The sequence below is a fragment of the Pararge aegeria genome, chromosome 21, assembly GCF_905163445.1.
Source record: "Pararge aegeria chromosome 21, ilParAegt1.1, whole genome shotgun sequence".
NCBI classification, from domain to species: domain Eukaryota; kingdom Metazoa; phylum Arthropoda; class Insecta; order Lepidoptera; family Nymphalidae; genus Pararge; species Pararge aegeria.
In genome coordinates, this window is record NC_053200.1 from 8,566,312 (window position 1) to 8,621,304 (window position 54,993).

The following is a 54,993-nucleotide window of genomic DNA, read 5'->3' on the forward strand; positions in this document are numbered from 1 at the left end:
CCAGTACCTTGCAGTTTGCCACTAATGGTATGGCCAACGGAAGCCGAATTCGACGAATTTCTATTACGTCCGTATTGATGAATATTTTCATATTCGTTTACTCCATCTACATAATATAGTCAAGACACACGATAGTCTGTCAGCCAAGGTCTATATATTACTTTGAATACTATCCTGTTGGTTGCAGCAACATGATCCTAGCAAGGCAAAAAATATAGCTCGTCACGATTTTTCTAGGAAGAACGATCTGAGAAAATATGGTCAGGGAACGTTTGCGTATGGCACTTTCGAAGCTTTAGAACTCCCAACACTCCCACACTTAAAACAAGGAGGAGCCTCTCAATTCGACTGTACGTTTTTTTTTGTGTCATACTTCAGACGTGGTCCCATTTTAGTTTGGTGAAAAATCAAGGGAACTATTTAAATATAACAGGAGCACTTATTGTGATTTGAGTATTTTTGGTGTAATTTGAGTACCTTTAGATGTTACTCATCAATCTGATGATGAAGACCAAGGATGGCCACCGAAACTAAACCATAATTAGTATTACACAAGTTGCGCTTGCGATTATAGTATAAAGAAGATAAGCAATTTATGCTCGTAACAATAAAGGAGCTGATGGTAAAGTGCCTGGAGAACTCCTTAGCCATTAGAAAGACAGAAATAAATATTTTCTACAACATTTTGAAATCGGTACCAAGTAATATGTAGAAAAAAATACGGTATACTTGCTACTATATAAACGGCATTGCATTGTACTTGGCACCAACTTAAAAATGTTGTAGAAAATATTTTTTTCTTGCTTATTAGTTATTTTATCAGTTTCTCAGATGCATGCAAGTGCGCAAACTTATTAATCATCTGTAGTTGTATAAACCCGTTATCAGATAATAAATAAGTTGCATGGGCTACACGATTTTCTTCAAAATATACTATGAACTATCGACCTTACTGGCTTAATCAGTGTAGCACTTATCACCGCACCCCCTTTGGCTGATCTGGCGACTTGGTCGATAGCTCCAATTCGCTCTAAACTTGCTCGTTCGTATTTTAATTTAAATACGCTCAATCTATCCTTCACAGGTGTAGCATATTTGTATTTCGTATCTCCTCCTAAATGCTGGACCAATTAATTTTACATATGAAATCATGTATTGAAATTATGTTTATTCTATAAAATGCGATCAATAAATCATAAAACTATCACTGTGGGTGCGTTGCACAATACATGTTACCCTTAGTTCCTTTAAGACGAGCAAAAAATAATTTCGGAAAGTACTTTAGGTATTCGAATTAATTTCTGTTCGTAATTAAACATAAAGACTTACTCATCAAAAGTAGGTCTTTATGTGTATTGGAATATACGGAAATTTGAATTTGAAGGAAAAGGTTGGCATTAGGTACATAGAAGATATATAGATTTATGGTTTGCTTCAGTATATATTAGTTTATTTATTTTTCATATTTGTGTATTATTAATTTGTTGGTATGTTTGTATTTTTGGTTTTTAGTATGGTATGTTTTTATGGTATACCTACCACACCTTCTTGTTTTCTTCTTCGCATTCGAAATCCTAAGGTTGAAAGAGATCGCTTAGCGATAAGGTCAGGTCATATGTGTTCTTAATAAAGGGTGTAAATAAACAAAATTAAATAGAAACCTCACTTCTCATCTACTTTCGGTGACATTATTCATCAGATAGCCTGTTTTATAGTATTGCCCTGATACAGTTTAGGTTGGATTAAAGAAGAAAGTTTTGATAGAGTTCCTTAACTGTAGAGCAACACAATAAAGTTCTGGTCTTGCAATTTGCAATTATTGAACTATATCCTTACTTTCTTCTTTAATCCAAGCTGAATACGGTAGGTATAATTAAAGCTGTATGTGTAAGTGTAAAACGTAGAAATGTGCAGAAAGTTTTCAATAACGCAAAGCTACAAAGTAGGTTTTTCATCGTGACGTCTATTCTAAGATTTAAATCGATAACTAGGCCTCTTCTTGCGTACTTAATGTATTGTTCTAATATTAACAATTAAAAAACCTAGAGAGTAGGAATTTTCCATCATTAAAAATACTAACCTATTCTTAGCGTAATTATAATTCCACGGTGTAGTATCAGAAATTATCTCAAACTATTGTTCGTAAATAGCCAAAACGTCATATATACAAATTGTAGTTTCCGAACTAAACATTATTTTAAGCTAAAATGAAAAGCATAATCGGCTACTTTTCAAGTTTGAGCCAAACGAAGATCAGTTTTATTTTGATCACTACCGGAAATCCAATGCTTTTCCAATTCTGTAATAAATGTTTCAATCAAAATAAATAAAAGCCTCCTAATTATTGGATTACTTTAGAATTTGTTCTATTCTTTAAAATTATAACTGCGAAAGTTTGTTTGTTTGTTTTTTTCGTTTGTCCTTCCTCCACGCCCTAACTAAACAGCCAACCGATTTAATTTCTGGCATAGAGTAAGTTGAAAGGTCCAAGGGCCTTTTGGTCCTGGAAAAATATCAAATTCTTAACGGTTGTTTACGAGAAAATTCGTATTTTTACACCAAATATCTTTGTCTTTGTCCTAACAAAACAACCAAACTACGCGCTACTATTCCAAGCGGGTAAAACCGCGGGTGCAGCTAGTATTATATAAATACGAAACTGTGTGTGTTTCTTCGGGGCCTATGCTTGATTTTGCACATTTATTTTTATTCTTTATTCCACTAAAAGTTAGCCCTTAACTGCAATCTCACCTTATGCAGTCTAAGATGGTAGCAAGCTTTCCTGATAGGGAGTACTACTACTGTACTAAGCTTTGAATTAAGAACATACAGAATCCTCATTCAGCCATTATTGTATGCAGTGCAGTGTCAAAAAACAGTGAAAATGCCCCGCGCGAGTCTCACTTTACACCCGCGGAATGTTTCTAGCTCACAAACTTTTTCCCATTTTCATATTTTATCGTGAACGTTTTGAACGTTAGAGGTAAAATAATTACTATCATCTGCTAAATGGTATGAAGTAACCAGCCGTTTGTTCGAGAAACTATCCCAAAGTGGAGTGGTTTTTGATGCTAAAATATTAGTCTTATACATGGTTTCCATATGTTCTTAATTATGTGGTTCCAAACAACCTAAATGATACTTTGATTATGTTACCAAACAACAACATAACAATTACCGAATTGTAATGGTTAATGAACTACGCGCCTTCTACGAACGTCCCTTAAGACAGATCAGCACATTTGGGTCTGGCCATTGGCCAATCTCTACGACCCTGGAAATAAAATTGATTAAATATTGGAATATACGTACAACTTACCTGTTTTGTAATATAGTAAGTAAGTTACACTGATTAAGTTTGTTGATATGCGGCCTAAAGTTTAGGGTAGGTTTAGGGTTTAGAAGGGTTTAGGCCCTAAACCCTTCTCATTGTGGGACTGGTGCCCTGTAGTGGGCCGGGAATGGGTTGATATGATGATGATGTTGCTATGATTATAATAACTGATAGGTAAGTTGCTGCTTAAAACATACATAATTTATATATATATATATATATATATATATATTAATCCCTACTGGCCGATTGGCGCAGTGGGCAGCGACCCTGCTTTCAGAGCCAAGGCCGTGGGTTCGATTCCCACAACTGGACAATGTTTGTGTGATGAACATGAATGTTTTTCAGTGTCTGGGTGTTTATCTATATATAATAAGTATTTATGTATATTATTCATATTATAATTATTCATCAGTCATCTTAGTACCCATAACACAAGCTATGCTTACTTTGGGGCTGGATGGCGATATGTGTATTGTCGTAGTATATTTATTATTTATTTATTTACTAATATTATAAATGTCAATGAAAGTTTGTTTATTACGCTTTCACGCAAAAACTAGTTAACCAATCCTCATGAAACTTTGTACACATATTCTTGGAAGCGCTACAAGTAATATAGGATACTTTTTATCCCAAAATTCAGCTCGGTTCCTTTGGGAGAGGGGATGAAAGTACTTGAAGATTTTACACCATGACTCCGACAAATTACAACCGATTTAAATAACTATTTTGTACTATGTGTTTAATTTTGCCCTAACTGTGGTTAGAGATAAAGAACAGAACTCCTCAGCGGACAGCAGCAAACCCCTCATTTAAGGCTTAGCGATACTGAATACTTTAATTATTTTTAGAACTGCAGCTAAATTAATTGACACATGAAAAACAACTTACCACAAATGTTGGAACTCCAAATATATTTAAAATTTGAGAATTTGAAGCCACTAATTATTTAGACCTGATATAGTGATTCTGACATACAAACGTATAGAAAACGAAGGGGGAGACTAAATAAAAATTCTATGTCGTACTCGTACCGACTAAAACCCCACGGTGTTTCAACGCTTCCGCACACATCTGCGACCCAGCTAGCGGCGCCCGCAGTTGCAGATCCTCCTCTGGGACTAAAAAGCCCCCCAGGAACACAGAAATCTTACATCCCTAGGACTTAAATCCAACGGGTGTCGGATTTCCCGCAACTATCACTTAGAGGTCCTCATCAAGGGGCAAGCGGCATTCGTGAGACTCCAATTCGCCTTCGACGTATTGGTTGAGATTCCACGTCGTCCTGTCTCATCCGCCACCTCCTTGTGCAACATTCCTCGCAGAAGAACAACTTGACCTGAATTAACTAGAACACCTCGCTTCGCCCTCTCAATTTAATAAATATAACATTTATATAACTAATAAAATAAGAAGGATTTTAATTGCAGTAATATTAATAGACCTTAGTTACCGCAGTCATATAAAATTTCCATAACATTAGAATTAGAACATAAATAGCTTCACGAGTAATAAGATAAATGATCTATGTAAATAATATCCACAATGCGTAATGACATAGTAATATTTATATAGGTAGTCAATAAGTTATATACATTTTATTGCCTATCATAAAATATTTCGGATCTATTTATACAGCGTTACCAACTCAAAATTTGGTACGTGACTTATTCGTGGCACGAAAGCAATATTGATTTAAACGTGTTACATTTATTTACACAAAGTTTAAAAAAGGTTACAGGTGATATTTATTATTGCTAGCTACCAGTGGCGTGCACTGCGTTTCTTACCAGGGTATGCATACAGCGGGGAAATTGCATAAAACGGCCAGAATCCTCCTCATACTCCTACGAGTTATATATAAATTTTAGGGTACGCAGTGCTTTTGTGCATGTACGAAGTGCGCGACACTGCTAGCTACCCGTCACTACACAAGCCTCTCTCTCTTCAAGCTGTCCTGATCCCCTCCTCGCTAGCGCGGGAGCCTAACAATCGGTTTGGGTGGCTGGTAGACGTCCGGGAGGTTAACAACGATGTTCTCCCGGCGTCTAACAAAGCCAACAAGCGGGACATGCCGTGGTGGTTTTTAGTTAAAGCATACCCCGTTTACGCTAAAAAAAAGGGTGATATTAAATGCTACCGCCACCAGCTTTTTTTCGAAATTCGCTTACAGCCACTTGGCTTTGACATGTCCACTGGTGTCTTGGGCGGAGACCTAACCTACTGTTAATATGCTTTTAGTATCTAGGTTATGACGTGAGGAAAGCTGGTGTTTAATGCAATAGATGTCATTCTTCTTTTTCGCTGTGCTGTTGTTATAGGTCCTAAGCTTCTTCTAAAACGATGCTATCCGAGCTCTAAAAATAAAATAAAAGTCGGGCACTATTTTAAACTGCGTTAAAGTTTAAAAAAAAAGGATGTTGTAACAACCAAAGGCTACAATTCATTCCCAAATATACCGTTGGATGGCGTTAGTAGTCCATAATAGATTTTAACAACTCCAAATGCATAAGAGGTGGAGACTGTGAGAACCAATTGGCTACTTTTAGTTTCTAAATATATCGCTGGATGGCGTTAGTAGTTGTTGATAGATTTTAAGATCGCGCCATCGACTGTACAACTCCAAATGTATAAGACTTTGTCTAACATTTAGTTTGTCATCGGATCACAAAATCAGAAATTGCATTGAAGGCGCTTCGGCTCTCAGCTGAACACCCTCGATCCTATCTGATAAGTACGGTTCTGTTAGTGCACATTGTGCCACACGCGATTGCCTAACTACACCGCTCTCTCTGTACTTCTTTCTCTCTCTTGCCACGTGTACTCTCACTGTAACAAATAAAGTTATCTTCGTGAAACCACCGCTGTTTTCCTAAGTCTGAAACCCCGCAAGTACTACTACAATTTCTTTTTTTCAATTCCAAAGATGCAGCGTTTAAAAACCTAGTTTTTAGCAATTCGGTACTTAATACTCAACTAAATTCACCTATTTTGCTGTCCTTCTCTTGATTTTTAGGTTTTAAAAACTATTTCGTGTTAAGAATCTCGTGGGTAACGACTTCTCTCTTTTTCCGTTGACAACAGCCATCATTAAGATTACAGAAATCATATTAATTGAACTGCATATCAAATAATGTTACCTCACAATGGGACAATTAGCAGCAATAACGTTAGATTTGAACGTGTAAAGTGAACAATGCTTTTTAATACGTCTATTGTAAAGTGCGCCAATGCCGCTACAAAATCTATATCTATTATTATTATTATTATTATTATTAATCCTTTAAATTAAAAATATACTTACTATATACTTACTTACTTACAAAAATGGTTACCATGCTACATCAAATGTACGATTACGTAGGATAAAAAAATAGAACTAAGCATATTATATTTTTGTTACTAACTACGTAACGCACTCTTAGATTTCAATACAATAAAAGAAAATATATATTTTTTTTTAAATATGAGCCCGTAATTCGGTAGTTTGTCTTTAGTCATTTTATTATTCGTACCGGTTGAAATTCATAGTATGCGGATTTTTATTAGCAAAACAAAATAAATAATGAAGAAATAAATAAATAAATAAATACACTACGACAATACACACATCGCCATCTAGTCCGTAAAGTAAGCGTAGCTTGAGTTATGGGTACAAAGATCACTGATGAATAATTTTATGAATAATATATATAAATACCTATAATATATCACACCCAGACACTGAAAAACATTAATGTTCATTACAAAAACATTTTCCATTTCTGGGAATCGAACCCACGGCCTTGGACTCAGAAAGCAGGGTCGCTGCCCACTGCGCCAATCCGCCGTTAAAATAAAATTATGAGATTTATTACCAATCAATCAACTGTTTAAAATTTTATAATGAGACCATTTATTATCATCATCTACCCCAGGTACAACTTAGATATAAGCTATTTCGGCTTACTTTTAAATAACATTCCAAAGAAATTTGCATCAAATTAATAGGTATTATATAATTACTTTATTCTTTAAACGTTACTAGAGATATCTAGGATGGAGGATGGAGGATGGACGATACTCCAAAACACCCTGTACCCAGTGTTTTTATGTAAAACTAGCGCACCCAGCCTGCTTCGCCAACAATTAACAACAGTAAACTCGCCCCTTAAACAATAAACTTTCATCATTCAATTTTTAATTTAAGTCTCATAATATTTTAAATCATTTATTTCTCTCCGTATTCATTCTCTTCTATTCTCTTCTCGAGCGGATGAAGATCATTATCTACACCCATGTACACCCAACCATAGAATATCATAATAGTAAATAAAAGCTTGATTTGAGAGTTTGACAGTTCAAAAATAAGAGTACTCCGATCGTCACCAAACTTTACAGGATTACTCGCCAGGTCAATCCGGAGATTCCCTGAAAGTTTCATTGAAATCGGTCCAGCCGTTTCGGAGCCACACATTTTCTCTTTTATATAAAAGTAGATATATTATAGATTTTCGTTACTATTGTCTGTACCTATTAGGCTATTTCTATGATACGTGTATATTGAGACATGCAATGGGTAGAAAAAAATATCTCGTGGCGTACATTTCCGCCATGCTAAGCGCCTGTTTTTTCCATAACCAATAATGTTTTATCCAGGAAGCACTTTTGTTGTAAAGAACCAAATTTTGGACAAATCGGTCACACAAAAGTTGTATACAGAAAACTGTTTTTTTTTTTGTTCCGCGTTACGGTGACACGTATTAAGCAGTGGAGTTCACTCGTGCGTTCATTTGTCTATTGTTGTCACATTAATTCAAACAATACCCAATTAATTTGATAACATACTGCGTGACTCGTCTGATCTAACTAAGCATGATGAAGATAGTAGTATGAAAAGCCATTAAGCTCAAAAGCCACAGTGGTACTGATTCATTAATATGACCGTTTTTTCCACCTCCTATGATAATTCATAAGAGGAAGAAAAAACGGAAACCGGATTTCAGATTCTTGCGGTGCGTATGATAAACAAGCAAAGCGCTTCGTATGTTCTCGTAAATCCATCAAGGTTGAAAGAAAAAAAATCTTTAATTTAAGTAGTAGTAGAGATTTTTGGCCGAGCTCGTACGAGGAAGTACTACCACCATGCTTAATTCTGCCGCTAAGCAGCATTGTTGCAGTGTTGTGTTCCGGTCTGTGGGGCGTCAACACCTACGCCTTATGTTGATAGACACAGGACGGAATGTTGCAGGATATGCCCTGCTAAATTTTTTATTACTTAACCATGCTCTATGTATTTTACCCCGTCACTTCCACTACTTGCGCATTTAATACAAAGGCTCAAATAATAAAAATCATAATAAATAGCGCCAGCCATACGTTTGACATAAAGCGAGAGCCAGACTGCCGCGTCCTCTGCGGCGTTAAAGTTAGCGTCCTGCGAGCGACCAATCACGAAACTTGCTCGAACGCGCTTCTTGTGATTGGCCGCACTTTGAATGCAATCTTGAACGCTATTAAGGACGCAGATTGGCATTGCCTTAATTTCCATAACCTAATAAAAGATTCCGCTGATCATTATGCCCTGGCAAAGCGTGCATGCACGTGAAAAAATTAATATGCCACGTCACCTAAACCGGATCAATTTTACTTTTGACTAAACTTTGACTGTATATTATGCTGTAATATGAGATAAGAGGTTATGTATGTTGGTTGGCCCAAGCCATTCTTCTTAACTTGTTGTTCTTTAGCAGGTTGCCTGGTAGAGATCGCTTTTAAGCGATAAGGACCCTTATTGCACCTGTTCTTTATTTATTTTGTGTTTTTTTTTAATTCTATTACTTTGTATTTGGTGAACAATAAAGTGTATTGTGATTTGCTTTGATTCGATTTTGATTTGGTCTGTTACCATTTTGATGAACTTACTGAGTTTGTTTGAATAATGTTTCTGGCATTATAAAGCTACTTTTATAATAAAGCAGTTTAAAATATATTTTTATTATTAAAATAAGTAGGTATATTAAAATGTTTTTATTTAACACTTGTTTTGGGGAATAATTTAATAAAATGTTTCGATATTGACCGCCAAGCCATTTCGGGAACATTTTTGCACGGATTTCAATCAAAACTGACCGCGAAAATAGAATTGTATCTATTCAGCTTGTACTGAACATTTACAACAATAATCCGACCGCGGAACGAATGCACTCCTTATTTCTGCCATTTGGTCATTTAAAACTATAATATTAAATAAGTGACATAACAGCGTAGTGGGAATGAAATAAAAAAACTACTATCTCATTTAGTTAACATTAAATTTAGGGCAAAATTGAAAAAAAAAACAAGTAGATGTTGTTGATAAAATGAAACAATTCTTAATTTTATTAAAAATCAAGGAAGCCTAGTTTATAAACACTTTTGAAACGTCAAGTGAGTCTGTTTGGGACTCCACCACCGTTTTGGACGGCAGAGTCTACCGAGAAGAACCGCCAAGAAACTCCGCGTGATTCGTGTAAAGGGGGAAAAAAAAATTTACACCGCTTAATGTTACAGCGTCCATTCCAACTAGGTCTAAGTCTATCTTTTATGCTTTTCCTAGAAAACTTACAATGGAATAGAATAAAGTTTTTATTATTTATGATAACAATAAATTATTATGCAATTAATTAATAAAAGAAAAGAAAAGTTATGTAGAAAAATGTTAAGACGATTACTGCGCCCCAAAATCTACTATCAAGCACCGAAGCTATTTAAGGATTGAAAGATTGAAAGATGGGGCGATTACAATAGATCCTGAAGGGTCGAAGTGCATCCACTGAGGCGAGCCCCGCCTCTTGATAGATTGATAGACAGACATTGTTCTTTTTCTGTAACGTCATCTGTCTTGGAGATTATGTTATACGTGCAGCATCTTTGTCAACCCTCGGTTTCTAACGTCATTCAACCATGGAATCGGAGGAGTAATAACTCATGAAACTTAGTCCATTGATGTGTCATTGCTTGGTACAGGCCTCTTTTCTCTTAGGGTTATTGAGGGTTGGTAAGTTAAAATTACAAAAATATATAAGCGATCTTGAATAGGAGAGACACTTTACCAGACTCTCCGAGGAAAAAATACTAGCTCAACATCTGTGATCAGCACTAAAAAAGCATTAATGATCATCATTTCAACCAATTGACGTCCACTGCTGGACATAGATCTTTTATAGGGAGTTCCACAATCCACGGTCCTGGGCCGCTTGCGTACAGTGGTTCCCGGCGACTCGCCTGATATCATCTGTCCACCTCGTTGGGGGCCGACCTACGCTGCGTTTACCGGCGCGGGGTCGCCATTCCAGCACCTTAAAACCCTAAAGTACATCGGTTTGCAAAAGCAAAAAAAGCATTGGTTACCCTTAATATTTTTTTTCATTCAGTAGGCCTGGTAGTAGGCTAAAAATATAACGGCTCGAACTAATAAGTAATTAGTTCGAACCATAGAAAATAGAAAATAGAACCTACCTACCTATAGAATAACCCTTGCCTATGGCTTGAACTAATTACTTATTAGTTCGAGCCATAGACAAGCGTTGCAATTGCCTTACAGTTTGTGAACGAACTTTGCACACTTTTATGAGATCGAGTCTTTCGTGCTGAATTTTACCGCATTATCAATAATCTTCTGTTTCAATAACGGTAATAACTAGAAATCATATTGTTTGCATAGACTATCGATAGTACCTAACGAGGGCTTCAATTTACAAATTTCACAGATGTTAGACTTTGAAATAAGATCAAATATTTAGTGTCTACCAATTAATAGCTCTATCTGCAAAATCCTTTTTTTTTAAAGCAAACTTAACTGCGAATAAAATATATTTTCTGAGGAAATTTGATGACTCATCTTCTTCTTCTGCTCCAGGGCCTATCTCCGTTCTTCATTGGCCTTAATGACCTATATCGTGCAGCTAATGCGGATACCCCCTGGGTCACACCAGCCAGCCAAGTTCACTCTACAAATTTCAGCAGCCACTTCTAAGCAAAGGAAATTTTGTAAAACAATAACCAAAAATAGAATAAGAAAACCGACCCGGGAAGGCCTTAAAGTACACTCTTACGCCAGGGAAACACTGAAGATTGGATTAAAGTGATGTTTGACCCTTAGAATATATTTTAAAGAGAGCAAACTCAATTAAAAACCTTGTGACAAAATTGCTTTTTTCGCAGCTCATTCACAAATTACGGCCCGTGTCAATGGAATTCTAGCTAATTCATAAATGAAATTTCGCAATTTTCATCTTGACCGACTTTACAAAAAAATTAGGACGTGCATGGACGTGATGTCTGCGTAATTCATTTTATTGATTAAAACACGTAGTCAAAAAAAAATCAAATTTGCCCAACTGTTTAGGGCACTTATTCATCTATGATACCCCAAGGCGAGCTATAGGAAGGTCGCGAATAAGAATGAACGTAACACTCAATTTCAGTATCTAAATAAACGAAGTTCAGCGGGGCAACATATTCTAAGCGAGATTAATGACAAATTAAAAAGTAACAACAACCAGCTGATAGCCAGTTGTCGAGTAGAAGCCGACAAAAACAGACGCAGCTCTACTACTTGACTGCCAATATTCAACCGCACGCGCAACTTTGCGGTCGCGACAATTACATTAAATATTTCGCTTATTATTTTATAGAAGATAGACGGAGAGAGATTTTTCGCATAAGACGAACGAAAAAAACATTTTTGGTTTTCGCGTAGTATGTTAAAAACAAATGCACAGTACATTGGCAAACGATAATCAAAATGACGTTACGGGTCGAAGTGCCCGAAAAAATTTCGAATATAGATTCAATCAAATCGTATGAGAAAGAAATAAATAAACCTGAAAAAAAAATCAGTGGCAGATTGAAGGAGTTTATTAAAAAAACATGGGCTCTGAAATCGAAAGTGACAGTGGAACCGTACGTTATATGTTATGTGCTACCGAGTGTGTTAGCGGGATTAGCAGTACAGAATTTGTGTTTAGAAAAATCATGCCTAGTAAATTTGAAATACGACGAACAGACCTGCAGACATATAATGCAAGGTCGCACACACAATTATACAGAGCAAGAGAAGAACGTTCAGAAGATGGTAGCGGGAATGACTGCATGGAGCTTCCCTTTACAGACAGCCCTGCCTGGAATATTAACTCTTTTTTTGGGTGCCTGGAGCGATCGGACTGGCAACAGAAAGAACTTCATGGTGCTCCCCATATTAGGGAAATTAATATCAGTTTTTGGCATAATCCTGAGCACAGTATTTTTTCTTCAGGTTGGATTAAACGAAACGGCTTTGATCGAGGGCCTCCCTCCAGCATTGGCCGGTGGTCGTGTTTCTATGACAATGGCGGTATACAGTTATGTCACAGATATCACAAGTGATTCTGAACGGACTTTCCGTTTAGGGATTATTACAGCTATATTGACACTCAGTAGGCCAATTGGTCTTGCTCTTAGTGGAATTATGACAAATCGTTTCGGTTATTACGGTGTTTTTACTGTAGCGTGTATATTCTACTTGACTGGCTTTGTGTACATTGTTCTGAGACTCAAGGAAAAGAAGAAGAAGAAAATCGAAAACGAAAAGCCCGAAACGGTGTTCTCCATGTTTTCGGCGAAGGATTTCGCGGCAACTGTGAATGTAGCTTTCAAACCCCGTGAAGGTTCACGGCGTTTGCAAATCATATTGGTTATGATTGCATACATGTTCATCGTGGGACCTGTGTTAGGTAACAAAAGTTTAATTATTTTTCTTACTAACGTAATATTTCTAAACTGTACTAAATTTATAGGAATAAACGTAATACAACCCCAATGTTCCTTGTGGAGAATATCAATAAGAATCATTGACAATATCAATTTATCAATTTAAATGTTCCTGTATGAACCTATACAATGTATTCATAAACCCTATAATGTTTTTCATAATCAAAATTCACCGTGTGTGATAAATTATTGTTGTCGTAAAAGCACACCACATGCGCTCGCATCGCTTGATTTTATTTACATTTTATGGCCGAATGTAAATTTTCCTTTTTTCTCGATATTGCTGTGCTATAAACCTGCAACAATCTTAAGCCATAATATCAATCGAAACAGTGCCAATTTCAAATGTCTATGTTTAGAATAAACCTTTTGCTTAAGTCAATTGTGTATATTTGGCGATTCTCACGCCCCACGGGAAATATAAAATACTTTAAAAATTAAATTTATCATCCTCAACCCATTAACGGCACATTATAGGGCACGGGATAAGAAGGGTGTAGGCGTTAGTAGGAAAGCGGTGATAGCTTAGTGCTCGCTTTCAATTTTTGGGTGCCAAGTTCGAATCCCAGCTATTATAAGTTACGTGCGTTTTAAGCAATTAAAATATCACTTGGTTCAACGGTGAAGGAAAACATCGTGAGGAAACCTACATGCCTGAGTGTTCTCAATCCGCAGTGGGCCAGCGTGGTGGACTACGGCCTAATCCCTTCTGTGGGAGAAGACACGTGCCCTGAAGTAGGCCGGTAATGCATTGATATGATGAAGGTCATAGTACACCACTCTGGCCTGAGGTAACTCGCCTTTAAGAACATTATATGGAGAACTATAAACTATATGGCAAGTACATTCCCTAAGATGTTTTCCTATACGACTAGGTCTAAGCAAGTGATATTTAATGGCAAATAACTCGAAAAAAAATTCTCGCGTTTTCCGGGGATGGCATTGCATGGAACTCCTGAAAAGGACGTTGAATTTTTAAGATTCAATAAGGTCTAATAAAAGTTTCTAAAACAGTCATCAGCCCTTTTGTAAACTTACAAAAGCTACGTAATCACTTTAGAGACTTGACTCTTTATAAAACAGGAAAAGAAAACAATTGTTTATGATACTTTTATTCACGATCATTCAACTCTTATTCCATCTTCTTCAGTTTCCACAGTAGGTACTTGTGTAAAATGGTGTCTTATTTTACGTCACAAAAATGCGCAGTTAGGATTTCAACGCCATAGATAACTTAACAACTATTAGTCTATTAATTAACATATTTGAATTCAGATAACGAGGATTTTTTTTAATGAGTAGCGTATATATATCTCAAGGATGGTCACATAATCTATGAATGGCTGGAAAAGTTTACTATAAATTTTATATGATATAAAATTTTCAAAATACTCCGTATCTAGTGACAATGATTTAAGTTTAAAAATGCTTAAAGGATTAGAAAAAAAATTTTATTTAAATACTATGGCTATGCTAAATTCTTCTAGTTCATTTAAAGTAAAAATGGTTAAATACTTAACTATCACTTGCGAGAATTGCAATAGTTTTCATTGTATTGAAGTTTTGCTAACCGTTTGAGAATTCCGTCCTCCACATCTCAAGCAGACTTAATTCTAAATTTCTAACATAATATATAATAAAAATCGTTTAAATTATATCTCCACCCAACAAACAGTTATGTCACTAAGCTTTACAATATAATATCATAATTGTATCGGGCAACTCTTTAAACGTTTCATCTATGTGAATTAAAGTTAAAAGATGGAGAGATTGTTGATTTAAAGCAATCTTTTGGCAAGAGGTTAAAAAGCTAACCTAAGCATTCGTTTTAAAATACATAACTTCGAAGTTCGTCTGCTTCATTGACATAAATTTTGTTAGTAGCAACCAGATAAAATCGGTAGATAGAGTGCCTTGCTAAGCAAACTGTTTGAATGTGTTTACCTTATACCTACATAATAATTTTATCTGAGGTTCATAGTTCATAGTACAGTTATTATTTTTAAGTAAGCATTATATTTGGATACACTGTAGACTGATCACGAAGATTAAAAGATATTTTAATCTCAGACCCAAAACGAGGAGTGTCATTAACTCGATTTATTTGTCTGTCTGTGTTAATGATGCACTAAAATAGAATCCATTTCATCAAAATATACTTGTCCTTAAATAAACAAATTTTTGGGATGGTAGCCCCAAAATACTTTTTTAAACTGTTTCCGTGTTCAATCATACATACAAACTTTGATGAACTAAGCGCGTTGTGTTGACATAAAGACAGCTGACAATAGGTAGAAGACTGCTACATAATGTGAGTCATGCTTTATTTACACTCGATATAATCACAATAATACACGTAATAATTAGTAAGCTATTGCTGGAGAATATAGCGTGGTAGAGGTCTTTACCCAAAGGACAAAACGGAAACCCTATTAAGTCTCCGCTGTCCGCCAATCTGTCAGTCTGTATGTCCGTCTGTCACCAGGCTAAAATTTTCACAGATGACGTACTTTCGTGGCCGCTTTAAAAACAGAATAAAATAAATATTTAAGTGGGCCCCATAAAAAACGTGATTTTTTATTCGATACAGATAACGGCAATAGATAGATGCTTGAAATACTTACAGAATATTTGGTTATATACTATGCACTTTTTATTTAAATATACAACAGACATGATTTTTTTGCCGTTTTTTAGATGGTACAGAGCCCTTCGTCCGTGAGTCCAACTCGCACTTGGCCGAATTTGGAAATCGGCGGTAATTGACACCCTTGCGTCGGAGAGTACGTTAAGATTTCGGTCTTGCGCTTGATCTCTTACCGGTTGTGTTTGAGCTGCCGTCCCATCAGACTATAAAAGTGAGGGAATAGAGAGTTCACCTATATTTGAGCACACACTTGGACACTATAATATCTGGCCCGTAGTTAAAAAATCGTTCTGGAGATTGACCACCGTGGTCAGGGAAAACGTTTTATACCTTTTGTTTTAAATCCTGCGGGATCCGCTAATATTACCGCCATAAAAAGTACATATCCTTTAACAAGATCGGTGCGTTTAGGCGTTAAGCCGATCATACGCAGCAAAACATTCAAATAATCAAACACATACGACTCCGTCCGCATTCAAATATTAGTAAAGATTATTAACATAAAACTTTATGGTGTGAATAACGTAACATTTAAATGTTATACCTAATAATATCAGTAAAAATTAACATAAATAACTAGTATTTAAACCTTAAAATAGATATTATTTTTATGTTTTGTTAAAAAAGCTTTACGTGAATAATCTACTGGTATTATCTACGAGTAATATATTTATTATGAAGTTTAACTGTAGGCGCCTACCGCTGGATAGATAAGATACCGAATGTTTATGTGGGGCATTGCTGGTTGGACGACGGACGTTGGGGTTCCTAGGTGCTGGAATGGCGACCCCGCACAGGTAAACGCAGCGTTGGTCGGCCCCAACGAGGTGCACAGACGACATCAAACGAGTCGCTGGGAGCCGCTGGAAACAAGCGGCTCCGGACCGTGGATTTTGGAACTCCCTCCAAAAGACCTATGTCCAGCAGTGGACTTCAATCGGTTGAAGTGATGAGGATGATTGCTGGTTAGGGCAAAATCCTTATAATTCTGTTCTGTTTATTAACCACAAATAAAGATCATGAAATAATATTACTACCGACTATCTTAGGATACATAAAGATACACCGGTTAACAATAAATCAATGCAATGGTTTGGCAAACAATTTAATTTTCAATCTTTAGTTGTAGGTTAGTAAGTACAATAGCATGTTGAAGTTTGCTTTGAATTATCTTTTATCCAATTCTATTTAAACAACGTTCCGAAATGCTCCGAAAGGCAATTTCATAACTTTTTATTGTTAAGGCAATTTCACACATAAGTACCTTACTTTTTTAATAATTGACAATCAGATTTATTAGTCTCGTGCTTTTTCCCACTTGTAACTACTGTACACCTATTCCCTTATAAATGCTGCGTGACAAAAGGACAAATATTGTGATATTATATTGTTCCTTGGTATTCAAACCAAGAAATAAAACGAACAAACAAACCAGAATACCGTTTCCGGTGATTAAAAAAAATGAGTGCGGTATGGACAGATGTAACTCAGACAAAATAGGTCTGAGCTACATCTGTCCATATAAACTGACGAGATGGACGTGTCGTGTTCCCCCGTTTTCTCTACCAGATAAACTCAGCCGATTCAATTATTTTTGGCTTGGAAATTATAATAAAGATTACGTCTAGGTTTTTCTTTCTCTCTTTCATGTTTTTTTTTTGTTATTTGTCTTTGAGTCCTCTGAACATGGCGGTAAAAAGATGGTAGCGTAGCCCTAACAGGTAGCGACCTGCTAGGGAGTATGGCTGTTATATTTAGCCCATACCCCTAATCGGTGTCTACGCGACATCGTACCGGAACGCTAAATCGCTTAGAGCCTTTTATTTGTCGGTAGGGTGATGAATAGCCACAGCCGAAACCTCTAACCGGACAAGACCAAAGAAAATCCGGAAATAATAAATTCCCAAATCTCCCCTGCCGGGAATCGAACTCAGGACCTCTGACTTAAAACCACAGCGCTCACCGCTGCACCAGGGAGGTTGACAAAAATAAAGCTGAAAATGAGCTTTGTTGTCAATACACAGTATAAGGCGGTTAAGTTTACGGCTTGTTTTTGCTACGTTTTTAAACCATGTTGAACGGAATTGTAGGTACTAGCGATAGACCATGTCAATAAAGGTGTATTATTATTAATAATAAACAATATTGCGCTAATGATATAAAGATAATGAAAAGCAGGTACCCTATTTTATTCTTCAGCCCGTAAGCTATCAAAATGCATTAACGTTTCGTAATAAGTTTTGCAGGCTCGCAATCTTACAGTCGTTATCAAATACCGAATTGCTGCGATATTAAAATAAAGTGGACCTTATGCAACAAGTATTAGAATAGCTCATCCTAGCAGCTCTACCCAGAGAAGTTTAGACAAATTTATACTTTAACACAACGGTGAAAAGTTCTGTTTTACTCTGTCGGTCAAAGGGTTTTGATACTCGAAAACGCCTTTATGATTGCGAGCATAAAAATCTTATCCCGAGGGTACTGTTGCAAAGTGAGAAGGACGAACCATAATACAAATTTTTCTCAGTTTTCTTTTTAGTAGTAATTTATTGACAATAACTGTGACAACACAAAGGCAACTATTATGTACTGCAGGTCAAATATTAAGACATTGATAACTCATAGGCCCTCAACGTGATCTATCTGCCTAGGTGCAAACACAAGTTGATAACGCATTTACCAATTCAAATCACGTAGTGTTGTAACTCATTATAATACTTGTTATAAACTGATATTATTTACGCTGTCTCATTGGTTTAGTAATAAGCGTATTCAATAGATTACTAGGTTCTGGGTTGGATTCCTGAATCCGGTAAAAAGATGTTAAAACGAGATTTTCTATTGAATTTCTCAAGTATCAGTGTTCGAAATTTGTAATTTCCATTCACGTGCCTCAAAGACCACGTCCAACGATTGATCTCTTCTGTCTCGTAGTTCCGTACTGATGTTATAAATGCGAAAGTGTCTGTTTCATTGTTTTGCTTGTTTGTATAGGTACCTGTTCCACTTAGCCGTTTAAACCAATCTTGACTAAATTTGCCACAGAATTAGTTAGGCATTCTGGATACGGACATAGGATATACAAAGAATAACTTAATTTCCTTTAAACTTCACACAATAATACGAAAAACTGTGTAATTCAAACTTCAAAATTTAAAATTTATTTAAAGTAGACTTTATTAGCACTTTTGGAACGTCAAGTCTTATGTTTTGCTATACATAGATAAAGCTACTGTAAGTATAATTTCTTTAAGTTTGGCACGAAGGGACTCGCGTGATCAAAGTGTTTACAAAGTGTAAATGAAAACCGAAATAATACTTTACAGGCTTTAGAGGTACCTATTTTTAAGTTCTGTCTCTGAGACTTATCTGTGAAACTTACTAGTTTTTAACTAAACCACACAACCATAGTTTTTACTGAAAGAAATCAGATACAGCCCTAACATCACATGCAAAATTAAAATCATGTGTAACTTTTGTAACTTTATAAGGTTTATTATTGAGTAGCGTAGGTGCTATGCACGTGTCGGTCTTTTATCTTCGATAGGGTTGTTATAAGTATGCATGGAAGAATAAATATGCTCCATTTGATTTAATATTATCAAAGGGTGATTCTTTATGAAATATACTCATCCATCCTTATTTCGTAATTCTGTTACACGTTGTATATCGATATCAAAGCTTTTTTCTGTAGAGTAAATATTTTTTCTATATCAGCAGCTCTGTCCTATAAAAAGATCTCATACGAAATTACACTATGAAAGCATGCAAAATAAACAAGCCAATTATATAAACGTAAGGGAATGTTTTTCGAGGAAACCCAATTTCGATTATACTCCGTTACTTTAATAATGAATTACACTAAAGCATTGTTTTTACCCTTCTCTGAGTGTGTCTCTACACTTAATTAAATCTAGTGAGATTGATAAAAATAAAAACTGTTGAGTTTAAATTTCAGAATTTAAATGAATACATTAATAATATAATTAAATACTTTTTACCTCGAGAAAATAATATGCACCTAAGGGATTTACAAATAATGTTGTAGCTGCTGAACCGATATTCGCAAAATTGAAACATACTGGGTTCTTACGATAGTAAAATATTGAACGTAATAATGTATTTCAACAGTCATTGCACGCTCAGTGCAATGAAGAAGTATTCGCTCATGTAAATAAAATAGGTTACTTATGGCAAGGTACCTACTAAAAATGTGAAACAACCCGCCTTGAAGCACCGCGTGTAGATACACGTCCTGTTCTGAAAAAAGCAAAAACAATAATTATTATAATTCTAGTCTAATTTGGAAGGAAACTAATCAGTTTGGAGTACGTCAGTTTTGATAAACCAATAATATATCATATTAGGAGCAGAATATGTAATGTAAAAAAACTGTAAATAATAAGTTACCTACCTATATCGTATCTTGAAAAGGGTTCTAATCGCGATGAAATATTTATGTTTTCTTAAAGTTCTGATTTTAAATTTTATTTAAATAAGTACCATGTACTACCTTCTCCGAAAAAATAAGAGTATAAAAAAAAAACACCGCTCGCTGCTTGGTCTCCCAGGTACCTAAATAAATTATAATTTGCATACTCAACCTTCCAGCTAACATTAACTTACCTAACCGACTCCGACTTTCCCACGTGAAATCGGTTTTTAAAATATCCTTTAATTTAGAAGTCGCGCGTTGTCTATCTGAGTGCCGAAACTTTCTAACAGTTAAAGATTAATCAATTTTCCAGACGGGCTGCCTGTAAAATTCACGACTTAATGTTCTTGTAATGAAAACACTTAATGTTCTTCAGAGATTTTCTTGTTTCCCATTCAAATTAAAAAAAAAACATCAAAACCGTTTTAAATTTTACCTAGATAATTTTATGGAGTAAAGTCACTAGCACTTGGAAGCGGTGATAGCCCAGTGGGTAGGACTTCGACTCCACTTTCGGGGGAAACTCCAAGTTTTGATACTCGAAAACGCCTTTATGATTGCGAGCATAAAAATCTTATCCCGAGGATACTGTTGCAAATTGAGAAGGACGAACCAAAATACAAAATTTAATTTTAAAATATACAGAATTTTACTAGGAATTTATTGAAAGTATCTTTGACAACACAAAGGCAACTAGTATGTACTGCAGGTCTAATATGAAGACATTGACTCCACTTTCGGGGGTCCGAGTTCGAACCCAAGCTTTTCTTAGTTTTGTGCGTTTTTACGCAATTAAAATAACACTTGCTTCAACGGCGAAGGAAAAAATCGTGAGGAAACCTGCATGTAGTTCTCCATAACGTTCTCAATGGTGTGTGAAGTCCACCAATACGCACTAAGCCAGCGTTGTGGACTACGGCCTTAACCCCCTTCTTATTGTGGGAGGAGACCGGCAGGGTGATTACGTATCTCGCGACAGGCTTGCGACAGGCGTAAATTTACAATCACTGCTGTCAAACGTCACTTTTCCATATAACAAAAGTGACGTTTGACAGTATGGGCCGGTAATGGGTTGATATGATAATGATATTGATGCCTACCTACTACGCTAAATCGATTGATATTATTACTAGTCTAATATTACCAACAGTGATTTATTTATTTATTTTTATTCATACACTTTATTTGTACACCACAAATAGGAAAAAAAACAGTAGACACAAGAAAAATAAACTTAAAAAGTAGGATACAAAGGGCGGCCTTATCGCTTAGTAGCGATCTCTTCCACGCAACCTTAGGATTAGGAAAACCAAGGGAAACCGATTGGTGGGGTGTATTATTATTATATACATACATACAAACAATTACACACTAATACTTATCAAGATTACACACATAAAATACCAATATTAATAAATATAAAAAAAAATAAACTAATATATACTAAAACATACTTAAATATGAGTAAGAGTTAATCACTGTCGTCTTTATTGCTCAAGATAATGGGCTTTAACAGCAATGATGCTGTATTGAATTAGGAAAAGGTTTTAGTAGGTGGACGAACCTTTCCTGTTTTCTTGGATTTCGTGTCTTTTGGATAAGATACTCAATTATTCAGAGCCGTTTCAAGTCCAACGTAATTGTTTACGGATCTTGTTGTCACAGCATCTCACAAAATGTTGATAAATTAGATCCAAGGGGTAACAACTCTGCCAGTAGGTACTTCAAAGATATAACATACTCGTAATGGCACATGGTACATGGCATAAAAAAAGTTTTTTTTCTAAATCTTTTAAGAAATAAGAATCTTTTAAGAATAAGGTTTTGGAGCACATACCTGAGCTATCCGCTACTTCAATCTTTAAAGTCTATGCTTGATACCTATAAAGAAGATTGGTTTGTATATTCGTTTCTTTTTTCATAATCAAAAAACGTTGAAAGTAGTTATCTAAATAGCCAGTCTTACAGATATACTAAGTTTTACAATAATAGTGGTTTTAAGTTTTATCTCATATAAAAAAGCCACAATACACGTGTCGAAGAAAATCAATTTAAGTCGTATTTTCAATCTTCATTTTAGGCATATAATGCTTACAGAAAGAGTCAGTATATTATCTAGACGATCTTGTTTAGACCTTGGCCTTATACAACATGAATAATTTAAGAGATAATGAAAAATTTGTACGAGACTTATGAGTAAGGTATCCGCGTGGCCAATAATTTGTAATTATGTAACCACCCTTAGTTTTACTCGGGTAAAACCGCGAGAAAAGCTAGTTATTATATATATTAGATAATAACCGAGTTCAATCGCTTAACTAGTTCTCAGAAGCATTGTGGTGGATACCACCAATTTCTTGGTAAAGGGAAACTATTTTCTTGATCCAAGTCCGATCCCCGGTACGCACCTCTTCATTTTCCGGAGTTTTGTGCGTTTAAAGCAATACCAAATCGCTTGCTAGATAGTTTTTCATAATGTCATCAAAGGCGTGTGAAGTCTTGAGTGCTCATGGACAGCGTGTGCACTGCGTTCTACACCCTTATCATTGTAAGAGGAAACAAGTGCAGTATAGTGGACTGTTAATGATTCAAAAATAGTACATTTATTATTATACTGTCTATTTAGTATAGGGCTAGTTTTTACCTACTTATAATTATATACACAGTGACTTTTCTATCGTAGAACATAGATAGCCCCGTTAATCTATTCCATAGACTATTCATATAAGAGATGTATCCGATCTACAGTAACTGAAAGCAATATTCATCACAATTTAAGTTTTCCACGCCAGTTATGAAAAATTTAAATATTAATTTCTGCATTTAAAAATTTGGAAGCAGCTAATCAAATTTAGCACCGTAATTTTTTTTCTAAATCTTTTAAGAAATAAGAATCTTTTAAGAATAAGGTTTTGGAGCACATACCTACGCTATCCGCTACTTCAATCTTTAAAGTCTATGCTTGATACCTATAAAGAAGATTTGTTTGTATGTTCGTTTGTTTTTTCATAATCAAAAACCGAACCGTATTTTTTCTGTTGACCGCAATTAATGGAATTGATACCCCTACCGCACCGCGCCGCTTACACTCGATATAGGATGCTTCTTATCACCAAACTATAAATTATATTTTCTTAATTCTATTTGCGTTTTAACATTGGACAGATTAACTGGGTCACTGTTGTACAACGTAAAATCTTTATAAATATATATAATCTAAAGGAATATCTAGGACGTATAAATGGCGTGTTATTTTTCTGTTTGTATATCTAAAATATAGAATAGAATAGAATAGAATAAATTTTATTGCTTGAACTGAGTAATTTTTTTTGGTGTTGTAAGTGGGAATAGTTCCAATAGTTTGCCACTCTCTGGCGTTCTCTTACATATTTAGAGTTTATACCTATTACAAATTACTATAACAATTAATATTTTAAACTTTACTAACTAAGAAATGTCACAAAAATATTCGTTAATATTATAATACGCCTTACTTATTAACCAAATTCTTAGCCTATTTTTAAATAACATTTCCGTCTAATTTTTTTACCATGAGTGGTAAATGGTTAAAATTTTTTTATACCACAAGCTTTAGTACTTTTCTTATAAATATAGCTACTGTCAAATATTTGCATGTGACTTGACGAAACATTTTTGGAAATATACATTATATTTTGTCATCCCTTTACAACGTTTCTTGCAAATAAGTCATCTCATTTCATGCTCAATTGTGTTAGAGCCACAAACCGCTAGCCGCAATCCGGAAATATCTAAATAATACAAAGAACGACCTATTTTGTTTATCTCTAACATAGTAAGATATTATTTATCTACGGAGTCATAAACTAATATATTTGCTCTGTATGTATTTGTGTATATATATATTTATATATATCTTAATATATATAAATCTCCTGTCACGATGTTTGTCCGCGATGGACTCCTAAAGTACTTAACCGATTTTAAATTAAATTGGCACACCGTGAGCAGTCTGCTCCAACTTAAGAGATAGGATAGCTTAGATCTTTAATTATAGTCGCAATTTTATTTTATTGCAAATTATTTGTCTTTAATTAATTGACAGTCACATGTAATATATATATATACTACTATACTCATTTAAGGCTTAACGATACTGATTACTTTAAAAACAAAATCAAACGCAGACGAAGTCGCGGGCAACAGCTAGTATATATATATATATGTTTATATGTGTATGTATTTATTTCTGTATTATTTGTATTTGTATTAGCTGTTTATGTATTATTGTTATATATAGTAGATGTAGTTTATGTTATATATTTTTAAAATTGCACTATCCCGTTTCCATACTCCTGTTCTTCTTTCATTAAGGGTTGTCTGGAGGAGATCGCTTAAAGCGATAAGACCGCCTTTGCGCATTGTTATTCTTCTTACATTTATGTTTTCAATTTATATTATAAATTGTGTGCAATAAAGAATTTATCTATCTATCTATCTATCTAAGTACCTACCTACTTATATGCTGTTTGTCCATGATTTCCTTACCACGAATTAATCTTTTAATAAATTAAGTATACTAATTTAGCTGATTCTAAAATGATTAAATATCTAGCTGAGATTTCAGATGTATAAAAACTAATCTTTATTGTGAACAATAAAGTATAGTTTTTTATTATATACGTATATATGACTAATTTTTTATAGTTGTTATAAATGCTAAAGAGTATCTGTTAGTTTATTGCACACCATTTCTTAAATACCGTACCTGCTATGGCATACCATATTTAATGCCCACTGTTTGTATCTGTATTTTCCGCAACCTATAGCTAAAGTACCTTGAGGAGTGAGTGTAAACGCATTCCAGCCTACATCTCATCACATTGTGAGATGGCGATAACAAAAAAAAAAAAAAAAAAAACACCCGGCTAAGTTTGTTGTGGGCTTCTTCTTAGACCGGGACGCGTTTGGAACCCTCGTAGCTTTAGTTTTAAGTTTACGAATGTGGTTATCGCCATCATCTCACTACCGTGTAATTCTTATGTACGCATCAAAAGTGCCACCTGTGGGCCTACTTGAATAAAGATATTTTTGACTTTTGACTTTGACTTCACAACATTCAATCAGGCAGTGGCGTGCATAGAGGGTATACACAGGGTATGCACAGGGTATGCAGATTATAAATTATAAATTATAAATATTATAAATATACTACGACAATACACACATCGCCACCTAGCCCCAAAGTAAGCGTAGCTTGTGTTATGGGTACTAAGATGACTGATGAATATTTTTAGGAATTATATATAAAAAAATACTTAGAAAATACAGATGATATAAAATGAAGAAAATCTCCAGTACGAGTTATAAATAATTAAAGGTAGGCTCTTAATATCTCTTACAATGCCTATCCTTAAGTTTTTTATACCTCGGACTGACGTGTTTATTAATAGTTAGCTATACCCAAGCTTTTGTATTGTTTATGTAATCCTTTATCGCCCAACTAAGCTTTACAAGCCTAGTAAACTGAATTGCTAATTTATTTGAACGTGTAATAATAATATTGTTTTAATCACGAGGGAAAAGTAGAGGGAAAGAGGGGATGAGGACGACCGAGACTCGATTTTGTGGGACAAATGAGACGAGAGATTGGGGTGGGAACTTATGAAGAGGTTAAAAAGATGGCCATGTATAGAGAAGGTTGGTAGGGGCTCTGCGATAAGAGCTCAGCTCTTAAGTTAAAGAAGATTTAGATTGTTTTTATTACCTATTTTTCACGGTAAACCGCTGCACGTCTGCAGTCTGCAAATGTCATCTACCAACACCTCTACGACACCCCATAACATGGCCATCTTTTTAACCTCTTCTTAAGCTCCCACCCCAATCTCACGTCTCATTTGTCCGACAAAATCCAGTCTCGGTCGTCCTCATCCCCTCTTTCACTCTACTTTTCCCTCGTGATTAAAACAATATTATTATTAGAAGTACAAATAAATCAGTAGTTCAGTTAACTAGGCTTGTAAAGCTCAGTTAGGAGATAAAGGATTACATAAACAATACAAAAGCTTGGGTATAGCTAACTATTAATTGGTGACATGGTGATAGCAAATAAATAACTTTGACGTTGATTTCGTCTTAAGGCACGATTGTATTTCTCCTACCTTAAGCCTTAAATTGAGGAATGTAGTTATCATCATCACCACACAATATGTATTATCGCTTTATAAAACTTTATAGGTGACTGTCGAGGGCCTTCATGAATTTCGAATTTAATAGTTATTTCGTTTGAATAAAGGTGAGGCGCAGATGACGTACTGGTTCACTCGCTACAAGTTCAAATTCACCGAAGTGGACTACAGCTTATTCCTCACATACTCCGTCCTTGTTGGCTCTATAGGTAAGTGATTTTTTTTATTTAAAGCACCTATCTTCAATCTTGATTTAGTTTATTAAGAGTCCTTTCCGGCAAAACCAACTTAGTGAAAAGGACAATCTACAATGTCAAAGATACTCGTGTGTTATAAGGCCAAATAATTGTAAGTGATTGGGTTTTTAGAGCGTAAATTCTGTAAAAGTAATAGCTTGGATTTTTTTTCCACTACAAGTTAGTACATTATAAGTACTTTTGAAACGTCAAGTGTGTCTCTTTGTAGTTACTATTGCAGTTACGGAAGTCAGATCCTACCGGGAAAGAGCCGGCAAGTTACTCAGTAGTTGCTCTTTTCCATCATCAACAATTTATATTTAACAGTTAAACAATCTTTAGAATTTTGATCTTGTAAGAGATGAGAGCAGAACGACCTGCAAAGCATTTGAAGCAGCCTTGTCGTTAGGAAATACATCGATCGTTTAGTAACCATGATTGATGAAATGTGTTTTAATACATTGTTTAAACTTAAGTAAACGTAGATCTAATATTATCTTGGGAATCATATGTTAAAAGCGTATACTCAATTCCAGAAATGACTTATATACCTGTAGCTGACGATATAATGCAGATTTCACTTATTTATGAGCATTTCTTGTAAGTCGACGTCTTCTTATTTATATCCACTTTTTGTCTATGAAGTCAAATATTTTGTTATAAAAATACTACGAATATATTATGATTGAAATATCGTGAAGCTACAGTATACCTCTTTCTTTAAATTTTTCACGGAGGGTTTGGGGAATGGCAATTACAATCAACCAATACCCCTTATTTGAAGAATAGAGTAGCATGGCGGGTTTATGCTCTAAACCTGTAATAAAGAAGGTCTGAGTCTAAGGGGCCATCCATAAAGTACGTCACACGTTAATGGGGAGGGAGGGTATCACCGAAGTGTGACATCGTGTGACAAGGGGCATGGGGGGGTCAATACTTTTGTGACGTCACATGTTAAAATTTAAAATACTAAAACGCAAAGTTTGGATGTGAATTAAAAATTTTGATTTTATTAGATTATTATTTAATAAAAATAAGTAAAAAATGAAAATAGCTGTTTTACTCTCGATTATTTTTAAATACATACATAAATTTAAAAAATGTGTGACGTCACATCAGGAGGGGGGGGGGGGTTTATAAAAATGTGACAACCTGTGACAAGGACGGGGGGAGGGGTTCAAAAGTCCTAAAATTCGTGTGACGTACTTTATGGATGGCCCCTAGATGTAGGACGTAAATAGTCTGAGGCTACCGCTGTTGCAGGAACATAATTTGAAAAAATATATATATTAAATTGATAACCTTCACCGCCCAGTCTGTTGACATAATAAAGTCTAATCAGCGCACTTGGGTTCAACACATAGTAAATAATGCTACGTCTAAGGTTCAACAGCATTACGAACGATTAATGTCAGATATAATAACAAAACGTGTCACGCAAAAAGACGCTAACAGACGCGTTATTAACACGATATGAATTATAATAAAACATAATTACATTTCTTCCTTCTTGTTGTAGTGCAGAGGTCTAACATAATACTGATATGTTGCACGACTCATGCGAAGCATCAGAGAGTGCTTTACGTTTAAAATTTTTTTCGCCTCATTTCGGCGGCTATTTTTATTATTATAGCCTTGTTAGTTCACGGAATCAAGATATTTTGCATACTATTGTCGAGATAATTTAATGGAGATTAATTCCATACTTTTAAAAAATTGATTTACTGCAATAGAATTGGAAAAAAACACCAAAATAGGTCAAAAAATTTTCCTGTCCGTCATGTGTGAAACCCGAAAACACTCTAACTTGTGAAAAAATCCATTATTTGAGTTAATTTTTTTTTTTTTAATTCTAATCGACGATTGTAGGTCACTGAATACGAATGATTAATTAATTCAGTGTAGTTTAATTGCAATTAAGAAAAAACGAAAGCTGCAAGACTGTATATCTATATTTATCCATGTAAAATTAACATGGATGGTGATATATCTATATCTATAGATATTATGTACATTTATTCCACCAGGGGCGCTTGTGCAGTACCTTCCTAGTACAGCTGATTTTTCGGCAACTAATTTTGAACGACTTATGTTTTTTTTTTTCAATATTTGATAATTAAATGAGCATTATGAGTCGTACACTTTTGGATTTTCCAAATTTTTTTTTTCAACGGCCGATTGGCGCAGTGGGCAGCGATCCTGCTTTCTAATCCAAGGCCATGGGTTCAATTCCCACAACTGAAAAATTTTTGTGCGATAAACATTAATGTTTTTCAGTGTATGGGTGATTATATGAACAATATAAGTATCTATGTATATTCATAAAAAATATTCATCAGTCATCTTAATATCCATAACACGAGCTACGCTTACTTTGACGCTACATGGCAATGTGTGTATTGTCATAGTATATTTGTTTTTTACAGCAAATTCAGCAATCTATGGTTTTTTGCAGCAAACTAGTCTATTTCAATTGTGTTTTGTCAGCTATTCGTTTTAAATCAAACCTTTTAAAGAAGAACGACGGAAAGAAAAAAATTTCAGGTCCAAAATATGATAACCGCGGTCAAAATTTATACACGTGTCAAGGCGAGCTATTTCTGTGCAAAATTTAATTAACATCGGTTGAGCCGTAGTAGGTTACTAAGTTTTATTTAACACTAGCGTACCCAGCCCGCTTCGCCGGGCTAGATTTTGCTTTATTTTATTTAAACAATAAACTTATATCATTAATAGAATATCATCATAGTAAATAAAAGCTGTATTTGACAGTTCAAAAATAGGAGTGCTCCGATCGTCACCAAACTTTACAGGATTACTCGCCAGGTCAATCCGGAGATTCTCTGAAAGTTTCATTGAAATCGGTCCAGCCGTTTCGGAGCCTATACGGAACATACCAACACACTTTCTCTATTATATATATAGATAGATCGAAGATTCTACGGGAATATCATATTACTGTCTGGGGGGGGGGGGGGGGACTGCGTGGTCCGTCAATTATTATTATAAAACAACAAGCATATAAAATTTCAACTCGGATGAAGCCGCAAGCTATAGCTGGAAGCATAAGACACTCTGAATCGATTATTTTCCAGTCATTGTTTAAAAAGTCTATCTAGTAATAGGTAAGTGTTTGAATAATAGTCTTTTTAGTCATAGAAATTTCATAATACAGTTGGTAAAGTAACAACTTGTGCAAGCAATGAACATAAGCGATGGAATGTGATACAAAGCTATTTTTATAAATTGCAATAACTACATACCAAGATAATAATTATAATTCTTTGCAAGAGACCTACTAGTAAAGAATAAATTTTGCTTGTGCAAGTATTTTGAAGTCAAGCGAAAACTAAAACCGATCGCCCTAATACTACAAAATATAGATGGGTATGTTTACTTTATTTTAGAAATAGATAATTCGCAAATAATTTTTATTTTCGTTCCTTTAAAACACTTTCTATTGCGTAAAAAACGTGTTGTGTTTGCACCAATTTTAACAAATATTATAAAGACATTAACTATAGAAGTTACAAAAGAGTAAAAGTATCTAAATGAAAAATCTCTACACATATAAAAACCCTTTGTCCTATTAGAGAGGTGGCCTGTAACCAGCAGTCAAAATAAATAAAATAAATAAGCAGTGAATGAAGATAATACAAAAAAATTAAGTAGTTACATAACCTCTTTTGAAAGACAGTTATGAAGTAGTTCGTGACTTATACTCGTTACCATGATAATAAATTAATATCAAAGCACGCCAGATGTATGCAATCTTGCGGTTTTGGTACACCATCATCTTAATATGTAGACTAACCTCTTAATTTGCAGTGCACATTTCTATACCAGAAAGAGTCATAAATCCCAGATTTAATCCAACGACAACAACGATAAAGTTGAAGAGATAATTGTATTTATTTATTGATTGAAAGATATTCCTACCTAACAATGGGATTTGAAAAATTTTTATTACACTATATAGCCGAATGATCGAGAATGGCTATAATCAAACCTTTTTTAATTTACTCCCCAAAAGGGAGTTAAATAGTTTGTATGACAGTCCGTTATGTATAAAGTTTTTAGTATCAACGCAAAATTTTTATACATAGTCAGCAATAATTACAAAAGTAAAAACATATCTTAGGATTTTTTTTATATTGGACCCGCAAAGCGATTCATAGGGGTTGAAAATGTATCTGTTAGATCAAGCTAAACTTGGATGTACCAGCGTATATTAAAATTCTATTTGGAGATGTATGGCCCAATTTTTAACAAAGTAAAACAGATGAGGCGATGCAATGGGCCTGGGCGTATTTTGTAGAATAGCAGACAAAGGTTATTTCTTCAGAATAAGAAACTTATCAGGAGTTCTAGTCTCGCCAACTTTATCATTCAGTTGTTTGCAACACAATATTTATGAATTCTAAATGACAATACAGTGAAAAAACAAATAATATAGTCGCTACAACAAGATAGTCTCGTCAAAAGAGCCCGTTTAGAACAACAAATGATCTGAATTGTGAAAGAAATCAAACCAACACATAAAAAAACTGTCATATGTATCACAGCATAGAAGGGACTGTATGTGTTGATAATATATGTGGGATTCTCAAGGGTAAAGACAATTTACCATCCGTTGCAAACGGAAAACGAACCGTATCCGCGCTACACGAATAATTTCCACGGAAAAATGACAAGATTGAAACATTGAAAAGCTGAAGCTTGAATCTTCATAGACCAAAGTGGTCGACCAAACTTCGAAGGCTTTTGATAAAAAAATTGAAACTTACAATTTATGTTAGAAAAACCTTTGTGATGGAAGTGAGTAAATAACATCATATTCACTGATGAGACTATTCATTTGAGTCAAAGAATCAAATTCATAGTCAAAGAAAGAATCAAAGACAAAGAATTGTTGAATGATATAATAATAACATATCTAAAGGTGGTAATAAAAATACATTTATACCTAACCTCTCACGTCAGTAGGTATTCTTTACCATGCCTTTTTACTATCGTCACCTAACAGTTGACGTAGGTTCTTATGTGTTCCTATATAGGTGACGTAGCACGAGTAAGTATATGCATAACTACGCAATTAACCACAATTATTATAATTTTATTATTCAAGTTCATTGTTGGTTATGCAGATTCTGTAACCTGCTCGATAATATATTAGGTTCCTACAGTAGATTTAACTGTTAATAGCTTATAGGAAATTAATGAATATTCCGCAGTAAATTTCCGTAAATTTGTATAAATTTATCAGTAGATACCGCCTAAAAGAAGACGAAATACTTTAAAACAGCTCATATTTATTGAAAACCTTTTGACAAAGTCCAATGACCCATAGACTATTGAAGTTAAAAATTCAATTCAACTTTTAAATGATGATCTGTGCAGTTCAGATGTAATATTATTATGTTATGTTATTGGTTGAGCAATAACTAATTTTGTCATAGTATATTGATCATTGCCAAGAATTTATGATGAAATTGATGAATTCCTTAACGAAAGGGGTGCTTGGAAGCAGGCCACTCCGCTCTCATCTCTCACAAAAGAGAAAAAATGTAAAGATTGTTAAACTATAAAATGATGTTGCAAAAGAGCAATCTGCTGAGTTTCTTGCCGGCTCTTCTCAGTGGAATCTGCCTTCCGAACCGGTGGTAGAGTCACTACAAACAGACTGACTTGACGGTTCAAAAATGCTTATAAATTAGGCTTTCTTGAAATAAATGAAATTTGAATTTGAATTTAAAATCATCATAAATTATTCTTCGTTCTTCCAATACAAATAGCAATGCCAAGTATTTTTTTCCTGCAGGAAACTCTATTTTCCGGGCATAAAATATATCGAATGGTCTAGTCCAGGATGTCAACTATTTCTTTAGGGTTACCAGCAGCTTTCCCAAAATAAATACACCTATGTACACCCGCATAACGCAAGCAATATGAATTTCAAATTTCATAAAGATAAATTCTACGATTTAGGCAACATATGTTACAGACAATCAAACAAAACGCTTTGCGTTAGTGGATAATTATATAAATTACATATTATAATTTAAATGTCATGCTGAGGAAAGGTACTTTTCATTCTTTCTGTGGTCTTAAGTCCAACAAAAGTTGATTCATTGATTATTTACAGACTGGTAATGTCACTGACATTGTTATAAAGTGTTTCATCATCAGAACTTTAAGAAACAATGAAAAATTCGTTTAGTGTTAACCTTTTTCTGTTACGAATTGAAATTAATTTGTTGATTTTTGCAACAATTGTTCACGGTTTTGCGGAAATCGACAATAGGTACTTTTAATATTTTATAGTAGGCATTTAGCTCACGCTTCATGATACCTATTTGAATTTGTAATCAATAATTAATTTCATTTTTCCAAGGCTTTATCACTGAAGGAATACACACCCATGCGTGCGCTGTCAAATAATTAACTCACCTAAAGATTTAGACGACGAAACTGTGTCCTGGGAACTTTTACCATTATACAACTTAGACTATTCCTATCATGTTGAAAAGTTGGCCGATAGCCCACCTGATGATAAGTGGAAACCCATCACCTATAGCCAGAGCAACGCTTCGCAGAGTGCGCGAGTGACACATCCTACAAACTACCGCCCTGTCACCTGTGTCCATCAATTTAAGAAGTAGTTGTTACGCCACATGCATAATTACACCGGCAACAACGCCCTTCAGAACACGGCTATGCGGCAGAAATAATCATATCAAAGAAAACCAAACTCGTCCCAAGAAGTACTACACTTATTCGAGCAAGCGTTTGAAAGCGTTTGAATCCTACCAATTCCCACTTAGCAAGAGCGGTGGACTACGGCCTAAACTCTTCTCGTTCTGAGAGTTGACCCGGGCCGGTAATGAGTTGATGTCGATGATGAGTGGTTTTCAATGAGACGTGCATAAATACATAGTCATATATTTATTACGATTATGAATAGTAGACACTTAGAAGCTAACCCTAAATTTTACACTCAATTAAATAATATAACTTAATGCATCGTTACTTATCGAACTCTGCTCGATATGTATATGATAGCTCTGCGATTGATTATAACGCACATTGGTTCTTATCAATTATGCACATTAATAATGTATCTAGAATATGTACAATATCAGCTGTAGTATCTAGAATAATACAAAGTTAAATAATATTCTCACAATTCACGAGTAATATAACAGGTAGTGGAACATTTTATTATAATATACTAGCGGACCCCAGCGCCATCTGTCGGGCTAGTTTGTGAACCTAAACCATCCAGGGTGCCACCCAAACGTTTATAAAAAAAATCATTCAAATCGGTCCAGCCGTCTAGGAGGAGTTCAGTGACATACACACGCACACAAGAAATATATATATAAAGATTGATGAAACTACGTAGAGTTATTTGAATATTTTTATTATATAAAAATCAAAGGCTTTCTCTTAATAATAATATATTTATTTACGATCTACTTTATAATATGTACGAGGTAGTAGGTATAGCTTAAGTTTATTATTCTTTGCATCGCCTCTCCCTTAAAACCACTCAGGTCCCGAAAGCTTGGAAGATTGCCAACGTGCAACCTGTTCCAAAAAAGGGTAGCCGTGCCGACCCATCTAACTACAGACCAATTGCTATCACCTCTTTATTATGTAAAAGTCTGGAGCGTGTAATTAATAACAGACTTCTGGCATACCTAGAAAACAACGAACTCCTGTCAGACCGTCAGTACGGTTTTCGACGAAATCGGTCAACAGGGGATCTTTTAGTGTATGCCACGCACATCTGGGGTGAAGCCATGGATAAGCACGGTGAAGCGCTCGCCGTTTCACTCGATGTATCGAAAGCTTTTGATCGTGTCTGGCATGAAAGTCTTCTGCACAAGCTTCCAGCCTACGGGTTACCCATTAGTTTTTGCAACTGGATCGCTGATTTCTTGAGTGGACGATTTTTTCGGGTTGTCGTCGATGGGTCCTCGTCCTAATGGCCATCAACGCTGGTGTCCCTCAGGGATCGGTTCTTTCCGCTACGCTCTTCCTGCTGCATATAAATGATCTGTTAAAACCCGGCATCTTTGGGTATGCAGATGACAGCACTGTGACGGCTAGATACATGTCCAGTCCACGAGCTAGTGGAGACGAAACTCTTGTGCTCAGAGAGGCCTTGGTGGAACGCGTTAATCTGGCCTTAAGCGAGGTGTCCGATTGGGGTGACACTAATCTGGTACAGTTTAATGCTTCCAAAACCCAAGCGTGTTTGTTTTCCGCCAAACGGAGTCCGTTCCCCCTAACTCCGACTTTCCGAAATGTATCTGTGCCAATCACGAATAGTATTGAGCTCCTAGGTATCAGCATTTCGTCCAATCTAAGCTTTGGACAATGCATCGAGTCCAAAGCTAAAACTGCTGGCAAAAAACTTGGCATCCTCAACAAAGTTAAGCGCTACTTCACGCCAGAACAGCTTCTAACCCTGTACCAAGCTCAGGTTCGGTCGTGCATGGAGTACTGCAGCCATTTATGGGATGGCTCTGCCAAGTACCAGCTCGATGCTTTGGATTCGGTGGATCGTCGTGCTAGGAGACTCATTGGCAACGACCTTGTAGTCAGTAGACTTCAAAGCCTTGAACACCGGCGCAAGGTTGCTTGTCTGGCTGTTTTCTACAAGATACATTTCGGAGAGTGTGCTCAGGAGCTATTCGATTTGGTCAAACCATCTCCTTTCTACCATCGAACTGCGAGGCACCGAAAGAATCTGCACCGTTACGTGGTTGAAATACCATCAACACGTACGAAGCGTTTTGCTTCTTCCTTTCTGATCCGCACCGCAAAGGCCTGGAATGCCCTCCCATCTTCCGTCTTCCCTGATACCTATAATCTGGGTACCTTCAAATCAAGAGTGAATAGGCATCTTCTAGGCAAGCGCGCTTCATCTTAGGCTGCATCATCATTTACCATCAGGTGTGATTGCAGTCAAGCACTTGTCTATATACTTAAAAAAAAAAAAAAAAAAATCGATATTGTTAATAATAATATACATAACTTAAGCAGTAAAACATATCTGGAACTGGTTTCATCCAAATAAAGAAATAGTTTTTTTTATTAAAAACCAGTTTTCTAAGATTTTGTGTGATTTTTATTTTTACCTATTTCTTTTCATTAAACACTTAACATTCCATATTTAAAAAAGCTTTCGTTTGCCATTTTGGTACTTTCGGTTGGTAGTGTCCGTTGCGAGGACTATGTCCCTGACTCTCCTCCGTCCCCGCGGATTATCCTTGTTCACTAAGGGGTGTAACATAATGTAATAATATTAAAGTTCAAAAACCGCGCAGGAACTCATACGCGTAAACTTACTACGTGACGCCTACGAAAAATCAAATGTTTCCACTTCATATTTATATATACTTATAATATAGTTTAAAGTATGCCTAAATATGTAGGTATATCTCCTTCATTTTCTTACAAATTTATCATTATTAGGTAAATACCTAAAAGATGATAACATCTTCTTACCGGAAGATGCTCTTAAACTAAGCCAAAATAAATAATGAGCAAGTCATTGTTACCTAAAATTATGATATTATGATAGTTGCTTATTTATTTTATCTGCAATACCCACAAACCAACCTTATTATAATGCGTAGAACCATCATACCTACCTGTTGTAAAAATTTGAATGATTGTGGGTAGGTTACATATAGCTCAGAAGTATAAAGGTTAAAAGCTAAAGGAAATATACTAACTACTCTCGTATAATCAAATTTCAATTATGAAAGAGATATGCAAATCGAGTTTATATCGACATACCTTATGCACACAATTTCAATAATTTAAAAATAGCATAATAATATAACAGTTTTCCTGTAACAAAACAGTGTCATACCTAATACAATTATTGGTTTTATAGTGTAAATTCGACTGAGTTAAACGAAAGGATACATAAAACGATAGGTTACAGAAGTAACTGTCACATTGTTAGTAGTTCTTTTACTATCCAAACACTTAATCAAACATGAACTCGACTTAAATTTATTTACGGCCCTTATTACGTTACAGTTGCATGAAAAAAGCTAAATTATTATGATATTAAGTACCAGTTATCTAGCCCAGCACGATTCATTAAATGGTAGCAGCAGCGTTTACCGAACCCGCCCTAAACATTCTCTGGAGAAAGGCCCGCATATTCGTTTTCCGGCTGGTTTTCTACATTATAGGCCGTTCGGCACGGTATAAAGGTTGAATTCTGCTTAAAGTTAGGTAGTCAAGTGAACGTTAGGTCTTTTAGCGAAATTTAAATGATTAAGTCTTATTGTTATTCGCGTCGTTAATCAAACAGGCCATAAAAAACCGGTTAGTCTTTTAGTGAAATTAAAGAGTCTTTGGATAAAAAATATTTTTGCAGAATGTATTGTTACTGACTAGTGGTTGCCCGTGACTTTATCAACGTAAAAATTCATATTTACAAATTTTGTATGGAGGGACCAACTGGCAGAAAAATGACACTGTGAAATGTCAGGTAGGTACATAATTTTTTATCACCAAAATTGGGTATATTTTTCCGTTCCACTGTAAATTACCTACTTGGCTACTAGAAAAAAATGAGTCTCGTGTTTCCCGCAAGTCCCTGCTCATTTTATTTGGTTCAAGTACCGTTAGGTATTACATTTTTTGTGTAAATAAAGGTGATGATATAATAGTTTTGGTTACACTAAAACATTAACTAATAATTATGGTTAAAAGTTTTTTTTTGTACCCTGCGTTGTGTGCAGTGGAAATAAAATCGACAATATACAGCCGATAATATAAAAAACTTATATTTTGTACTTTATCATACTTTATTAAGGCACATTGCAATGAATAGTCATTATGTAATGAATAGTCAAATAAATATTCACACATTAAATTGTGATTGTTGAATAATTTACTACCCTAAGTTTGTTAAAAGTATAACAGATTACAAATACATCTGTTAAATTTTCATAATTCTGCCGTAAATTTGACGTAGGTTTAAACCCCCACATTGATTTTGTTTTGAGCAGTGATATAGTACCTAACATATTAAACCAATGGTTTTAAGATATAAAGGGCCTTACAAAGAAACGTGGCATAACGTCTTAATAGTTTTATATACAGTACTTTTTTACGCTCTATTTAGAAGATGAAGTGAAAAATGAACAAAACTTAAATACTGCGACGTAAAAGTCTCTAAAGTACCATAATATACGTTGGATCTTTTCGTTTAATCATAAATAGTCTATAATAGTCCACTGCGAGACTATAGGCCTCTCATTAATAACGAGAGGGTTTTCCCATAATCACCACGCTGAGCAGACGGGTCGGCAATAGTAGCACAGGACGTTGCTGCTCGGTCTCCTTCATAATGTCTTAGTCGCCTCGTATGACACCCACGGGAAGCTTCTCTTCCTCCACTCCTCGCTGGTGAAAACTGTATTCTGATCTGCCACCACAACACGGCACCCTTTTCCTTTAACTGGTTCTAATTGTGAAAACTAAAAATAGCGTTTTTGTGCAGGTTCCTTCATAACGATATACTTGTTAAGCAAGAGATGGAAAATAGAAGACAGTATTATCGGTATAGTGGCTTGCATCAGCAGAGTAGCAGCTAGTGTTGTCTACGCATTGGCGCCCAGCAGAACTGTGTACTTCTTAGGCCCTGTTCTGGACATGTTCAGTTCAGCCGGTGCCACATCGCTGCGGTCCATCGCATCAAAACTCGTGAAAGCTGATGAAGTTGGTAAGTGAATGATAAATTATTACAGAAATAAATCTGAGCGTGCATAGAGGTTATGCACAGGGTATGCAGATGATATAAAGTGAAGTAAATCGCCAGTAAGAGTTATAAGTACTCAAGGGTAGGCTTTCTATAACTCTTACGATGCCCATTTTTAAGTTTTTTATAACTCTTACTGGAGATTTTCTCCATTTAATATCATCTGCATACCCTATGCATACTCTCTTGGCCCGCCACTGCATACATTTCATTATATTTTCTATGATAGACAGCGCAATTTATATCAATCAATATGTACACATATCATTCTCGATTATGACAAACTAGAAACACAAATAAGTCTGGCTGGGTACCATTCCATGCCACGTATTACTTCCTGTACCAAGACAAACTTATTTTCTTAGGACAATCATCACGTCTACGACTTCACAAAGGCGTATAATTCAGTATTCATTTGTTTATTATCTGTACACGCACTGTGACAGGTGCGCTATTGAAACGTTGATAAAATATGACGTGGTTCAGTTTATTTAAACTTTAATAGAAGTAGAGCAATTGATTGTGATTGTTTACTTTTTTACATCAACTTTAGTAAGCGTTGGTCTATTAACCTTATTTATTGCCAATACTATTTTATTCGTACGAATTCTCCAAAATTTAAACAGAATAGGGTAACAGGGCGCAAAACGGGCACAAAGAGTAAAGCGAGTATCTCTTTAAAAAAAAAAATTTTGTAACCTTAACGTGATTTTGCATCCAATTGGCCTTTCGTATTCGGGTTTCTTTTTTATATTTTTGAGTTAGGTATACGAAATTAATACTTATTATTTAAAAAAACCTAAGTCAACAAACAAACAATAATACAGAACAACAAACTCTTAAGCTTTATATTAGTAAATATTACATATTTATCGGTCTGTTTTTAACAAATGATAATACTTGCCCCTTTTTACCATAAATTTGACTTTTGTTAATATCGTAATTAATAATAAGTAGTCATTAATTGCGACATTAACAAAAAAGAGAAAATACACGTATTTCGTATTAACGGTGTGACATTTGCTTGATTTATTTTTAAAACCTGTTTTTTTTTTTTGCTAAAAAGGTGTGGACTGTTTTAAATTACTTTGTAACTTATTAGGTATTCGTTTATTTCATACTAAAAGTAAGATAGAAATACTACTAGCAACGTTTTTTTATATTTTATATAAAAAATGCGTTAAAAATGTTGATCAGGCATTATTTTTATTCCTAAATACTGTTAGGTTGAACTGGTTGCATCTCCAGGAATTTTTGAATACTTAATTCGTAGTTAATAAATCGAGTGAGACATGGTCGCTAACTATGGGCCTCATAAGAAGGGTCAGAGTCAATCAGCGGGGGATGGAGAGAGCTATGCTAGGAGTATCTCTACGTGATCAAATCAGTAATGAGGAGATCCGTAGAAGAATTAGAGTTACCGACAAAGCTCAGCGAGTCGCGAAGCTGAAGTGGCAATGGGCAGGGCACATAGCTCGGAGAACCGATGGACGTTGGGGTCTTAAAGTGATGGAATGGCGACCCCGCACCGGTAAGCGCAGCGTAGGTCGGCCCCGGACGAGGTGGACGGATGATGAAACCTGCTTTCCCAATCAAATAAATAATGCCCTTAGAATATCTTAGGTTTCACAAAGGTTAATTTAATTAATGTTTGTTGATGTGGCAAAATCTTGGATATTAATATTGAATAACAATTCGCTTTAATATTAATGTAATTTTTGGATTTGATGATTACTTTATGTTATAATTGCGAGATTAAAATTTGGTTTAGTAGTTGGTAGTGTCAATCAGAGGCGACACAGATAGTTATTAACCAAATACATCCTGTTTCCGATTTATGTAAACCGTGTAGTGTTTTACAATACTATAGTGTTGGTGATTCTGTTGTACTAAATCGCTGACTGAAACTGATTCGTCTAAAAGTAGTGCTGACTGAAAAGCATAGCTCTTAGTTAAGATTTATGTACAATATAATTTTACCTACCTATAAGTACAATGCAGTAACAGTTTCAAAGATGATAAAACTACGATAACATAAAAAGCGTAAATAGGTACCTTATAACCCGTAATGAAATTAGTATCCACCGTTGAAAAATGCATTAAAAATTAATGTGATCAACAATTTGCACCAAAAACTTGTCTTGTTATCTGTTGCCTAATGTTATTTACAATTACTTAGATATTTTGCATTGCCATAATTGTAATAAATAAATGATAAAAAGTTACCACCATAAGGATACAAGCGTGCAAAGGGTTATATGTCGGACGACTAAACCTACAGACGTAAACCCTCCGTGCGTTCCAATGCATCGCCTGGTGCATCGGCCAACGCAACCTTATCTACCTTTTAATACTTATATTTTATGAAGATTAAAATTATACGATCAAAGCCATCCATCCTTAAAGGCGTATATCATACTAACTGTTGCCCGCGATCTTCGTCCGCTTTTATTACCGTTTTTACAAATCCCATGGGACCCGTTTGTTTTCTTGGGATATAAAAGTAGCCTATGTTACTCTCGTCATTTTAACTAACTTTATGCCAAAAATTAACAACTGACAATCAAACACACTTATAATACATTTTTATATATAAATAATTCTCATTTAAATACTAGTAATGATTAAACAACATTGCATTGCAACATATAATAATAAAAATAATATACGAAATAATATAAATATATATTTGCATATATATATACGGATGACGGAGGGGTACGCCCTCTTCTATTAAATCAAAGATAAAAATAACCTTAGACGCGGCAATAAGTTGCTTCTTATCTCAGACTAGATTGCTAATTTGAGCAAACGGTAAAAAGCATGATATCTCCGCTATTATTACTTATGAAAGTTTTGTGTTGGTTTGTCCTTCATTCACGCAGCAATAGGCCGACGGATTGACGTGATTTTTACACCAAAATAGGTGGGTCAAAAGAATCGCAAACATAATTATCTTGGAATGATATAGAGTTCCTATAGGCCATTCTGTTAATATGTCGTCATAAAAAAAATAAACGGTAATGAAAGTTTACTCCGTATGAATCTTCGAATAATACACAGGGTAGATATATCGTATTGACGGCCGATTGACGCAGTTTGCAGCGACCCTGCTTTCTGAGTCCAAAGCCATGGGTTCGATTCCCACTACTGGAAAATGTTTGTGTGATGAGCATGAATGTTTTTCAGTGTCTGGGTGTTTATATGAATATTGCTATTTATTTATGTATTTTATTTATAACAAAAATATTCATCAGTCCGTTAGTACCCATAAAACAAGCTACGCTTACTTTGGGGCTAGGTGGTGATGTGTGTATCGTCGTAATAAATTTATTTATTTACTATCGTAAAATCTGTCTCGAAAAATCTACATGTACCTTTTAAAAATTCTATTTTTCTTTTGTTTGTTCTCTTTCACGCAGCATCATTTGCGATGTGTGAAAGTTAGGATACAGTAGATAACGCAGGTGACGACCAGATTTTATCCTAAGTACGAGTAGTATCCGAACGTGTGTTTCCTTATTTGTTTGTTTTGCCTACAAGCCCTAACTAAGCAAAAAAAAAACCTTTCACAAATTCTAGATGATCACTAACGACGTTGGGCGTCATCTTAAGTAACGACTCGATATCGACTCGATTCGACTGTGCATAATGTTTAGGAAACTCGTAAACTGACATTTGACAGACGGATAAAAATAATATAAATTCGGTTTTTTTTATCTTAATCCATACGGATAATAAAATATAATAACACAAGCACAAAATAGCACACGTCGTGGCAATAATCATAGACGAGTTAAGTTATATAAGTTGCCTAGTGAAAGTTGATTGGTGAAAAGTAAATGTACACCTAGGAATCTCCTTTGATCAACCGCTACCTTCTTAGCATTACCTTGTTCGTCGTTAGTGAAAACGGTCAATAGGCTCCAGATATGCAGACCAGGAAAACAAATGGGTCTCAAGAGATTTGTAAAGAACAACGTAAACAGCGTACAACGACTAATTGTAAATAATAAATTAAAGATCATTTAAGCGAGGGCCACACCCGCCATGTCCAACCTTAGACGCGTTCAAAATTGACAGCGTCTAACCAATCATAGGACTTGCTCAACACGGCTCCTTATGATTGGTCTAATGAATGCTGCAAACTTGAAAACCAGTAAGGACGCAGTTTGTACGCCACGGTTTGGCCTTGCCTTTATCTTAACACTTGTGACGGATCCAAAAATAGCCAGAAAAGTTATGATGTTATTTTATTTACCTACTTTGAATGAATTGTTTTTTGAATAACTGAATATTTTATTATTATTTATTTAACACACAAAACAGATCATGACATAACATATGAACAACAACCAATAAAAATAAAACTAGCCACTCTCCACCACATGCGTGTATAAATGCTTAGAATATTATATTATATTCTAATGATCCATTTTAAATTCATTCGTGAAACTATTAGGTTCAAATAACTCGTTCGTCCGTTCAAAAAACGCAAACTGAGCCAAAAATTTAACTCACATTGCGCTTTAGTAAATGTAAAACGTCCACATTGCGTAATTTATGTTACGACCCTTATAAAGCCTTAAAAACACTTAAAAAGCCCGTGCCGCGTTGTATAGCAAACACAGGTAGACCAAAATTTAACAACATTTACATTGTTCTATAGTATAATACTATATTATAGAACAATGAAATATAAATATAAATAATGAAAATAGAATACCGAAAGGAGGAACTTTTATACTGGAAATATTCTCCTCTTTAAGGATCTTTTTTCAAGATTCCTTATATATTAATAAGTAGTTTTTGAGTGTTTAACAGAAAGAAATCTTTTTTTCAGCTTAATTTGTTAATAACAATAGCATTTTTTTATGACCTTATATTACATACTTTCAATACATTTTTCTAGAAGGCACTCCGAATCGAGTCGGTTATAATTTTAGGATCTTGAGCACGTTTTTAAATTTACCTAGTACCAAGTTTTCACCCATAAAAAGCTCAAATAAGGGTTGGAAGTTGTATCAAAGTCACATATTTTTTAAGTTAGAGGTATAAAAATATGCATTTAGGTTAATAATAAATGGATAATGATTAAGAAATACCTGTACAATCTAATATTTCCTTTATAATTATTTTCTAAATATTTTCCCATTAGTTCTACATGACTGCAATTCAAAAAATAGGTTAAAGCATAGATATCAAGTTAAGATAAGATTTTATCCAAATCCACCCGGGAAGTATGAAGGTGGTTGGATTTTTACATGAATGACTTGTTTATTTTTCAATTTGGCCATGTTAAATGGTTTTAAATTAATACCTTGTTTGAAAACATTAAATTAAACGTAAACATTTTTTTTATAAATACCTAGTAATAATAATTATTGACAGGCCGAGCTGATGGACTGCCCGATAGTACCTATATACTTGTCTATAAACAGAGTAACACTAAGCAGGGCATGCTAGGAGCACGTCCAACGTGCAAAATGTTTCCCTGTTTCCATTAACCTAAGGCGTAAGAGTTGTCGTTTTCGAGTATTAAACTCCTGCCTGTAATTTCATCGGCAAACATGCCCGTCAGACAGACGATGGCAGAAATGCTCATCTCTGGGCTCTATAACAAAAAACTCTACTAGATACTACTACTCGTAGTTAAAGAGATTAGCACGTTCAAACAAAAATATAAAAATAGCTCATCAGTTTTATTAATTATTTTTTTTCATTTATTTCCAGGTAAAACGAGCTCTCTAATCAGTATATCAGAGGCTTTAGTACCTGTGATCTACTCACCCGTCTACAGTAAGGTTTACCTCAGTACGTTGTCGACGTTCTCAGGCGCCTTCTACCTCATAAGCGCCGCTTTAGCTGTTCCTGCCATACTTATATATTTGTAAGTTAATATTTTATTACCTATTCTACTGTAGCCCTAGTACTCAAAATTTGCTCGCTCGCAATAATAATAATAATAATAATAATAATATCTTTATTTTATCAAAATAAACGTATACATTTCATGAGTGTGAAGCCCTGTCTCCTGCGGTAGTTAAAACTGTGTTACAGGAGACAGTGTATTCCCTATATCTATGGTCTTATTAACAAACGTTTGACAATTTTACAGGGAAAATTATATAAAGGAAAAAAAAAGAAATAAATAAATGAAAAAAAAAAAGAGAGAATTATGTAAATTTTTGAGGCGGGTGCTTAGGTAGGTACATTTGATTTGTTTGTGGGTGTGCGCGTGTTTGTATGCGTGTGTGTGTGCGTGTTTATATACTTGTGTGTGCGTGTGTGTTTGTGTTTAATTTGTAATTTGTTTTATTTAAATTAGATATTCTTATGAAATAGATGCGTCGTTTTCGAGTATTAAACTCTGTTTCGTCAAAGTAACATGGACCTAATGTTACTTTTATTAGAGTCGCAAATAATGTACTTCTAATGTTTGTTTTACAAACGTTTCTTCAGAAGCCCTAGCTAAAGAATTGCAGGGAAATTTAAGCTTTAATTTAATAGTAGTGGTAGTTCAATCCCTGGCACTCAACGCTAACTTTTTAAAGTTATATGCGTTTTAAGCAATTAAATATCACTTGATTAATCGGTGAAGGAAAACATCGTGAGGAAATGTCGCGCCTAAGAGTTCACCATAATTTTGTCAACGTGGTGGATAACGGCCATCACTACGGAAGGATACCTGTGCCCTGTAGTGGACCGGTAATAGTTGAATAATAATTATGATGAAAATTTAAAGTGCTTGTATGGGAATTTGTTATGAACTTAAAAACATAGAAACTTGAATAAGATAACGTCAGTCGATCAAATGTTGAGACCTACTTGGGGAGTTGATTTTAGCACCAATTTAATCGTTCTGAACTAATCGGTTTTTGTGCAAACATTGCGCGACTATTTCAATGGAAGGTCATGACTAAAGTAGATTACAAACGAAAGCAACCACTCCATCGCTTTAAGATACATCAGCGTTACCGGTATACATTTATAACAGTAAAGGGTTTGCTCTTAATACCGCTGGGCAGACGGGGTGGTGTTCACAGTAGATGGTAGTGGCACAGATGTCGCTGCTACCCATTCTACGTTACATTCCCTGAGTCGCCTCGTACGAAGTCCGCGGGAAGACGAGGGGTTGTAACCACTTTATTCTGATCGGTTCAAGAAAAAAAATCCGTTTCGAGATATACTTATTAACGTTTAATACTTTTTCTAATAAATAGCGAGTAGATAAGTCACACCTCTGATTTTTTTAAAATAAACTCAAGTAAGAATTAAAGACAGAGAAATAAAATGTGTTTTATGCAATTATATTTAATAAGTACGCTAGGAAGAGTTAAACTTGCGACATCTGCACCATAAAATACATACCTAACACATAGTAGATTTCTATTATAACAAAGTAAATATTACAGATAGACAAAAAAATGTGCATTTATGTCGATGCATTTTGATGTTTACAATTCGCTATTTCATTTCTAAAAACTTATCAAATATTCTGTATCTAACAATGACAAACTTAACGAAGGTCACCTAAGTAAACAAAGTGCGTCTTTCGAATTAAAACGTTAACGTAACGATGTTCTCCTTCTGGGAAATTAATACTTATTTGTATAATGCCGATCCAACAGATAGATAATATATCATTTCCGCCAAAGTACAAATTTTGTATGATTGAATTTCTACGATCATAATTAAGAAGATCTAACTCTGAGTAAAAGTATGTTTCTTCTACAAAAATCATAAATGTAAAAATGTGAGCCAAGGTCTGGCGCGGTTGATGACATCGCCAACAAAATAATTCGGAAGTTCTGTAGATAATCGTAAAATGTATTCATAATAACATACAAAATTCAATTCAAAACACAATTTCGATATTTACACACACAAACACATTGGCGTGTACGTTTTGAGAGACTGTTCAAACACTGTCTAAGCGACACTTTTTTTTAGGTGCTATTAAAAAGTTCGTCAAGCTAAATAATAGGTTGGGGAGAAAGTCTTTTCGCATTATAGTATGTATGAACTTGTAATAAAATCTCTTTGGCTATTTGTATCTGGCTGGTTTTGGTATCATTGAAAGTTTCCATTTTAAAGAAGATAATTCCAAAGTCAAATTAGGAAATGTAATTTTTATATGTTTTTCGAAGATGAGATGAAGATGAGTCAATCTAATGAAGAAATACATTTTAAAAATGTACTACAAAAAAGGTAAAAATAAATAAAAAAATAAAAAAATAAATATACTACGACAATACACACATCGCCACCTAGCCCCAAAGTAAGCGTAGCTTGTGTTATGGGTACTAAGATGATTGATGAATATTTTTATGAATTATATATACATAAATACTTAGAAAATACATATAAACACCCAGACACTGAAAAACACTTAATGCTCATCACACAAACATTTTCCAGTTGTAGGAATCGAACCCACGGCCTTGGACTCAGAAAGCAGGGTCGCTGCCCACTGCGCCAGTCGGCCGTCAAAATGCAACGCAAGTCGCGAAAAAAATTTGCGATGTCAAAGATGCACCTCGCTCTGGTCGCCCTATTACGGATAAAATGAATGCCGTTTTTAAAAAAGTGGAGCAGGATCGGCATATCAGTAGCTGAAGAATTGGGAATTGACCACAAAATATTTAGGCACATTTGAAAAAAACTGGGTACACAAAAAAGCTGGATATTTGGGTACCTCACGAGCTCACTGAAAGAACCCTAATGAACTGTGTACTCATTTGTGATTCCTTATTAAGACGTAATGAAACCGAACCATTTTTGATAACTGATAACTGGTGATGAGGAGTGGATCATGTACGACAAGAACGTGAGAAAAAGGTCGTGGTCAAAGACCGGTCAGGCTTCACAGACTGGCGAAACCCGGGTTAACTTGCAACAAGGTGATGCTGTATGTGTGGTGGGATTGGAAGGGCTTTATTTAATGTGAGCTGTTACCACCAGGCAGGGCCATCGTTTTTGAACTCTACTGCGAACAACTGATTAGGCGAAAATTAACAGTGTTTGGCTGGGAGGTGTTAATGCATCCGCCGTATAATCCTGACCTTGCACCTTCAAATTTCCGCCTGTTTCGGTCCCTTTAGAATTCTTTAGGCATTGTCAGGTTAAAATCACGAGGACTGCCAAAACTACTTGTCGCAGTTTTTGGATCAGAAGCCCCAAAATTTCTTTACCTACAAGATTGCAAAAAGTTATAGAACAAAATGGTAGCTACATACTCTAGTTTAATGTAAATAAACCATAATAAAAAATGTTTTGAATTTTCTTAAAAAATAATGAGAAACTTTTTCCCCAACCTAATATGCTATACCACCATGCTTTGTAATTACAGGCACATGAGGTTTAACATATACATTTCATGTTGATGGAAACAGGGAAATTGATATGATTATAGATGACACATATGTCCCTGACATTGATATATATTAGTACAGCTTTTTGTGACAGGGCTCGTCCGGGGAAGTACCACCACCATGCTTATTTCTGCCGCTAAGCAGTATTGTTGCAATGCTGTGTTCCGGTCTGAAGGTCAAATTTATTCATAGCTCTAATTCGCTCTTGCAGATCTATAATTAAGGTAGGTACTTGGCTACGCTTGTCTCTGTTGCCGATTTTTACCGTTGCCTTACCTACATTACAACACCAGCAAAAAGAGACCTTGCGGTCAACGTTATCATGCCCTTATGTCGAAGCAGTCCGATTTCTAATAACAATCAAAACCTTGAACCGAATTTTCTATTCTAGTTTACTTAGAAAAAAAAACACCTTGAAAGACCTTGACTTTTTCCCCATGGAATAGAAAGTGAAGTGTACTTTTAGTTCTCACTTTGTAAAAAATGGTTCTATTTATTACTTTATACCTAATACCAACGCTTCGACTTGATAAACGGTACTAGCTCAAATATAATCGTTTTTATACGATCTACCTATTCACGCGTATAGCTTACTGTGATTTTGAGTTTGTTTTGTTAATTACTTTTAAATCTTAACAATTAAAGTAGAGTTAACTAAATCTGTCTTTCAACTAATGAATAGATAAAAATTAGATAAAAATTATCAATAATTTCTTTATTCTAAGTCGTCAAATGTGTATATACGACGACCACCCATGGGAAGCGGGGAGAGTTGTGGTTTTAAGTGGCTTTCCAGATTCGATCCCTGGCAGGACAAATTTGATAATTTACAAATACCTACTGAAATTTCTATGACCTTGTCTGATAGAAGGCTTGGGTCGTGGCTAGTTACTACCATCCTACCGACAAAGATGTGTCTCTGAGCGATTTAGCTTTCCTAAAGAAGTTTGCCCTTCTCCACCTTAGACTGCATGATAACTTACCAGCAGATGAAAAAAAAAATACCTCAAGAAATCCTTTAAGATAAGAAAGAGCGATACCTATTAATACTTTGTGCACAATGGAGTATTCATGCATTCGCACTTATAACTTGTGTTACGTGTAGGTCAAAATAAATGTCACAGGCTATATTATAGCGGATATGAAAAGAGCCATGCCACGAAATTACCCGGTAATGGGTCGATAACGATGGGTTACAAACTCTCCACACCTACCTCACTATCTCCCCTAATACTTAGTTCGGATTTACGCATACCTACTAATTTTTTTTTTCTTGTTTCTAGAACCTTGTACATTTTACGAAGAAAAGAGATTCTGGAGAGCCAGTCCGCCGATAGCAAGTCCAAGGAGAATGAAGTTACGCGTTTTTAGTGTATTATTGTTTAATGTTTAGCTTAAGGCCTATTATGTACCTACCACAAAATCTCAATAAATTTAAGATTTGTATTCAATAGTCTTTTAGTTTTTTGTATACTCCATTCCACTTTAATAATTGGACCTAGTTGTGCAAAAAGCAGCCGGGAAAAGTAAAAATCGAGTTATAAGCGTTATTTAAAAAAATATATATATTTTTCAAATTCTGTCTGTTTGTAGTGTCTCTAGCACCGGCTCGGAAAGCAGATTATACCGAGAAGAAGCCGGCAAAAATATCAGCAGTTGCTCTTTTTCAACATCAACTGTTTACATTTTTAATTTTTTCTATTTTGTGAGAGATGAAAGCGGAGCCAGATTAATCAAACCAAAATTATCTAAATTATATATATTATAAATATACATACATATATAGGTTATTACGATGGGAAATAAAAAATAAAAATAGGTAGGTAAATAAAATTAATTTTAATTCGTTTGTTGTACTCTAAAGAGGGATACAATGTATAAAGTTATTATAATTTAGGTACATTGATATTAATGGCCTTTTACTGCCAGACATATTAAAACATTCCATTAAAATAATGTCTCTATCGGGCGACTCTTAGTGTCAAGTAAAACTGCACTTACAGTTAGAATTATTATGATAACTCTCCGACTTTAATAGTCAAGCCATTACAAAGTTAGATATCCACCTCATATTTTATTTGGCGACAAGTTACGAGTATTGCTTCAATGCGATTACATCTGACGATAAGATACGATACTGCTTTTTTTCTTTTTAATTATCGGCCCACTACATGGATGAGAAGGGTTTCGGCCGTAGTCCACGCTAGCCAAGTGCGATTTGGTGGACTTACCACGCCTTTGAGAACATTATTGACCACTCTAAGGCATGCAGGTTTCCTCACGATGTTTTCTTCCACCATTAAAACAAGTGGTTCTTAATTGCTTGAAACGCACATAGCATTGGAAAGTTTCAGGTGCGAAAATATAACTTGTTTTAACGGTGAAGGAATACATCGTAAGGTAACCTGCGTAAGGATGCGTGAGAGTTCTCCATAATGTTCAAAGACGTGTGAAGTCTACTTGGCCGGCGTTGTGGACTAGTAACGGCCTAAACCTTCTCATCATGTGATGCTGTGCACTTTAGTGGGCCAATAATGGGTTGAAATGGATGAAATAATGAGAAAATAAAATAAAAAAATAAAAATAGTTTATTGATGAAGTAGGTACCGTAGTATAGTGTTTACCAACTACTTGTTTACTTAGGCTTTACCAACTAAATTTACCTATCCATCAAATAGTTTCTGCATTTTAATTCACAATATTCATTGTAAACTCTAAAATGATGTTGAAAAAGAGCAATCTGCTGAGTTTCGTGCCGGCTCTTCTCGGTGGAATATGCCTTCCGAACCAGAGGTAGAGTCACCACAACTTGACGTTTCAAAAGTGCTTATAAAACGGTAGGCCCAATTTATAAATGAATTTTGAATAAGATTTGTAAAGAAGATGGTAGGAAATACTATTCATAAAATTGACAAATTCAAAGATTCCAATTGCACTAAATTATCTAAGCCTAGATATTTAGGTTAGCTTAATAAAATGTAGGAAATTTTGATGAATGAATGTAAAAATACACTTTTATTGTACACCACATAAAAATTGAAAATAATTTTTTACACAAATTTTACAATTTGGCGGCCTACATAGCGATTTCTTCCAGAAAAGAGAGATGGTGGATATAAATATACTTATTTTGATCGAAGCATTCTTATGATGCGGATGAATGGCATCCGATAACAATGAATGAAACCTTAGGTGAATAAAAAAGCATGCTGCACACGTTCGTTTTGTTCCACTAGACAAGTTAGCCTTTACCGTAACCGTAATCTCACCTGATGGTAGATACGTGATGATGCAGTCTAAGGTGGTAGCGGATACCCGTTAGGAGTATAGCAGTTATATTATTATACAAACCCAAACCCCTAATCGGTTTCTACGCGGTACCGGTAAACGGTAGGTAAATCGTTTGTCGGCACGGCTATTTTCTGAAGTGGTAACTAGCCATAGCCGAAGCCTTCCACCAGATCATACCGGGGAAATTCAGTGATCACCACCACTACAGGTTAGTTGTTTCTTACACATGACTTCCCCAGGAACGGAAAATTCTAAGATTTTCGGATATCTGTGTTTAATACGAGCTGTTGCCCACGGTTTCGTACGCGGTTTTTGGGGTTTTCTTGAATCCTGCGGGTACCGTACATTTTCCCGGGATAAAAAGCTATGTATTAATCCAGGGTATATTCTATCTCCATTCCAAAACTGAGTCAAATTGGGTCAGTAGTTTTTGCGTGAAAGAGTAACAAGCATCCATCCATCCATCCATACAAACTTTCGTATTTATAATATTAGTAGGATCGTAGGTTCGTATAGATGGCGCTACCAGTACGATTGAAAAAACCTTATATAAAGTTTAGTATTTGTTTTATAGAGGTAGGTGTATTCTATAAAGCAATACGCTTCGTTCCGTAATAAGCGCGGGCGAAGCCGTAGCACATCTAGTGCTTTTATAAATATAACAAAAAGTACATTGATTTGTTTAAATATATATTTATGTTGTATGCCAAACAATGAGCATCACACAACACAGCAGTCTGAAGTTGGTGTTAGAGGTGGTGATACCTATATATTAATCAGTCTAAAACTTCAACTTAAAATTCTTTGACGTCAGTTTCTTCGGTTTGTCCTCTGCTTTGACATCTGAGTAGTCCTTGTATATTAACATTTTTATGTATCTCCCTTGTTGATCGGCTGGCAATGATATACCAAGGGTTTCACAGTTTTTGACAATCTCTGTGCATCCTCGCAAGTCTTTGTTCTTTACTGTAACAAAATTATAGAATGGTTATTGCGAACTTACTTTCTTGGAAATGGCATACTGGATTTAAGTGCTTTTTAACGACCTCCCAGACGGATTGGTAAGCCCTGTGGTCTAAGTGGGAGGTCTCACAAAATTCAGAAATTATAGATTCCAAAATACCCCCTAAAAGGCATCAAACTGAGGACTACCAACTAAAAAGACATCACTTACTCCAGATGCTTAAATAGTAGTTGACCATAATCAATTAATAACTTACATTTGTAGTTGAATAATATTTCCAATACTTTGGCATACTCGTCCATCATATGAAACTTTAGTAGACTCTGCAATAATCTCACAACAGCATCCTCATTGTAGTCACGAAGGATGTTAATACTGAATGTTGATGCCCTGAAATCAAAAAAATATAAATATACTTAAAAAAAATGTAATGACCACCAACAGCCAGGAATCCACTACCAAAGTGTTGTAATAAAATCCGTCAAGTAATTAAAAAAAAAACAATTATTAAAAAATATGCAGTAAATAATTATTTACTGCCTTTAATGTTATAATTTAAGTCCTTCTATAAAGGAATAACAAAACTTCTGAGGTACTGGCACTTAGTAGGAAAACCCTATGTTACTTTGTATGGGCTTTAACAAACCATAATTGGTATTGATTTCATAGATATTTATTTAATTACAAGATCCAGGTATTATTAAGTGTATTTATAGACATTGCCAAGAGCCAGAGGAAGTCTTTGCAAATCCCCTGTACTAATATATTATGTAGGACAATAATATATGTACAGTCAAAACCGTTTATGGCGACATCGTTTAGAACAACATACCGGTTAAATTGACCAAAATCGAAGGTCCAGGCTGAATGCTATATGAACGCCTTATCGGAAAACATTGGTTTTTACGACATTGTTTACTACAACATACCGCATTGAGCGACCACATTTGGTTAATGTTTTCGGAAAATTATATCTGTAGAACGACCGGTTAAGCTGTATTGTAAACAATTTGAATAGGTAACAGTATCCACATCTGGCACAGTATAATGGTCAATGGCTATTATCGTAAAAGTAAACTAAGTTTAGGGTCTTTTATAATTCTTAGAAACAAAACACATGCATGCCCTATCCTCAACGCCCGCTCTGTCATATCTCTTAAGTCAGTTTGTTACTTATCTTTACACAAGACGCACCAAAACATATTGTTGAGTTATGTTGTATGTATTATTGTTGAAAATTGTAACATGTCGCAAAAAAGAAAACAAATCAATATCGAAGAAAAATCGCATATTACCTACATGTATTATCTTTCCTATTAAAACCTGTAACCGGTTGTTACAACTATCGGTTTTTACGACTAAATACAAGTAGTCCCTTCAATGTCGTTATAACAGATTTTGACTGTATATATATAAACATATGTAGGAAATTTTTCTGCAATTTTTTTTTAACTCAATAGCTGTAGATGGAACTACTTATTTGATACAGTAGGTAGTGGACTGACTAGACAGTACCCTATCATGTAATAAACGAAAAGTAAATTAGTAAAAGAGTTACTTACTTATCTCTAACAATATTTTGTAAAGCTTCAGATGTTTCCAATAGCTCATTTGATATCTGTTGATCTGAAAACCAGTTGCTTGACCAACAGATATGCCAATAACAGATAAGGGGGTAATGATCATTCCAAGTCTCGCTAAATTCCAGAACATATTTTTTAAATATCACCATAGATGCTTCAGAGCGATTCAACACAGAATCATTGATTAGCTCTCTAAATATCACTCTATAAAAACTTCTCAAACCTGAATATTTTATGTAAGCCTCCTTTAAAACAGAAAGTCCTTGTTGAGAATTTCCTTTCATGCACTGCGCTTTGGCTACATAATGCATGAATTCTCCATTCCTCTTAAACAAATGATAGTCAACTTTAAAACAGTACTTCTGAAGTACCTCCACCATATCAACTCGCCCAGATATACTGCAATATCTAAATAGTTTTTTAAGTACATTTGTGCTGTAATGTTTCTGTTTATCAAGACACTCATTCAAATACTTTGAGAGTAGCTTATCTCTATTTTTAGACATAAGATCTTGTAATAAATCGTTTAATTCGTCATTAGTCATATTTGTGATATCTGCTGTCCTGTTATTGTCCATTTCCATAAAGAATCTCAAGCCAATATCTTGAGAAAGGATAGTTTTACTCCATCTTTGTAATGTTAATGTTTCGCTATCTGAAGCTTCAATACTTGAGGTAAAATTTGAAGTAAGTATAGAACATTTTCGGCTTAGTTCTCTAACAGTATACAATAATCTAAAGTATTTACTTGTATGTCTTAACCGTTGCATTTTAAAAACTCGTTATCAAAATTATATATAAATCAGGCGTACAAAAACAAAGAAAGTCATTATGATTTTGATTATTTCATAATTGTGTTTAGGTATGATATAAAACTTTTAATTTTTGTTTATTAATTATGTCGCAATAACTATAACATTTTCACTAACTTGATACTTTTGAGGTTAGAAAAAAAGTCATTGTCATCTTTCAGATTTTACATTACTCGGACATTGACATTTATTGCTATGACCTGAAATTGAAGGTTTTTATTTTATTAGGTAATATTAATATTAATTAGGAGATTGTTCAATGATCAATATTTTATTCGAGTAATAATATTTTGAATTAACAGTTTACATTTCAAAATGTTATCAGTTAACATATAGTGACATCTATTAAGAAGATGTAGAGTTACAATAGTAATTTTAGTCTTTCTACAACAATTCTCTACAAGATGGCGGTAAAAGTAATTAAATATACAGTGTAGGTAAACAAAAATTCTTTTGGTTTTATTTGACACTTTTATCACTGATAATGTTAATTATTATTATAAAACTACATTATTAGGTTTTACAGAGGTTTTACTGAAAAATAGGTAGTTACGACATCTATTGACTACGAACATTACT

At 34.8% G+C, this 54,993-nt stretch overlaps 2 protein-coding genes across 2 annotated transcripts; one reads left to right on the forward strand and one right to left on the reverse strand.

Annotated features, from left to right (window-relative positions):
* Positions 1–11,890: 11,890 nt before the first annotated feature.
* LOC120633177 (proton-coupled folate transporter-like) lies at positions 11,891–49,217 on the forward strand. The gene is made up of 5 exons (XM_039903309.1): positions 11,891–13,071; positions 26,465–26,566; positions 38,133–38,354; positions 44,124–44,280; positions 49,048–49,217. The coding sequence occupies exons 1-5, from the start codon at positions 12,105–12,107 to the stop codon at positions 49,133–49,135; spliced, it is 1,536 nt and encodes a 511-aa protein (XP_039759243.1). The 5' UTR covers positions 11,891–12,104; the 3' UTR covers positions 49,136–49,217.
* A 2,509-nt stretch (positions 49,218–51,726) lies between these two features.
* Positions 51,727–54,550, reverse strand: LOC120633381. Its single transcript, XM_039903584.1, has 3 exons — positions 53,582–54,550; positions 52,276–52,409; positions 51,727–52,021 (listed from the first exon to the last, which is right to left on the reverse strand). Exons 1-3 carry the CDS (start codon positions 54,370–54,372, stop codon positions 51,837–51,839), a joined length of 1,110 nt encoding a protein of 369 aa, XP_039759518.1. The 5' UTR covers positions 54,373–54,550; the 3' UTR covers positions 51,727–51,836.
* Between the last annotated feature and the right edge of the window lie 443 nt (positions 54,551–54,993).

Bases quoted from the DNA above. Each gene is read 5' to 3' on its own strand.
- LOC120633381 (XM_039903584.1), bottom strand. From the start codon at position 54,372: ATGCAACGGTTAAGACATACAAGTAAATACTTTAGATTATTGTATACT. The intron at 52,410-53,581 runs GTAAGTAACTCT...TTTTGATTTCAG, and splicing joins CAAAATATTGTTAGAGATAA to GGCATCAACATTCAGTATTA. The intron at 52,022-52,275 runs GTAAGTTATTAA...ATTTTGTTACAG, and splicing joins AATATTATTCAACTACAAAT to TAAAGAACAAAGACTTGCGA.
- LOC120633177 (XM_039903309.1), top strand. From the start codon at position 12,105: ATGACGTTACGGGTCGAAGTGCCCGAAAAAATTTCGAATATAGATTCA. The intron at 26,567-38,132 runs GTAAGTGATTTT...GTTTTTGTGCAG, and splicing joins CGTCCTTGTTGGCTCTATAG to GTTCCTTCATAACGATATAC. The intron at 38,355-44,123 runs GTAAGTGAATGA...ATTTATTTCCAG, and splicing joins CGTGAAAGCTGATGAAGTTG to GTAAAACGAGCTCTCTAATC.